Source organism: Apium graveolens, chromosome 5 (assembly GCF_009905375.1).
Source record: "Apium graveolens cultivar Ventura chromosome 5, ASM990537v1, whole genome shotgun sequence".
In the NCBI taxonomy this organism is placed as follows: domain Eukaryota; kingdom Viridiplantae; phylum Streptophyta; class Magnoliopsida; order Apiales; family Apiaceae; genus Apium; species Apium graveolens.
In genome coordinates this window covers 56,434,190-56,506,278 of record NC_133651.1, presented here as the reverse complement: position 1 = coordinate 56,506,278, position 72,089 = coordinate 56,434,190, and the positions used below count along the sequence as shown (strand labels likewise).

General features: G+C 35.4%; 4 protein-coding genes and 1 non-coding gene across 5 annotated transcripts; 3 read left to right on the top strand and 2 right to left on the bottom strand.

Annotated features, from left to right (window-relative positions):
* The first annotated feature begins 25,184 nt into the window (after nt 1-25,184).
* Nucleotides 25,185-26,985, top strand: LOC141724052 (large ribosomal subunit protein eL30). The gene is made up of 5 exons (XM_074526038.1): nt 25,185-25,342; nt 25,428-25,533; nt 25,698-25,799; nt 26,589-26,657; nt 26,745-26,985. The coding sequence occupies exons 1-5, from the start codon at nt 25,322-25,324 to the stop codon at nt 26,783-26,785; spliced, it is 339 nt and encodes a 112-aa protein (XP_074382139.1). The 5' UTR covers nt 25,185-25,321; the 3' UTR covers nt 26,786-26,985.
* An 831-nt stretch (nt 26,986-27,816) lies between these two features.
* LOC141724049 (uncharacterized) lies at nt 27,817-29,161 on the top strand. The gene has a single exon (XM_074526037.1). It carries the CDS (start codon nt 28,032-28,034, stop codon nt 28,824-28,826), a length of 795 nt encoding a protein of 264 aa, XP_074382138.1. The 5' UTR covers nt 27,817-28,031; the 3' UTR covers nt 28,827-29,161.
* Nucleotides 29,162-30,957: 1,796 nt separating this feature from the next.
* LOC141723305 (uncharacterized) lies at nt 30,958-32,199 on the bottom strand. Its single transcript, XM_074525102.1, has 3 exons — nt 31,888-32,199; nt 31,591-31,776; nt 30,958-31,476 (listed from the first exon to the last, which is right to left on the bottom strand). Exons 1-3 carry the CDS (start codon nt 32,134-32,136, stop codon nt 31,309-31,311), a joined length of 603 nt encoding a protein of 200 aa, XP_074381203.1. The 5' UTR covers nt 32,137-32,199; the 3' UTR covers nt 30,958-31,308.
* Nucleotides 32,200-46,054: 13,855 nt separating this feature from the next.
* On the top strand, nt 46,055-48,019 carry LOC141660086 (uncharacterized). The gene is made up of 2 exons (XM_074467049.1): nt 46,055-46,202; nt 46,863-48,019. The coding sequence occupies exons 1-2, from the start codon at nt 46,055-46,057 to the stop codon at nt 48,017-48,019; spliced, it is 1,305 nt and encodes a 434-aa protein (XP_074323150.1).
* Nucleotides 48,020-53,281: 5,262 nt separating this feature from the next.
* Nucleotides 53,282-53,388, bottom strand: LOC141662396 (small nucleolar RNA R71). Its single transcript, XR_012550515.1, has one exon. It is a non-coding gene; the product is annotated as a small nucleolar RNA R71 (small nucleolar RNA).
* Nucleotides 53,389-72,089: the final 18,701 nt, after the last annotated feature.

Below are 72,089 nucleotides of genomic sequence, written 5' to 3'. Positions count from 1 at the left end.
GGTTCATATTGATCTTCTAATAATCCAATTTGTTCCTAGATTATATACTCTTTTAGTCTAAATTATTTTTGAGCTGGAAAATGTTTCTAGGGAGTATCTAAATCTTTTACCTTTGTTATTTTTTTGGTTAAGGTTTCCTCGGAGGGATTCTCCTTGACAGAAACTACACAAGCTAAACTCTGGTCAATATTTTATTGGCCAGTTTTAGCAAAATAATTTTCTTGTGCTTGAAGAACCTCATCTGTAAAGTGCTAAAGGTTTGAGTTATGCATATTCTGCACCAGATTCTGAAATCAATTAAAGTTTCAACTACCTATAACTATAAGCTACATTAGTGCATTATGTATCTATATATGTAATTCTGTAGGTTTATTGCAATAACCATGCCAGTGAAGTCGCCTTTGTTAGTATGTAGGCCTAGACTGCGGCCATTACATGCATGCAGAGAAAGAAATAGGATGACATAAACAATATAAGACATGCTGAATGATGATTGTGAAAAACTGTTTGCAGGTTGAGGTTTATAAACTACTGCAAGCTTTCTATATGAAGGGGTCTTTTATTTTTTGATACATGATGTGTAAGGGGGGATGGTGACTAATTACTGGGTTATGATTTGACCATATATTACAGCAGTAACTTAGCTCTGCCATGTTTGCAGTCCCTTTGTTTTTAACTAGCTTTGGTGTGAAGGGAGAGCTAGAGGTAGACAAAAATGTTTCTCTGATCACATTATAGATATATATTCCACGGCCACTAGTTCGTACAATATCAAATACATGCATAGCCTTCTGTTCAATGACCTTCATCAGCTGTTGCTCTGTCTTCCCTTGAAATCCATCTAGCTACATAGATAGCTAGACCTCCTACTATTGCATATTTTCATTTTTTCATAATGCATGCCTTTTTGTCCAAATGCCCTGCACAAGAAATGGTACCAGACCAGTTGCTTATTAGTACACTTTAGGTCTTATGAAACTACCTTTTTGTTAATACTAACTCAAACTAATAACAGTTGCTTCTTGGATGAAAATGTGGCATGTAAAAAAAATAAGTTAAAATTGGTTTGAAGAAAAGAAATGCAACAGGGAGTGTAAAATGGAATACAAAGGTTGGTTATGATCTTGGCAACTGGAATCATGTTGATCACTTCCATTTCAATGCTCAGGTAATACGGTTTTCTTGATGTTTGTGTTATTAGTAATCGTTATATGTCAGGGATAGTCATTTAAGACGTGTTATATGTCAGGGATTAGTCAATTAAGACAACTGGAATTATGTCTTGAATGCAGGTGGCAGCAAAGATGTGGAGATTCTTCTGTATAGCGTGGTTATAAAAACTGACTTGATACCTTTTGGAATTGGAATAGTAGGTGCAGTGTATATTTTATACACCCCACACCTTAGTTCTATTCATATTTCTGTGTGCCTGTAAATTTAAATTATATTTAACTAAAAACATCCAATATTTTTTTAACTATTTTGAATAAGAATCAACATCTTTTTAGTCCTTTTTATGTGCAATTGGTATATATATTAAATTATATTTTTTAATTAGCTGTAGTGTTCCTCCATTGAAAATGGCACCCAGACCGAGAATGATACATCGAACACGACAGTAAGTCTGCAAATGGTATATATGTGATTGCATATTATGTGGAACATTGATGTTAAAGAACCATATTGGTGTCTCGATGCCATGGCGATATGGTGTGTCAATATAATTTAAATGGAACTTGATCGGATATATTCATAGTGAATGAGGAAATTGGACTGTTACATTGTTACTGAGAAACAAGAAAAATGGTACACCCTTGCTGCTAACTCTTTTATTTAAAGTTATCTCAAACAGAATTAGCCCTAGTAATATGAACCTTGTCGGTAGTAATTACGAGTTATTCAGGGTATGGCTGTTAATGCAAGTTTAATGTATCTATATCCCTTTGTTTCCATTTTAAAATATCTCTTGCTAGTCTGTACTTGAATTCATATTTTTTTATGTTGTTGCAGAATAAGAAGATAAACCGTGATGATTTTGTGAAAAGGCTGAGGATTATTGCTGGAGATGCATTACTGAGGTTAGCAATTTTAAAGTATTTAAGCATATTCGCTGGAGATGCATTGCTGGAGATCCATTGCTGGCTTTCAGATTTTGCAATGTTTAAAGTGAGTTCTAAGAGACACATAGGGCATGTATATCCTACCGGCCATTGTACGGTTACGGCGCTTGTTTACTTATTTATTTATTTTAGCGTGAAAGCTAATTTTTTTAGGGTATCCATTTGAGTAATAAATTTTTTAATGTAAAATGCACTTTATTTTGATGATGATAATGGACAGACTATGTATTTAAGCATGTATTCAAATCCTATTATTTCCTTAGTCTACCTGATTGCAAGATCCGTATATTTGATGTATGTTAGTTACAAAAGCAATTGGACATCACTTTTAAAGAAGAAAAGCTGATGTCAAAAAAGTTAATGTACATCATTTTAAGGTAAAAAATTGATGTCAAAGAAATCCAGGTTCAAGTCTAAATAAAACATAGAAATCACTTTGTTTAAGATAAAACTGATGTCTATGTGACAGTATACACATCACTTTTAACGAAAAAACACTGTTGTCAAACAACACAATGTACATCAGTTTCAGACAAACAACTGATATCAAAGACTAACATATTCAAGTCTAAATGAAACATAGACATCACTTTATTCAAGAAAATACTGATGTTTATATGCTAAAATAGACATCACCTTTCGGTGAAGAATCAGATGTTTAATACACCATTTTACATCACCCTTATGAAAATTTTTGATGTCTTTGTGACAAAAAACATAGCTCATTATATGTTTAATCTGTTTTAATAGGTGTCATTTAGTTATTAAATAATTTATGTATAACATTTTTTGTAAAAAAATACATGGACATCAGTTTTTTAACCAGAATCGATGTCTAAGATTGCATAGACATCGGGTATTCACCGATGTCTAGAATAGACATCACCAACATCAACATCGGTTGGTTAACAGCATAGACATCGGCCAAAAACCGATGTCTATGGACTTTTTTCTTGTAGTGTTTTCTTTAGTTCATAAAGTAAAAAATTGCTTCAAGTTGATAAGTACCTTAACTTCACTTGGTTTTGCTGCTATCAGAGTATGTTGTCTTCACATCAATATTTAAGTTTTTTAACCTTAATATATAACTTCGATATCATTAATGTTTAACTGAGACATCATCATTATTTAACATCCATACATGTGTTTGAGCTTTGACATCAGTAACTAGCTTGTCGCACAATATTTTCTATCCTCATATCTTCTTCCTTTTACATCTTCAATCTTCTTCTTTTATCCTCTTAGGCTTGAAATCAGACAAGAGGTCAGTAGATTTGAGAAGATAAGACAGTCCATAATGAATAATAATATCAAAAGAGCTATAAATCAATAAGTACAAGTTAATTCTTGTCTCACAAAGTGATGCCTCATGTTAATACTTGAGACACGTAATGAGAACAATTTTAATTGCTCAAAAGCTCAACATCTGAGATGATGTTTCATTACTTATGTTTATATGGACATGTTCTTCCCTTTCATAAAACTTTTGTAAACTATAGGATATTTGAATGTACTATCCACTAGTAGAATTTTCAAATCATGGTTCTTTTTATGAAGGACCATCACCAGAAATGGATTTCATGTCTTAGAATTGAGCATTAGTAGAGAGTTAGACTATCGTTTCAACATCTAATATAAATGCATATTTAACAACAATTCAGTGGAATTGTTGTTCAACACATTAAACCTTCATTTGAATTGGAGCGGATTTGAATGGCTTCCCCTCTAGATGACCATCCTTAAACCATTTAACCTTTGAGGTTTGAAACACCTATAATGTGCAGGTGACTTAGCACAAGGTCTCCACTGAAGAGTGATGAAAACCGAGTATTTGTGTTGATATCATTAAGGTCTACTTTAACAATTTAGCCAATAATCAACTGAAAATAGGATATGAGTGGTAAGAATAATGGCACGCACTATGTCACTTGAGTATTTTGACTAAGCAAAGAAAAGAATTTTGCTGATTTTTCCAGAGTATTCAATTTCTTGAGTATCTGGTATCAAAGAAATTTATTAACTATTTAGAGATAATGAGAGAAGAGTGTTATTAGATAAAGATTTTTGGCAACTCCCCTTGAGAAAAAAGGAAACTTTAAATGATGTGTTCTCACAGTTAAATGTATATCTCCACCTTTTGGCTCTTGATTTATTAGTGAGTCCCTGAATCTGTATAATAAAGTGTACGATCGAAGTCTTTTGAGAGACAACGGATGTGATAAACATTATTTAGATATGCCATTCTTGTCTTGTTAAGAAGCATTCTCATTTGATCACTCATGCTCTTTTTGTTTAATCTCAAAACATGTTTTCCCTTTTCTTCTTTGAGATACCTTAGTCTGTTGAGAGACAAGGCACTTGGTTACACAATAAATAAGGTAAATGAATGAATTCATGAAGTGTCGTTAGTGATATATGGGATACTCTAGGTCCTATCGCAGAGTTCAGACCACATACTTTTGCAAAATAGACATGATCAAGATTGTCACTTGTTACTGCTAAGAGTACTTAGATGTTAAGTTGAACTAACATATAAAGTAACGAGTTACCTTAAGTCAGGGTGTTCATCAAGTTATCTTTTAATTCATGTCTCAAAAATTTCTTTTTAGAAAATATTAACATATAAAACCATAAATATTTAAAACAAGGGTTGTTCTTATTCATCATATTTTACTCTAAATAAATGGAATTTATATTATTTTTTAATTTAAATTTTAGTAAATTTCTCATGTCAAAAGCATAAAACAGAGTTGCAATCTCATTGAGAAGTTTACTTCTTTCTAGCTGATTTTCTTCTTTTTAAAAAATGGGAAGATATTTTAAAGAAAATTAACTATGGTGATTCTGAAAGCTCATTTAGAAGAATTAGACAATTAAGCACAAATGAATTATTTTCTAAAGAGAACATTTGTCATTCATGATCATCAAATCACATTTATCATTTACTACATGGAACACATTCAAAATAAATATCAAAAGAAATAAGAAACAATGTATTAATATATAACATTATTCTATATACCAGATTTAGTCAGATAATACAAAAAGTTATTGACTAATTGAGAAAACCAGGGCTTATGTGATATTAAGAAATAATATTATCTAAATTAAAAAGGACCTTTCTAGTTATGAGTTAGAATCTCTCTTTCTCTGTCATCTCTTTCACCAAGAACAAAGTTTTGCATACAACTAATTTTGCAAGGAATTATTATCAGGAAGTTAATCTAGATAAGTCTTGAAAGTTAGAGTCTGTCAAAGCTTTTAACAAGATTGTGAATATGATGTTAGAGTTATTTTAAATAATTTTCATTGAAAGAAGAAATGTGTTTGCTAAGAATGAACATATAATTTGATTTTAAGTCAAAGTGTTCACCACACATCAATTACAATGAAGTAAGACAAATTAGTAATCGTGATGAAATGTTAAGATATTAAGCACACGTGATTTTAATAGGCATGGAAGGAAAAAAGAATTTCATTGATAGATAACTACTTTACAGAAGACTTTAAGCATATTAAGGAGATTGTCCCTAGCTAATCTTAGAAGATATAACAAATCTAAGCGCTTGAGCTAGATGGACCCTCCTTGACTGCTCCTCCTTTCATCTTTTCTTCTGCCTTCTTCTTGAGGATTGTAAACATAGTAATGGCGAAGCCGATGTTAAGTTCATATTCTTCAAGCTCTTGTTGCCTCCTCTCATCTTCAGTGGCTTCTTTGAGATGCATATGTAACACGGATAATTGTTTGCAAAAATGCAGATTCCACTAAAGTTATAATGAAATGTCATGCATTTCATACATAGTTCTAAGGGAGAACATGGGACGGTTCGGCTTGGTTTCGGGATAAAACCGGAACCGCAACCATATATTTTCGGTTTTTAAAATTGAGGACCGCAACCGCCGGTTCGGATTCAGTTTCGGTTTCGGTTTGAAAAACCCTGGTTCGATTCTAATCGATTCGGTTTTGGTTAAAAACCCGATAAATATTAAAATGGAAAATAATATATATACGAGATAATGAAATTATACTAATGTTAACTAACACTTAGTTAATGTTTAGCTCTCCGTTAAATCAACATAAATGAGCTAAAAAGCCAGCATGCACAAACACAATCTTATTTAGTTAACTGCTACAAAGAAACTGTGGTGCAAATTAATAACGGAAAAGTGATTGCTAGAAGTAACATCATAATTTCGTATATGCACACACTGATACGGCCATAAAGACTACCAGACACTAACTTTTCCATTGTCACTGTTATCAACAAAAGGTTTATGAAAGCATTCCGCAGAAACTAACAAGGTTATGTAATTAAAAATTACAGATTAAACGATTAAATCAATTAGTTATAAATTATAAATTATATGCAGATTTTAAAATATCATAATACAGTTATATAAATTTACAAATTATAAATGTAAAATATAATAGTTATTTGGTAATATTAATAACCGGTTCGGTTCGGTTTTTATCGACGCTTGAAACGTATAAACGAAACCGAACCATCTAAATCGGTTCGGTTTTTTATTTTTCGGTTTCAAGTTCGGATCGGTTTTATCCAATTTTTCCCGGTTTCGGTTCGGTTTTGGTTCAGTTTCAGATTTATTTCGGTTTTTTGCTCAGCCCTGCATAGTTCTGTTGATGATGACAAACTTGTTGCATACTCGTAAATGATAATGTTCATAATTACACGAAAGGTTTGAAAGGGAAGAATTTATAAGAGAGTTCTCATGAAAGATGATTTGAGTTAGTGCAAAAAGGTTTCTTAAATAAAAATATCAGGAACATGAATAGACTAAGAAATACAACGTAGATTCATCAATCACAATTACCCTACATCCGTTTCTAGGAACTCAATACAAGCTATATTTTAGATTTCCTAGATTCAGATTAATAAAAAACTGACAGAATGCTCAACACTTAATAAAATGGTTTCAAATAATATACATTTATGCATACATAGTAAGAAAACTATTATCATGTTTGAATGGATGCACATAAATTAAGATAAATAACTTCATTAAGAGCTATCTCATAATAGAATATTAGGATAAAAACAAATGTTCTATTACAATCTACACATATTTAGTTGGAATTGTAATTAGATGAATGTTTGGAGATTTTTATCAGTTGAGCATTAGTCCACCAAAAAAATTAACCAAATGTACTTCATTTTGCAAAGATTAACAACAAATATTTATTGGAATATGTTAGGATTCTGTTATTCCCAGTGGACTAACAATGAGATTTACAAAAGGGGGTTGAATGTAAATCTCAAAACTTTTTCAAGTTTTGAGCAGTTTCTAAGGCTAAGTATTTTAGTGAACAAATGTGTGTAAATTGCTTGAAGCTAATACAGACAGATATATATATATTCAAACACAAATGTAAAGAACACAAAGAACTTAAAAACTTTTCTGGTGGATTTGTTGTTCCACCAGAGATGTGTTATTTCAGAAAATCTGTGATTCAAAGAATTAAATCACAGCTGCGTCCTAGTACAAACTAGATGATTTTCTCTCTGGATTTTTCTAAACAGCTCTGGAAAATTCACATTCTAATTACTAGCTGCTACTTGGTTTATATATCATCAAGTTTACAAGTGAAGACAAAACTGTAAAATACAATTAAAAGATTCTTCACATGTTTCTTCTTCATTTCTTTATCCAATGCAATTTAGGTTTAGCTGTGAATCTTTGAATACTTCCTTGTTTGCACCAGAATGGAAATGCTGCATTTTCTTGATTCCTCCTAGAGGCTGCCACATTCCAGTTTGTCTCTGTCAACCCATGTGCCTCTGTCAGCTTATGAATTGTCACTATCAACTGCTATTGAACTAAGCATCCGTTGAAGCTTTCATCCGTTGATGACTTTATCCGTTGAAGCTTTATCCGTTGAAGCTTTATCCGTTGATGCATTAGCAGTTGAAGCTTTATCTGTTGAAGCACTCATCCGTTGATGGATGTTATCCATTGAAGCTTTAGAGACATCCGTTGAAACTTTGTTTCTCATCCGTTGAAGGCCTTTAATATCAGTTGATACTACTTCACTTATACAAAATTATAAGGCATGAAATATTTACAATTAGCCCTCCTATTTGCATATCCACTAGTAGTCAACATGACTGATAATTTCCCACACATCTAAGAATTACAACTTAAATACAGAGAATGAAATGTGCTACAATACTAAACTTATTTCTAAGTACAGCTACTCCTTCAACGGATAGCCAAAATGGTCTTATCCGTTGAGCCTACAAACACTAGATTTCTACTTAAGTGTTTTGTTTAACTTATCATCAAACTAATACACATATTCCTAACAATCTCCCCCTATTTATGTCTACTAGAACTGTAGGCATAAATTTGGGTTTAACTTGATGATAACAAAACACTTATCAAACATATGAACTGAAATAAAGTAGAAATTCAAAAGTGCTGCAAAAATGTGTATACTGAGATAGAATTGAAGAATTACATTGTTTCCAAGGGTGCTCCTTTACCTTGAGTAGATTAATTTATTTTCCTTTGATCCCTTATTTTCTTCCCTAGCCTCATGTCATTCTCCTCTATTTAGAGTTGGAGTTGTCCGTAGAATTCAGCTTCATCTTCTTCATTGATGTTCAACTTAGATTGCATATCCTTGAGAGTTTCATTACTGGCAATCTTGAGCTGATCTTCAAGTCTGAAAAATCTTTTGACTCCTTTATTGTCTCTGAACTCCATCAACCAATGAGGTGATTTATGAACTGTAATTCCTCTCTCTGGGATGAGTAATGTTCTAGGCAAGGCATTGGGCTCCCACCAAGTTTTCCTTATGCTGGAAATCTTGTTCAGAATCTCAGTTTTGGTAGTCCTGGTAAAGCCAGAATCCCTTTTTATAGCTGAGTAGACTCTAATCAAGGTAGAATAGCCTTCATCCAGAATTCTGTAAAGAGGCCAAGTCCTTTCCCCACTTCCTTTATATTTGAACACTAGTCTTTCTGGAAGCTGTCTGTAGGCATCTATTCCCCTTACTTCCTCCAGCTCATCCAGATAGAGTTCAATGTCTGTAAATTCCTTTATGTCATAAATGTGAACATAATCATCCTTTGAGGCTTGTGGCTTAGGCTTCAGAGTGAATTTGATTGAGGTTAGAGGAGGTGTTGATTTGATTTTTCTTTTCTGTTTCTTTGATGGTGGAGAAGTGGTTAAGAAAGTGGGCAATTTGATGGTGTCCCAATCAATTGGTTCCTCCTTAGGAGTGATTGTTTCACCATAGATGTTTATGAAGGGGTCAGGCACAATGGGTTCAAGAATAGAAGGTAGTGGTTTGGATTTTGATTGGGTTTCTTCAGTTTCATCTACAATCTTCCTTTTTACATTGGCCTTCTTTCTGTTCCCTTTCTGCCATTCCTTTCTTTCCTTGCTTCTTTCTTCCACATCATCATTAAGCATGTCCCCCATACCTACATCTTCACCCTTGTCTTCAATTTCTTTCTTTCTTCAGCTTGACTTGACTTTAGCTATTTTTCAATCTTTGCTTGTGCTCTTTTGTCAGCCTTTAACTTTTTAGCTTCTTCTTTCAACCTTCTGGCTTCTTCCCTCTTGGCTATTGAGAATTTGGGATGTCCTTGTATCACATAGATACTCTTTCCCTCTCTAAAGATAATAGCCATGTTCATTCTTTCAACCACATCCTTGGTCTCCTTGTGCTTCATGATATTACCACCCAAAACCTTGTCTTCATCAGGCTTTGGAAGAGGAAAATCCACTCCTTTCAACTGAGCAAGGCTTAGAGGGTTCTTTGTAGAGTCCTTGTTGGATCTGTTGTTGGGCTTGAGAACCATAGGTTTCAGATTCTTGGAAGAAGTCTCTCCAACCTTATTCCTCCTTACTGGCTTGAGCTCCATAATGATTGGCTCCACCTTTGTGTTATGCTTCACAGATTGTAATTTTGAAGTTGTAGAACCAAAAATTTGTTGCATCCTTTCATCAATTTTCCTCCTTTGCTCTTTGACTTTCATCTCAGCTGCTGATATCTGGATTAGATCAATTCCATCAAGCTTTCCTTTGATTTGAAGTGTTGGAGAAGTGGGGATGGCAGGAACTAGCACTTTAGATATTTGAACTTTTGTTGATGGCTCTCCTTCCCTCTCCCCTTTATTCCCCCCCTTTTTGTTATCATCAAGGATAGGGGTCAAGACTTGTGCTTTTGCCAGCTGCAATAGTATACTTGTCTGAGATTGTTGATTTTGAAGAATGGTGACCACAGAGTCTTCAATGACTTGAACTCTATTTTCCAACTTGGCCAGCCTCTTGTCAGCATCAGATTCTCTCCTCAATCTCAGCAACAAATCTTGCATTGTACCATAAGGCATGACTGAATCCAACTTCTCAAAATTGTAGGATTTCATATCAGCAATATCCTTTTTGAGTTCATCCACACTCAAATTCTGTCTGATGTGCTGCAACTGCAAGAGATGCAGAGAGTCTAGATGAGCTTGAAGAATAGCCTTGGTACCAGCATCTGAAGTGTCCTGAAGGGCCTTTTGAATAGCCATAACCTGTTTGACCAAAGCTACACCAAACTGTCCTGGTGTAGATTTCTTTGTTCATGCCCATTCAGGTAAATTTGGAACAGAACTTGGGCCTGCATCTCCCCCTAAGTTCATGCTCCCATCCAAAGAAATAGAGTCATCATCATTAGAATTTACTTCAAATTCTTTAGATGGCTCACCAACTTGAGAAGGCATCCTATTAATAGCAGCTTTATCTCTTTGAAGAGATTCTGAAGTGTGCACTATGTTCAAAGTCTGCTCTGCCACCACATTGCCCTGAGCAGCCAATAGTTGATAGGCTGAAACAGGATGAGTAAAAGTGTCAGCATCCAAGGAAATATTATCAATTTCAGCTTTGTAATGTTGTTGAAATTATCTTCCCTTTTCAGCATCATCCACAATCATTGACTCACTAGAAATGGTTGGATCCACCCTTATGGCTTCTGTACCTTCTTTTCTCTCATTTTCTCTATATTCTTGCATCAGAGGCTCCCCCTGGCTCACACACACCCTCACACCCTCACCCTCACCTACTAAGGTGGCACTCCCCTCACTCACTTTTGCCATGCTGGAAGAAATAGCATGCATATTTTGACTCTCAGCCTCTCCTTTTGCCTGGGAGCAACCCAGCCTCTCACTCAAATTATCACTCCCTTCCCTCAATCCTAGAAGTGATTGTACAGTAACCATGTCTTCTACACTTAGAATTGATTCAGTTATATGTGTAGAGACCATCAACGGATAGGGAGTATCCGTTGAAGTGGAAACTGATGATATCAACGGATAACTGCTGTTAAGCTTATCCGTCGAAGAACAACCACTTGTCAACGGATGAGAGATATCCGTTGAAGAAGGAAAAGATGTAGATATTGAAAGTGACATAATTGTTGAATCTGTGTGAATTGATTTTAAGCGAGGTGACACAGATTCTTCAACTAAGTCTGAAAGAATTGGCTGATGATCCAACAAATCATCTAAAAGATGATGATCACCAGGATTTGAGTGGGGCTCCTCCCTGAGTTTTAAAGAGGGAGAATCAGGAATTGATGTGAATATCATATCCACATCCAGAGATGGTGATGGAGAATTTGGTGATTGATGTGTGTCTATTATGAGATAATGGGGCTGTGACTCTATATTTGATGGAGCCACATCAAGCTGAATTTGAGCAGGCAAAGATACAGGTGGATGTATCTGTGCAGTGTGTGCCCCCTGTGTTGAAACTAGGGTTTTAGCCTTCTTTCTTCTTGAAAAGGCTTTGATAGGTGAATGTGTGGCTTCAGTGTCCCTCCCTCTTTTGTTCTATGTCCCTGGTTGGGGACTATTTTCAATAGTTGCATCATTTTGGGAGGATGCAACTAGGGATGTGTTTGACTCCTTTTGAACCACCACAGTCTTTTGAGAAACTGTGGCTTGGCTGGCTAGGGTACCACTCACCTCTCCCACCTTATCCTGGGGGGTTTCTTGATGTTCACCCCTCCCCTCACCACTCACACCCTGTTCACTCCCTTCAGGGTTTATGGTAGTTGTTACAACTGTTGTCTTTTGAGAAACAACAGAGGTGGTTTTCTTTGACTTGTGTTTTGGAATTTTAGTTTTGGTGGCTTTGGTAGGAATCTGTTGGGACAAAGACACAGATTCCATTGCCACACTAGAAGGCAAAGAAACAATGGGGTTGGAAGAGGTAGGAGTTGCAGAAGTATTTACCTCACTTACCTGAGGTGCATTCATTATTGGTAAATATACCAATGGCACCTGCTATTGAGGTTAATTCTCAAAAGGTCTGCAAGGACCCTTTTCTCTTGTGCCCAGCATTTGAGTTTATTGCTCTCATTAGTTATGACCAAACCTTCAGCAACATGGTTATCCAATAACATAAAGAATCTAGCATAGTAGATGTTATGAGGTCTATTAGCTTTGTTACCTAACCTGGAACCTAATTCTAGCATGACATAGTTGCTAAAATTAAAGTACCTATCAGAAACTAGCATATAGAGCATATTAACAAGAGATGAAGTTATGGCATCAAAATTGCTAATCTTCCCAGAGAAAACCTTGATAAAGGCATCTCCAAGAAAACTTCATTCTTTCCTAAGGCCCTTTCTTCTAATGCTCCCTAAACTAGCAGAATCAAAAGAATAGCCTATGGAATCTAACATAGCAGATACATCATTATCAGTGTGTGGTGTCATGGCATTATTCTCAGGTAGCTTAAAGCAAGACTGTATATCATCACAGTTAATACAGTAATCCTTACCTTTGAGAGAGAAAGTAATGGTCATATCTGGGGAGTTGAACTCTGCAGTTGTCCAAATCTCCTCAATTACCTCACAATAGATAGTTGGGGCTTCCAGCATTGCATAGCTTAGTTTGCAGTTCTTGATGAAGTCCATCATCTTGTGATAATCTGAGTGGGCTTCATTCTTTTCCACCAAGGCTACGAAATTGTTCTTTTCATAAACAAAGCCAGACTGAAACATAATCTTGACTACTGGTGCCATTATTGTGAGTAGAGGTTGCGGAGAAAAGATTGAGAGTTGTGGGAGAGAAAGAGAGTAAAAATTGCAAGAAAGCGTAAAGTGAAAATAAGAATTCAATGGGCTTTTATACTTTCTCGAATTAAAATGTAAATAGAATGATTAAATAATACTTTTAAGTAAATTACAACCGTTTGAGAATAAAGAAAACTGTAGAAATTCTGAAAACTGCCTTTAATACAAATACATACGACTGTGTATATATGTATCAACGGTTAAGTAAACGAATCAACGGCTGTGACTCACTTAAAGTAACTGATGTGACACTTCAACGGATGAGGTAAATAGTTATCCGTTGAAGATTAACACTGTTTTTATCCGTTGAAGGATAAAATTACCAGAATTGTATTTGTCTTTCAACGGATAATGAACATCCGTTGATAGAACAATTTTGGCTTTCAACGGATAGGGAATATCCATTGATAGAATAAACTTTACTTAAAGCCAACTTTGTTCTTGCCATAAATTCATTTTAGGCTTCAAAGCAGATTATAATGAGGAAATGAATATATGAATAATTAAGCATACCTAGCTCACTTACTAATCTTGTGAATGTTGATTCATCAAGTGGCTTGGTAAATATGTCTGCAATCTGCTTTTCACTTGGAACAAAATGAAGTTCCACTGTACCTTTCATCACATGTTCCCTTATGAAGTGGTATTTGATGTCAATGTGCTTGGTTCTTGAGTGCTGCACTGGATTTTCAGTAATGGCAATGGCACTTGTGTTGTCACAGAATATAGGAAATAGTTAGTCCATAGTCAAATAGTTGATTCCTCATCCACAGTATATGTGCACAGCAACTACCAACAGCAATATACTCAGCTTCAGCTGTTGATGTTGAAACAGAATTTTGCTTCTTGCTGAACCATGACACAAGCTTATTCCCTAGAAATTGACAGGTGCCAGTTGTGCTTTTCCTTTCTATTTTGCAACCTGCATAATCTGCATCTGAGTAGCCAATTAGATCAAAACCAAACTTTCTAGGGAACCAAATTCCTAGATTTGGAGTCCCTTTGAGATATCTGAAAATCCTTTTAATAGCCACTAAGTGAGACTCTTTAGGGTCAGCTTGAAATCTAGCACAGAGACATGTAGAATACATTATATCAGGTCTACTAGCAGTTAAATATAAAAGTGAGCCAACCATGCCTCTATAACTTGAAATGTCTACAGATTTTTCAGCCTTGTTTAATTCAAGCTTGGTGGCAGTGGCCATGGGAGTTTTTGCAGATGAACAATCCATTAAGTCAAACTTCTTTAAAAGATCATAAATATATTTAGTTTGACTAATGAAAATTCCACCACTAACTTGTTTAACTTGTAAACCAAGAAAATAAGTTAGATCTCCCATCATGCTCATTTCATATTTACTTTGCATTAACTTAGCAAACTTTTTACAAAGCTTATCATCTGTAGAACCAAATATAATATCATCTACATAAATTTGAACAAGTATTGTAGAGCCATTAACATTTCTAAAGAAAAGAGTTTTGTCAACAGTACCTCTTGTGAAGTGATTATCAAGAAGAAATTTTGACAAAGTCTCATACCAGGCTCTAGGTGCTTGCTTTAGTCCATAGAGTGCTTTCAACAGATAATACACATAGTTTGGAAAATTTGGATCTTCAAATCCTGGAGGTTGGCTTACATAAACTTCTTCCTCCAATTCCCCATTCAGAAATGCACTCTTGACATCCATTTGATAGACCTTGAAATTGGCATGGGCTGCATAGGCTAGAAAGATTCTGATGGCTTCAAGTCTGGCAACTGGAGCAAATGTCTCATCAAAATCTATTCCCTCTTGTTGAGAATAGCCTTTAGCAACCAATCTGGCTTTATTCCTTATGACAATGCCATTTTCATCCATCTTATTTCTGAATACCCATTTTATGTCAATAGAACTCTTGTTCTTTGGCTTGGGTACCAGCTTCCATACTTTGTTCCTTTCAAATTGGTTTAGCTCCTCTTGTATTGCTAAAATCCAATCTGGATCCAATAGAGCTTCTTCCACTCTCTTAGGTTCCTCCTGTGATAGAAAGCTACTGTACAGACATTCATCTTGAGTAGCCCTTCTAGTTTGCACTTTAGATGTAGCATCACCAATGATCAGTTCAAAAGGGTGATTCTTGGTCCATTTCCATTGAGGTGGTAGATTAGCCCTAGATGAGGTTGCCTCAGTGTTGTCATGATGTGAGATAGAATGTTGATTGGTTGAAACTCCCCCTGAGTTGCTGATCCTTTGAAAGGAATTGGGTGTTCTATCAACTGATGAAGTGAAATGATTATCCGTTGACAGACTGTGATCAACAGATGCTTCATTATGAACTTCAACGGATGATGCACTTTGTCTTTCAACGGATGCTGCATTGCTTCTATCAATGAAAGCTGAATTATGACTTTCAACGGATGCAACATTCTGTGCATTATCCAAAGGCAGATTTTGAATTCTTTTCGAGGTGCCTTCTCCATCATTCTCATCTTCACTATCATCACAATATATCTCAATATTGTCAAATTTGAGTCCTTCATGATGTCCCTCATCTGTTAGTCCATTAATCTTTTTATCATCAAACACAACATGCACAGATTCCATGACAATGTTGGTTCTTAGATTGTAGATTCTATATGATTTTCCAGCAGAATAACCAACAAATATTCCTTCATCAGCCTTTGCATCAAACTTCCCTTTGTGATCAGGTTGATTCCTTAGAATGTAGCATTTGCAACCAAAGACATATAGAAAGTTTAAAGTTGATTTTCTTCTCTTGAACAATTGATAGGGAGTCATGCCTTTTGCCTGATTAATTAGAGAAATATTCTGAGTGTAACATGCACAGTTAACAGCCTCAGCCCAAAAGTATGTTGGGAGTTTTGACTCTTCAAGCATTGTTCTTGCAGCTTCAATTAGTGATATGTTCTTCCTTTCCACCATACCATTTTGTTGTGGAGTCCTTGGAGCTGAGAACTCATGCATGATCCCATTTTCTTCACAGAACAACTTCATGGTTGTATTCTTGAACTCAGTTCCATTGTCACTCTTGATATTCCTTACTTTGAAATCTGGATGATTGTTGACTTGCTTGATATGATTGATAATGATTTCACTAGCTTCATCCTTTGATCCAAGGAAATAAGCCCAAGAAAACTTTGAGAAATCATCTACAATCACTAGGCAATATCTTTTCCTTGAAATTGACAATACATTGACTGGTCCAAAAAGATCCATGTGTAGCAGTTGTAATGGTTCATCAATTGCTGATTCAAGCTTCTAACTGAATGATGCTTTCTTTTGCTTTCCTTTCTGACAAGCATCACACAATCCATCCCTTGTGAATTCCATTAGAGGGATTCCTCTAACTAAGTCCTTTTTGACTAGATCATTCATTGTCTTGAAATTCAAATGGGACAGCTTCTTGTGCCATAGCCAACTTTCATCTGGATTTGCTTTGCTGAGAAGACAAGTAATTGATTCTGTATCTGCAGAGTTGAAGTCAGCTAAGTACACATTCCCTTTTCTAACTCCAGTTAGAACCACTTTGTTGTCCTTCTTACTTGTGACAACACAGGCTTCAGAATTGAAGAAAACAGTATTCCCTCTGTCACATAGTTGACTGATGCTCAATAGATTGTGTTTGAGACCATCAACTAATGCAACTTCATCAATGATGACATTTTCTTTTGAAATCAAGCCATATCCCATAGTGAACCCTTTATTGTCATCTCCAAAGGTTATGCCAGGGTCAGCTCTCTCCTTGAACTCTGTGAGCAGGGTGAAATCTCCTGTCATGTGTCTTGAACAACCACTATCCAAGTACCATAGATTCCTTCTTTTTCCCTACACACAATAAAATCAATCAAGTTGATTTTGGTACCCAAGTTTCCTTGGGTCCAGCCTTGTTAGTCTTTTTCCTAGACTTCATTCCTCCTGCATCTTTTGACTTAGGTAACTTTGGGTCAACCTTGGTCTCAGATGTAGTTGGTTAAGGTGTAGGGTTAGTCTCAGAATCATTTAGCACATTTGGTTGAATTTGATAAGGCATAGATTGTGCAAACATATTATTCCATATAGGCATGTTGTATGGCATCTGAGGCATACTGAATGCAGTAAAATAAGGATTATTAACATATGGCATGTTTGCAAAATGTGCATGAGGATTCTGATGAGACATAACATGCATAGCATGCAGAGGTGACATAGACATGTTAGGCATGGAGGGAGTTAAAGGCATGGGAGCATTCTTAACAGATTTGCAGTTATCAGATAGATGATTAACACTTTTACAATGCACATAGCTTTTTCTAGGAGCATACTTATCAGGTGTGTAATTGTTGTGTTTGTTAATCCCTACCTTCCCATTTCTATTAGATTTTCTTTTAGTTTCCTTTTTATCCTCAACCAATTTAAGCCTATTTTTCAACTGATCTAAGTCATATGTCCTATATTCACCTTACTGGCATCTTTGGATGTGCTAGCTCCTTCTTTGATAAGGTTCTTGAAAGTTGAACCAACCTTCTTATTGAGATTTTTCTTTTTAGAACCACTTGCCTGTTTTAATTGATGAGCCTTCAACGGATGCTCTTTTTCTTCCTTCAACGGATAACTTTCATCATCCGTTGATTCCACATCCGTTGACAATCCATCAATTAATTCTAACTCCTTTTTGTTTTTCTTCCAGGCATTCTCACAGAATGATTCAATTCTCTGAACCTTGACAATCTGAGCACTAACATCCCTAGATATTTTCCAGGCCTTGATTACCTCTTGCTCACTTTCTAACTGTTTAGAAAGAATTTCTACTTTCTTAACAGCTTCTTCTAGTTCACTCTCAACAGTCAAGCATTTAATTTTAATCTTTTCAAGCTCAATTACCTGATCCTCTAACACAGCATTCCTATCACTTAAAAACACATTATTCTCATTGATTCTTGTGTTTTCTTTAGCTAGTGATTTAAGGGAAACATGCAAATAATATAATTTATTGGACATATCATTTATGGCTTCATTGCATTCAATTTTAAAAAGCTGAGAGAGGTCAGTAGTAATTACCCGATTGCTTGATGAACTAGTTTCATTTTCATCAGAATTAGCCATCAGGGCTAGGTTGACATATTCCATATCATCATCTTCATTGGTTCCATCTGCTGCCCAATCATCTTGAGTGAGAAAAGCTCTTTCCTTTTGTTTGAGCAAATAAAAATACTTCTTTTTATAATCAACTTACTCAAATTTCTTCTTATCAGAGGTTGGCTTCCTGCACTCATTTGCAAAGTGTCCACTAATGCCACAGTTATAACATTTGAACTTAGATTTGTCCACCATGTTTTTGTTTGACTTAGTGAATTTTGTATTTTTCTTGAATTTCATCTTTGCAAACCTCATGGACATAAAAGCCAGATGTTCATCAACATCATCAGAGTCATCTTGACTGGAATTGTCTTCATCCTTAGCTACTTGCTCCTTTCCCTTGATTCTGATTTGCTTGTGCCAATTTTGAGATTTGGCATTGTCTTTTCCTCATTCCTGGCTTCAATCTTCTCATTGTCAGCTACAAGTGCAACTGATCCTCCTTTTCTCTTTCCCTTTTCCAATAGCTCATCTTGCTCCATCTCAAGTTCATAGGTCTTCAAAATTCCATATAATCTTTCAAGTGTGAAGTCCTTATAATCTTGAGAATTTCTTAGAGAAACAGTCATAAGCTTCCATTCCTTTGGTAGAGACCTCAGAAATTTTAAATTGGAGTCCTTGACTTGGTACACTCTGCCATACAGCTTCAATCCATTCAACAGTTTCTGAAATCTGTTGAAGGTATCATTCAATGATTCTCCTTCTTCAAAATGAAAATATTCATACTGTTGAATGAGAATCTGCATTTTGTTTTCTCTAACTTGCTCAGTACCTTCACAGATAAGTTGCACAGTATCCCAAATTTCCTTAGCAGTTTGGCTGTTAATGACATTGTCAAACATATCTTGATCTAGGCCATTAAATAGAATGTTCATGGCTTTCTTGTCCTTGTGAACCTCTTCAATATCTTCAACAGTCCATTCTGCTTTTGGCTTGGGAATAGAGTGTCCAACAACAACTGTTGCAGTAGCAGCTGTGGCCACCTTGTGAGGGATGTGAGGACCATTTTCAATGCAGTTGATGTAGCTTTCATCTTGAGAGAGAAGATGTAAATGCATCTTCACTTTCCAGTGATGATAGTTATCTATTTCCAGGATTGGAATCTTTACACCAATATCCTTCTTACTCATGATGTTAGCAGAATAGATCTTTAAACTCTTTGTATGTTAAGAGCTTGCTCTGATACCAATTGTTATTCCCAGTGGACTAACAATGAGATTTACAGAAGGGGGGTTGAATGTAAATCTCAAAACTTTTTCAAGTTTTGAGCAGTTTCTAAGGCTAAGTGTTTTAGTGAACAAATGTGTGTGAATTGCTTGAAGCTAATACAGATATATATATATTCAAACACAAATATAAAGAACACAAAGAACTTAAAAACTTTTCTGGTGGATTTGTTGTTCCACCAGAGATGTGTTATTTCAGAAAATCTGTGATTCAAAGAATTAAATCACAGTTGCGTCCTAGTACAAACTAGATGATTTTCTCTCTGGATTTTTCTAAACAGCTCTGGAAAATTCACACTCGAATTACTAGCTGCTACTTGGTTTATATATCACCAAGTTTACAAGTGAAGACAAAACTGTAAAATACAATTAAAAGATTCTTCACATGTTTCTTCTTCATTTCTCTATCCAATGCAATTTAGCTTCAGCTGTGAATCTTTGAATACTTCCTTGTTTGCACCAGAATGGAAATGATGCATTTTCTTGATTCCTCCTAGAGGCTGCCACATTCCAGTTAGTCTCTGTCAACCCATGTGCCTCTGTCAGCTTATGAATTGTCACTATCAACTGCTATTGAACTAAGCATCCGTTGAAGTTTTCATCCGTTGATGACTTTATCCGTTGAAGCTTTATCCGTTGAAGTTTTATCCGTTGATGCATTAGCAGTTGAAGCTTTATCCATTGAAGCACTCATCCGTTGATGGATGTTATCCGTTGAAGTTTTAGAGACATCCGTTGAAGTTTTATTTCTCATCCGTTGAAGGCCTTTAATATCAGTTGATACTACTTCACTTATACAAAATTACAAGGCATGAAATATTTATAATTAGCCCTCCTATTTGCATATCCACTAGTAGTCAACATGACTGATAATTTCCCACAACATCTAAGAATTACAACTTAAATACAGAGAATGAAATGTGCTACAATATTAAATTTATTTCTAAGTAAAGCTACTCCTTCAACGGATAGCCAAAATGGTCTTATCCGTTGAGCCTACAAACACTAGATCTCTACTTAAGTGTTTTATTTAACTTATCATCAAACTAATACACATATTCCTAACAGATTCTACTGAAAAGCATGTAGATAATTGCACATGAGCTGGTCTTACCGCCGCATATGCAGCATATTCATAAAGTGTTGTTTAGTTTCATTTAATATTTTAAAAATATTAAATGAAAAGCGTATGTTGAAAACGTGATATTAAATGATTTTTCTACCTCCAAAACAATGCTGAAAAAGGTGTTAACCATTAAAACAAAAGTAAATATTATGTACCATTTTGTGCTTAAATTTAAAATATGTAAATGCTACACAAATAACGTTTTCCCCTTATTTTTAGAAAAAACGCTACACAAAACTTCCCATTTTAGAGTGCTATTTATTCGCGTCGTGTTATTTTGGATATTTTGTATCCAATATTTCCATTTTGATCTCTTGCTCATGTGAATGTGATATATACTCGAATTGGACTTGAGTAATTTAATTCAGATCGTACCCCTTGGCACGATGGATCCCTAAAATAGATGATCATGGTCCAATCCCAGTAGGGCCTACGGCCTTGTCCGAAGGTGTGTGATTTGCGGTTCCTAAAATTTGTAGGGTCACATTTTCTTAGATGAATGTATATATTATATATTTTATAATATCTTTTTAATAAAAAAAATGTGCAAATAAAAGACAAATTATCATGAATTATTAGTAAATGTCAAATGAATATAAATAATTATTTTGAACTAAACTAAAAATTTTATATTAATGTTAACAATTTAATTAATTTATAGAATTTTAGAAACAAATTACTAAGCAAAATATTTAATAAGAATATTAATTGTCTTGATAACTAGTTTAGACTATTATTCTTAACTATAAAATACTATAAATATTAGTTTTCTTTTTAACAACTTGTGCAATATATTACTTTTTAATAATTTAATTTCTAGGTTATTTATTTATTTTAAATTATATGTATATTTAATTATTAATATTTGTATATAAATTTAAATAGGTTTACATATAAATTAGCTTTTATGTGATTATCGTGTTGTTTATAATAATTGTATCTTACTATTTATATATTTGTAAGATTTTTTTTCCAACTTTAATTTACTATAATATTTATAAATTATTATTATTATTATTATTATTATTATTATTAATTACTATTATTATTTAATAATATACTTACTATTTTTCTTTATCATCGAGGCACAGTTTTTTGATATGGTATGGGACACAAAAAAAATCTCAGACACGATTCTAATGTTCATAAAATATTATTTTAATTTATAATCATTTTTATCTTACACAATTAATATAATTCGTCATCATTTTTATGTCATACAATTAAACAAGTGAAGTTTTACGGAACAGAGCTCTTAAACGACTGAACTATTTGTTAAGTTTTCCCGAGTCTATTTGATATACTATCAAAATAGAGGTCTAGTAATAATATATTTCATGTTAATTTTTTGCTTAAATTCATTCAGGGTACAATTCGTTCTATTCTAATTTTGAGTGACATAATAAATAAGTATTATCCCTCCCTACCTTACATGCCTATACATTTTATTTTTTAATGTCTCATTCAACTTTATAAATTTCAAAACTTATCAAAAATAATAAATTTTTATAATATTAAATTTTATGTATCTATGTTCAAGAGGTATAATCCAGATTCGAATCATGTATTAGAACATATATTGATGGAAATTCAGCTTAATTTATCTTATGTTGAGCAACCTCTAGAAATATTAGACTCACAAGAAAAAGTGTTAAAAAACAGGTCAGTGTCATTAGTAAACGTTTTGTGGATGATTCCTAAGGATAAAGTCGACATGGGAACTTGAGAGCAGACTGCTTGATAAGTATTCTCAGTTATTTTTTTAGCAGTATAGAATCCTTTTAAGAGGGAATGATGTCAAACCCACGAATTTTACTACTATTTTGTGACATATTAAATGAAATGTAATGTGGTTTATTTAAGTTTGAAATGTTTGTCGCCATAAATGTTAGCGATAGATGTTATACGTGTTCCCATAATAATCAGAATATTTTCAGATATTTTGTTACGTGTTAAAATACAATTATATGAAATTATACACTACATGGATTCAGTTATGATAGCCTTTATTACATGTGATGTGTTTAACATTGTTTTGCGTGAGTTGACACTTGTTATAATTGTTTTTTGATTTATTTTAAATTTAGGAGATATTTTTGTTTATAAAAAATTATCGGGCAGGGCCTCTGCTAGGACGTCAAAACCTACAAAATTCGTATTTTTATTTTTATAAAATGAAGGGCCTTTCAAATATTTTCATATCTTTGCATATTTGAAAGTTCATATTTCTTGAAAATTTTGGCACAATTTTTATATTTATTTGAAAATTTTATTTTTTAAAATTATTTCCCTTAATAACTAATTTTGGGCTAATTATTTTAACTAACGATGTAATTAGGATCTAATTTAAAATTTAGTGGTATTTTCAATTAATTAAAAATAATTTTTTGAATAATAATTTTTTTAATAAAAAATGGAAAAAATTTAAAAAAAACTCCGTAAATTCTCTAAAAATAGGTCATGGATTCAAAAGTGTTATGGCTTGCTCTGGGAAACAAAAGATGTCATATTTGTAATCAAATCGAAACTCGTGATGAGTTCTATCATTTACTTGCATTCAAATTATTGAACAAGAAATGAATAGCCTCAGAGGTGATTTGAGCAGGGCATGGTAAATGATGAGTAAATGTTAAATAATCTATGCTTAAGATACAGATATACCTGAACCGATTCGAAAAAGATTTATGTGATAGATGGTTAAAAACTAAATAGTTGGTCAATTGAGTGACACACGGTATAACTGTCATAGTAGGTAGTGCTATAAAGATAAGATAGTTGGATATCTCACGATTAGTTAAATGAGAAAGTTGGTAAATAGGTAATGGATATCGAACATTTGTATAAAAAGTCTTGAATGTTTTAAATTTTTATTTCAATTATAACCTTAGAACCTGTAAAATCGATCTATAATTGGAGGTAGACTCGAAAAATAGATAGAAACCACAAAATCAGACCAGACTAGACCAAACAACAATTTCAAATTTGATTTATCATAAAATTACACTTTTAAAATGATTTTGGTTTAGATTTGAATCACCTTTTTCCTCTAATATGGACTGAAATGTGTGATAACCACTTTTACATCCAGATAGTATCCACCTTTATATTTAAGTATACTTACTTGTTTTGCACAAACTAAGCGTCCGATTTTTGTACTTAGGTCATCATATCCCGACACCTCATCTCCGACATATATGTAATTTAAAAAGAATAATAACAAAAGTAATAATAAAATAAGAAGATAACCTGTTAGCTATATCATCAATAGTTTCCAGATTTGCATATAGAAAGTCGAAGAAAAAAACAAATTAATATATACACACAGACAGAAGTGTAATTATACATTTTAAAAATGATTCTTATTTCAATCCAAATTCATATAAAATCAAACCATATTATATCCATATTCTATACAATATTTTTAGTATTGGTTTTAGATCTTAATCCAATCTAAGTTTATATTAGTTAATCAAAACCGGACAATAACTATTTTCAGGTCTAGTTGGAGGGATTATCGATATATAATATTAATTAATGTACACGTCTATATTATTTAAAATTATTTAGTCAAACTTATACTTAATACTGATTAGGGGTGAGCAACGGTCAGAACCGGACCGAACCGAACCGGAACCGAAAGAACCGAGAACCGAAATAGCAATATTTTAAGAACCGAACCGGACCCGTTTATATGTAAGAACCGAATCGGAACCGAACTGTAAATTTCGGTTCGGTTCGGTTCCGAACCGAAAGAACTAACCGAACCGAAAGAACCGAAGTTATATTTTATTTCATATTTATTTATTTTGCATATTATTTTATATTCTAACTTTTTAAATTTTGACTACTTTTGATTATTTATTAAGGGTAACTTTGTAAAAAAAAGATTTTTATTAGTGGTGGATCATTTTGAATTCGATTATTTCCTAATATTTAAGAAGAAAAATATTTATAAAAATATTAGAAACTTCATATATATTTAAAGAAACGAGTAATACAATAAAAATCATATTTTTCTTAAAATTTATTAAAATATTATAAATAAGAAAACATAATACGTAATATATATACATATATTTATATATATATATATATTTGTATTTATCATTTATATACGGTTCGGTTCGATTCTTACGGTTCTAGTATGTTAAGAACCGAACCGAACCGAGAACCGAAATTTCTAGAAAAATAAGAACCGAACCGGACCCGAATTAGTTAAGAACCGAACCAGAACCGTAATTTTTGATCGGTTCGGTTCGGTTCGGTTCTCGGTTCTGAACCGAAAAATGCTCACTCCTAATACTGATCTCAAATTTGGGAAAGTTACATTTTGTATTTAGTTTATCACATTATTATCACATGTAAATTATTTAAAAAAATATATATTTAGATATCGCTGTGTCAGTTACCCGAATTAGCATTAAAAAGAATCCTACTTGGCATTAAAAATCAGATAATGGGCTTTTGATGTGTGATGATACGAAGTTGGGCCAAAGCTAAAGCTAACCCTCTAAACCGTTCTCCACCAAGTCCATCAAAAACAGGCCATGAAAACCCTAATAAAACTTATTCATCACCTACCTGCCTTTGCTGAAAAATCTCACATCACATCTCAGCTTTAATTTTCCTTCTTCATATCGAAAATGGTAGCCGGAAAGAAGACGGTAAATACATTTTCACAGCTTTGATTTTTGTGTATTTGTTTTACTTCTTTTAATACCATTTTAACTGTATGTGATATGATTGCAGAAGAAGACTCATGAGAGCATTAACAACAGGCTAGCTCTTGTAATGAAGAGTGGTAAATACACTCTTGGTTACAAAACTGTGCTTGAGTCTCTCAGAAGCTCTAAAGGTGATTTTTAATTGGCTTTTCATTTCTTCATTTTAACAGCTTATTTAGCTTATGCCTAATTTGTTGATATCTGAAATGGGATTGTGATTTCATGTCTGATTTAAGGTTATGTATTTTGTCTGTCTAATTTTTTGTTGTTTTTACGTTTCGGGTTGTTATTGTAGGTAAATTGATTATAATATCGAACAATTGCCCACCATTGAGGAAATCTGAGATCGAATACTATGCCATGCTTGCAAAGGTTGGAGTGCACCACTACAATGGAAGTAAGTTTACGAGGATTCATTCCCGCTATTTTTATATGAAATTTTGGCTGAATTGTTACCATTTGATGATTTAGTTTTAACCCAGTACCCTGTTTCTTGTTTGTAATATTTCTTATTGCATTGTTTCTTATGTGGCCTATTAAGGGTTTTTACTGGGAAAGTAGTTACATTGATGTCCATGGGATTGGTGAGATGGTTTGAGAATGGTCTTCTTGTAATTGATTAGTTAGATAGAAGTTGTAATTGATAAGTTAATTAAAGTAGTTTTTGTGAAGAGATAAGAGGATGTGTCTATCTGTTAAGGAAAAGGCAAAGCTAACTTTTCTCAACATTTTCTATATAATCCTCTAACCCTGTGCGCCAGAGTTCCTCATACTGATTTGCTACTAACTATTGTTTTGTGATGGTGTTTATTTTTATTTGCAGAAGAGCTTTTATTATTATTAAGTTATTAAGGTTTAACTTTAGATCCGCCTCACCCTTTTGTAACAATTTCTTTTGTATCAATTTCATAATTTTAAATTGTTTAGATATGTGTTAGTTTTACTGTAGTTACTGTTGCAATCCGTCTCAGACTCTCAGGGGTGGAAGATTTTCCTATTTTTGTTTTGTATTTGACACTCTAAGGTGGTTATATTTGCATTATCATTCTACTCAAAATGAAGAAACCTCATCTGTTTAGATATTTATGCAGTTGCGTGGTGCTTTAAGTCTGTAAACATTATCTATTGTATTTGTGTGTCCGATGTTTTTTTTAATCATCTTTCTGTTTGCTTGTTACTCCTTCAGACAATGTGGACTTGGGGACAGCATGTGGAAAGTACTTCCGTGTGTCATGCCTTAGCATTGTGGATCCAGGTATAAATTTACATATACATTCACGCTTGCAACATAATAGAATGATTCTGATACTTGTATACTTATTATCCTTGATATAAATTTCAGGTGATTCTGATATCATTAAGACCTTGCCTGGGGATCACTAAGAGACCCTTCTCCAGCTAGTGGAATGATTTGTCTAGTTCGGTTGAACTTTCAATTCTTCAGTTCATGGTTTGTATGGGATTGTAGACTAGCCAGACATGTATCCTGTTAGTCTGAACTTCATATTTATACTAAAATTTTGAGGCAGGGTCACTGTTAAATGAGTGCATTATGTTATCATCTTTTATTGTTTGTTTTGATATATTTCTTTCAAGTTCCTTTGAAATTTATGATCGTTTGGTGGAATTTGTTTGCCTTGGAATAATTGTGAGGAAACAAAATATGTACACACTAATATCAAGGAAAATTGACATTTTTTTTAAAAAAACTGTATTTTCTCATTGTAGAGAAGATCAGTCAAACCCTACTACAAAGATAATTGGCCTATATGGGATTTGCTTGTTTGCCTATAGTTTCTTGTAGAGAATTTCAAGTTTTAGTTAGAAATATATTTTATAAGATTGCAGCTTACAAGTACACTTGGTGCGCACTTTAGCCACATAAATAATACATGAAAACAAATTAAACTTTAAAAAGTATTGTTGAGAAAAGAAAAGGAGAAATGTTAAATTCAGAGCCGTTTTTAAAAGACTATATATTATCCTCATATTAAATTTTTCTGAAGTCGTTTGACGTGCATTCAGGGAGAACAGTTTAGTCTTTTCATAACTTATTTGCTCTGAATTTTAAAAACAAACTCTGAATTTAACATTTTTCAAAAAAAATTGCATTTCACTTGCATTGTGAAATTATGTCATGTCACTGCAAATATACGCTGAATATTGATATATCTTAGGCTCAATTGAAATTTAAAATTTACTAAAATCTAAATTCAAAATGTCGAAAGATTTAGATTTGAATAATCAATAGGCAGGAATAAAATTTTCGGATCTCAATAACCAGAAATTTGGACGACTCCAGAATCGAATTACCATGGTGCAAAATAAAATGTTGGAGAAGTTACAGGCTGTCAAAAGTGGGTCCTTCATATAACGTACTGGCCCACTATATAAATATTGGGATGAGCCGTTACATTCCCTCCTCACTCGCAGCGCAACTCAGAGGAGAGGAGAGAGACTCGCATCGTGTCCCTCTTTCCCCCCCAAAATCTCTCTCTCTCTCTCTCTCTCAGGGTTTCAATTCTTGATTTCTTTCATGGAACCAATACCCACATTCATCTAAATACACTATACATAAACACACTACATTTACATATTTAGATAAAGAAACCAAGAATTTCAAGGCCAAATGGACTCCAAGATTCTTGAAATCAGTTTAATCTCTGCACAGAACTTGAAGACACCGTCCGCAAGTATTCGCCGGATGCAAACCTACGCCGTCGCCTGGATCGACCCGGCCACCAAGCTCCGAACCCGAATTGACCGGGTCGGATCCGAAAACCCTACCTGGAACGAAAAGTTCATCTTCCGTGTCTCTCCTGATTTCATCTCCGGCGACACTTCCGGCGTCTCCGTCGCCATCTACGCCGTCGGTTGCATCAAAAACATTCTCGTCGGCACAGTCCGGTTACTCCTCAGTAGCTGCTTGCACAAGAAGACCGGAATTCGAACTCCGGCGTTCACTGCCGTTCACATTCGCCGTCCTTCCGGCAGGTGCCACGGCGTTCTCAACGTCGCCGCCACGGTCTACGACGGAACCGAGTTCGAGATGCTGAGTGGACTCAACGCCGTTGCTTTTCATGATCTGATTGGAGAGGGAGAAAAGAGTAGTAATCATCGTCGTAGCCGTGAGCGGCGTCTCAGCCGTGTTGGTTCGAAAGATAGCGAGTTCAGTCCCGCTAACTCGTTTGATTTTGACTCGGTGGATTTCTCGGACGGGACTGAGTCGACGACGTCGTCTTCGTCGAATGCTTCTACTGTTTTGAAGGATTGTAACAATGCTGATGTGGCGGGAACCAAGGCTTTTAAACCCGAAGGGTTCGGGATGCTGTGTGGGTTGATGCTTCAAAGGAGGTTCTCGTTTTGTCCGTCTGATCTCAATTTCGCTGCCATGTCCAAGAAGATGCAAGAAAACAAGGACTGATTGACGGTGATGATTTGTCGTAAAAGTGAGCTGTTTTGAATTCCTGGATTTTTCCAAGTAATGTTAGTGTTTCGAGTTTTGGAGGATTTTATATTTCGTTTTAAATGTTGAGGAGTTTAGAAATGTGTTTGTTATATGCAATTTGGTGAATATTTTTTATGTAGCTTTTAATTTTAGAACACGAAAATCTTGGTGATCTGATACGGTTTTTAATTGTGACTATGTTTGCGATTAGAGAATAAATGTTGCCTCTCTTTTGTTAGACTGAATCTTTTATTTCAAAAGCTTGTACTGTTTGATCAATATGAATTCCACAGTTTATTTTGTTTGGTGAATTGATATGATTATTCGAGGTATGATCCTTAGATATTAGTTTGGTGACTTATGCGGCATGGTAGAAACTTGGATTCATATAAAAGGTTTTGTTTCTGGCCTAGCTTCCAGCTTGTTGTCGTGTTGAAACCAGAATCGGTTCATAGGGGGTTGCAATTGGTCTGGCCATTGTGGCAAATGCCCAAGCTTCATTGTTTTTTTTCTCCCAGTTATGTATGCTTTTAAAAAAAATTGGAAAATGATGGAAGAGATGTAGTTTTTAAATGGATTAAGGATTGTAATTTGTGAAGTTGTGACATGGAATCGTGTTTAATCTTTTTCTCCTTCCTTCAACCCTTTCAGTGAGTCTTTGCTCCCAAAGCTTCCTGCATAGAGTTATGGGTTTAGCTTTTGACTATCTTGATGGATTTAACATCCTGATTAATCATTTAATATTTTCAGTAAATGCTTAAAGAAGTTTAGATCATTGTGTTCAGTTTTGTTGGGATTTTCTTCAACTGCATGAACTATCCTGTTGATTTCTGAGTTCACTGGCTAGAGTCCTGTTGCGTGTAGTAGTTGAGGTGTTAAAAGAAAGTACTCATTCCAGTTTAGATAACTGACCTAAACTGATCTACTTCTGTTCAATTAATGAACTTGTTCCATTCTTAAAGTCTAATAGGATAATCTTTTGTCTTTCATCATTGAGACCAGCTCTGAAGTTTTTAACACCTCTCATGAAGGCAGCTATCTTCTCTTCATGATTCCAGGTTGAGTGCAAGTATCAGCTTGTTTTGGATCTGATGATGACTTGAAAAAATTGCATTGCTTATTGTATTGACATGATTCAATGCATCAGATAAGGATCAGATCAAGTTGGTTGAGTTTAGTGTTATTTTTTTTTTGAACGTTGGGTTGATTCTCGTGTTGAACTTAAGAATATTTAGTTTGTTGAGCTGGTCTAGATGATATAGTGCTCCTCTAATCTTCGATCTATTAGTTATGTAGTTTCGTCTTTGTTTCTTAATCCTTGATCAGCTTACCTACTTGAAATCCTGTCCTAAGAGTTATTTTTACTTCTGCATGTTTCAGACTTCTCTATTCATCATTCAGTTGCTAAGCTAGACTTGCATCAACACTTTGTATCCCAGTACTATCATTTCAATTGGTTTACATTGTTGTCCTGGTTTTATAGCATATCCCATCAGCTTCTCTCCTGCAGGAACTTCTTTCTTCTTTTTCTTTGGCTCTTCAAGACAGATGCCCTTGCCTTTGCTATAGGCTTAGGTTGTTGTAGCAGTTAAAGTTGCATGTACTGGATTAGTGCTATACTTGCACATCTTGGTGACCTAGGTAGTTGCTGGCTCCTGCCTCCTGGTTGAGAGTGTTGAACTTGAGAAATTGCTCAGAGTAAAAAACCGAATTGGTAAAAGTTGATGTTTTTGTTGTCTCTGGCATTGCTCTAGAATCTAGATGCTCCTTATTCCCTTGGTCCACCAAATCTCTCCCTCAACTTGCCAAAATCCCACTATTTTGCCCCTTAAGCTCTCCTTGTTATACACTCATTTCCTGACATTCTCATCATCTTTTTGGGTACAGTACAGGGACAAAGTTGCCTCGATGAATTTCTCTATCAAAGTAGTATTCTTAGCATGGTCCTTATTTTAACAGAATCAGACGGAAGCTTGATCAGCCTTGATGTTGTACTTTCTCCTGAAGAGTTTGAGTCTTCATTCAAGTATAGACTCCTAAGTTCAGACTCTTTAGGCTTCCACCGTCTTCAACTCTGTAGTTCGTATCCCTTGGGAATCAAGGTTTTCAAGACGTTTTTGAATTTTATTACATCTCTTGTGAGTTGTGACTTGGTTTTTGACCTCCTTGAGTACAGATACTTAATTGAAATGAAGTGGCTGATTTTTATATTATAAATTTTGAATCTCCGTAATTAACTTAAAAATAACATCAGCAATTTAAGTTATAAATATACTGAGATAACAAAATATAAACTGCGTCGCAAGATCCTGGTGTGTGACCAAGAAATACATGAGGTTGAAAACTGACAACTGAAATGAGATCATACAAGTCTGTGATGTGTTACACGTTCCTATAAATTGCCATTATTATTCTTACTTGAATGGTATTTAGGCATCCACATCCATCTGATCTGGTTCTAAGTTGTGGATTTTGAAGCTTCAACCTTCATTCGCCTGATATCTTCCAGTTTAGTCTTTAAGATTGCAATATCCTTTTCTATAGCAGCTTTCTTAATGTCCAAACGTCCATGCTCCCAGAATTTCACCCGCCTGATCCTCATTTCTTCTAATTCATTCGATCTAACCTGCAACGTAATCAAGGTTAATGATATAGTTGGTAATTGATCCTTACCAGCTACTTAGTAATACTATATACTTAAGCACTGATTCGGCTGAGAAAAATGCGTTGTGCTGCAAACCTCTATAAGTTCTTTTACAGCTTCTTTCGTGTCCAGAGTTTCACCCCAACGTATACTGATTTTAGTGGGATTCGTCTCCAATCGAATGGCTTCTTCTCTGGCTTGTTTAATTCTCTTAAATAGTTGTCTCTCCTTCACTAAATCCTTAGTACTTCCATGACGTATGCCCTTTTGTAACTCCACAATCTAATTTACATTATAGACGCGAATCAATTTAAGCACGAATATGTAAATTGTTAAACCATAATGAAGCATATAAGAAAATGTGCAAACTTAAGGATGATGAATTAAGCTTACTTGTTTGATGGGTTTTTCATATACGTCGTAAAGAGATAGTTTTAAACTCTCTAGTTCCTTCAATCTCCAGTCAATGTCATAATTTAAGTTCTGCAACTTAATATATCCACGACTGAATTTCCGATCTAGCATGTTCAGGCTTACATATAGATTCTGAATCTTCTCCAAGGTATCGGATTCCTTTTTCCGAAGTTTGTCAATAACATCTTCTCGAATTTCCAGATTTTTGAATACCTTACCAGGCTCCATCTATATATATAAATATATGATGATCTTGCTACAAGTTATGCAATAAGCAAATTACAAATTGTGCAATTTAAAAATCGAAGAACGGAAGAAAGAAAGAGAATTCAATTTATCAAAGGTCTGGGATTTTATATATATATATATATAAATATAGTCGAGTGCCCTAATCTGGTGCCCAGGAAATCGTGGGGTACGTGAATTACACAAAGTTGTGTGTTTCAAAAGAGAATAGGATTAATTGCACTTGCACCCCACGTCAAGCAAAACATGTTATTAATGAAAAATATAGAACTTTAGCAACTAAAACATAATGATTTTTTTAAAAAAAAAAATTAAAAATTGCAGATTATGGAATTAGAATTTAGGGGTTGTTTGGTTCGTTGGGTGGTATTGGGTTGGAATCAGGAATCGGGTTAAACTGATATGAGTTTGGAACTTGATACTTGATATCACCTGTTAGGTTCAAAATAGGATGATAATATATCTGGTTGATAAACTAATTGGAATCAGGAATCAAAAGATATTTAATTATTATTTTTTGCTAATTCATTATTTTAATAGTAAAATCTAAAATTATAATCACTTGACTTAATCATAATTAGTAAGACTAAAGATATTTTTACAAATATACTATAATTTTTTAAAAAAAATTGCAAAAATACTTTTTTATTTAAAAAAAATGCTATTTTTCAATTTTTTACGAAAATTCTGTTTAATGCAACTTGATTCAATTAGATGCAACGAATTTATGCCACTCCATGTAACCTCAAATGCAACAACAAAAAATTTGATTCAACTAATTATATGTCTGCTTGATTTTGGTTGATTTTATATTTTTGCAAAAAAAATTAGAATATAGTAAAATCGCAAAAAGAAATAAATAAAAAGCTAGTATTTTTGATATTTTTTATTATCAAAATATGAGTTTATAAATATTTTTATGTAGTATTTAAGAAAATAAAATATACATTCACATTTTTTATTCATCAATATTAAAACTAGAGCTAAAAAAAGAATTACACTTTAGTTAAAAAGAAAGACTAGAGAAAATAATGAAAATGATACCCAAGAGTTTAATTTAGCTCATACCCACCTATTCACATGGGTTTCCGAACCTCATACCTCATGGGTTTCAGGAATGGATTTTAAAATAATTTTTTTTAACCAAACACATGGTATGAGTTTTATCCATTCCAACCCCATACCTCATACCCAGATTTGTTGAACCAAACACCCCCTTAGAGCATCTCCAACCATGATAGCTAAAATGGTTAGCCAAATCATGATTATTTAAAATTTTATTGAACCTGTAAAGCCATGCACTCCAATGGTATTAGCTATAATCATTAGCTATATTCGAAAATATTATTTTATTCCTATTTTTCATTTTTATATATGTATATATATAGACTTTAAGTAATAAAATAAATTTAGTTAATACTTAATTCAATACATGAAAAAATATATAATTGTAATTTAATAATTATTACAACTGAAAATATAATAACATATAAATATAACAAATATCTATATAATAAAAAGTTACTAATATATATTGTATTATATATATATATATATTTTTTGTTAAAAATAATTAATAAATTTTGTTAATAAGATAACAATATTTTCACGCTTTATATTTTATAAATTAAAAATATTATATATAAAATAATAATTTTAATATTTATGTATTAAATATTATATAAATATATGTATATATTAACGTGTATGTGTATGTATTAATGTGTAGATTTAGGTTTCAACATGAACTAAATATGACGTGGAAGATATAGCTAACGTCTACTGATTCAACAAATATAGAAGATCAGATGAATGATATCTAAATTTTTTGCTAACAGATGATGTGGTTGGAGTGCTATTTTTTTTTACCTAATATCTATATTTGAGTGCCACATAGGATTTTTAGCTAACAGGTCATTGGAGATGCTCTTAAAAGTTTTCCTATATTGCAAATGTTTCCACTTGCAGATGTAAAATAGCAGAGTCCTTGACCCTGAGAGTCCCTAATAACAACTCCATGCAGCATGACCATTGGAAATCCACCATCATATTGAATTTTACCTTGAAAGCGTCAGAAAGGTCCTAATACAGTTATGTTAATTACTTTCATGAGGTTAGTAAGTCTGTTGTTGATAATTATGACAATAACTAATTGTAGAAATTGGGCTTGAACTTTTGATGGCACCAAACTACGAAGAAAATGAAGCCAATCGCATAAGGTGAAATTATGTGGAATATCAGAGGAGAAGCAAACCAATCCGTTTATGTCCAATCACATCCGAAAAGCAAATGTTCAATAGATACTGAGTTGTGTGAACAAAACATGTAGGTGAGTTTCAGCAATAATGTGTTATATTACAAATTCGTCATGGAAATGGATCGGATTGTCGCTGCGGAAGAGGACATACATGTTCTGAAAAACGCGTCTCCGGAGCCTAGGGCGCACCCTTTACGGAGAACGCTCACGACTAGGGCGCTCTCTTTACGGAGGACGCTTACGACGACTATTGACGATAAGAAGTTACGACGACGATTGATGAAGTTATATGTGGCGCCTTCCAAACCTGGGATCTAGATTTGGGGGTCACTTGCCACTAAACTATAATAAAATAATCACAGCGGAATAATATAATAAATATGACCCCTTTACCTGCACTGGATCGATTACAGGTTATAGTATGAAACAGGCACTAATACAACCAACTGTTATTACAAACCATAAGTCTAATTAGTTTTACAACTTATTCAAAATTTATTACAAACCTTTATACTATTCAAGCGTCCCAAACTATCTACCTGGAAAACACACCACACTATTTACAAGCGCTTGACCTCTAATCAAAACTGGAACTCAAGCCTGCTCCGGTTTAGCTAAAAGATTAGATTAATAAACAAGTATGAGCGAAAAGATGCTCAGCAAGTAATATAGAGTTTGTAAGTGAACAACAATAACAATATCTGAGTAAAATCAGAAGCTGATATAAACTTTAAAGTTTAAGCGACTGTTTAATAAAATACAATTACGTACTATGTTGTTCCTGATGATCAGTCATGAAACAACACCGGTATCCCGCAGCCATACCGTAAATATAGGTATCGATATCCCGCAGCCATACCGTACCTATTGGATATCCATGAAGAAGGCATACATTCACCTAGCAAGATATTACACTTTCGTGTAATAACTCACGCTGGACCGGTGCCTCGGTCTCTTGTGCTAACCAAGAATCAATTCACAAAACAATTTTGATTAAAGGAGTCGGATCAATGACATCCTTATCTATTCAACTCCCCATGTCACATGGTTCGGAGTTATCTCAACAACTGATGGCGAAATAACTAGAACAATTAGTTATTCGCTAATCTCAATTCAAAGTTTCACTGTATAGAGTATATGTGGATAGTAAAGTTATTCACTATCTATCGAATCAAAAGATTGGTTCTAGCAGAATGATTGCTAGAATACGAGAATGTCAATAAATATAGGAATATTGATATTCAATATGCTATAAAAGTATTTATAAACAGTTCTTATATTTGAATATGTAAAACGATAAGCTATTCTGAATTTAGTATAGGGAAGAATACTTACCTGGTATGCTCAATAACTTTTCACTAAAACCCTGGCTTATAACTGCTGGCTATCAACTTCGTCTAGCACTTCACTACACTCTTTGCTACTCGATTTGAATCTTAATCGATGATATAGGTACTAAAAGATCGGCCCTGAGATGCTCGTTGATTTGGTATCAGTTTCGTCAACAAACGATCACTGCAAATGGATCAATTGATTGAATCTGTTCAAGAACGAACCCTAACCCCCATTTTCTATTCCTAATTTTTTTTTTGTAATTTCTTAAATAAAATAAAATAAAATAAAACAAATCTGCTATTTATATATACAGAAATTTAATACCCCAAAATAAATTAAGGGTGTTTTTATCCCTAAATTACAATAATTAAGCCCCAAAATTATAATTACGGGGAATAATTTTAAAAACGATAAAATACAAAATTAATGTCAAAATTCTCCAAAAATTGCGAATAATTCGAAAATACAAAAATAAAGGGTATTTGAAATATGAATAATTTTATAAAAATAAAAACACGGATTTTTGTGGGGTTTGACGTCTCGGTGGGGTCCCGATCCGCTGATTTTTGAAAAACGGAAACAATCCCTAAATTACCAGAAAAACCCGAAAACACGTAAAATACATTCAAACGTGCATAAAATCAAATAAAACAGGTATATTAATAAAGACGCTAATAAATACGCATCCCGATTGCAGATAAGTTCATATAATTGCAATTTAAACATATTTTAATCAATCGAAAAAAATTTCTGGCCCGCACAGAAACACACATAACAGTTATAACATCTAATATCATGGCAATAATTACTCTAAATTTATAAAATACATAATATTTATTTATTTAACGCATAATATTCACATAATTTTCCCGGTTATTACATCCTTCCCCCCTTAACAGGATTCTGTCCTCAGAATCAGCTTAGGAAAACAAATGAGGATACTTGGATCACATTTCGCTTTCCAACTCCCAAGTCGACTCTTCAGCCTTGGGATTCCTCCACAAGACTCGCACTAAAGATACAGACTTATTCCTAAGTATTCTTTCTTTCTTATCTAGAATCTGCACCGGTTGCTCTACAAAAGACAAATCTGGCTGAATCTCGATTGGCTCATATTCTATCACATGATTGGAATCAGACAAATAACGCTTCAACATTGACACGTGGAACACGTTGTGAATATGCTGCATGTGAGGTGGTAATGCTAATTCGTACGCAACCTTTCCCACATGCCTCAAAATCTCAAATGGGCCAACATAACGCGGACTCAGCTTTCCTTTCTTTCCAAATCTTGATAAACCTTTCCAAGGTGAAACCTTCAGTAGCACTGCTTCACCAACTTCAAATTCCATATCCTTTTTGGCAGGATCAGCAAATTTGCGTTGATGATCTTGAGCTGCTACCAATCGTTTCCGAATAAGTTCTATTTTCTCTTTTATCTGCTGGATCAATTCTGGACCCAAAATCTTTCTTTCACCAACTTCTTCCCAACATATTGGAGATCTGCATCTTCTCCCATATAAATCTTCGTAAGGCGGCATCCCAATGCTGGCATGATAGCTGTTGTTGTAGGAGAATTCAACTAATGGCAGATGTTCGTCCCAACTTCCTTCAAAATCTAGTGCACATACCCTTAGCATATCCTCAATAGTCTGAATCGTCCTTTCACTTTATCCGTCTGTTTGCGGATGATACGCGGTACTCATGTTCAGCTTTGTTCCGAGACAATCTTGAAAACTTCTCCAAAATCTTGAATTAAATTGAGGATCTCTGTCTGAAACTATGGATACTGGAACTCCATGTCTTGTCACAATTTCTTTAAGATATAACCGTACCAATTTATCCATTGAGAATATTTCGATGGTAGGAAGAAAATGTGTTGACTTCGTCAATCTGTCGATAATAACCCAAATAGCATCATGATTTGCCCTGGTTCTCGGTAATCCAACTACAAAATCCATTGCTATATGCTCCCACTTCCATTTTGGAATGTCCTACGGCTGTATTAGTCCACTGGGCCTTTGATGTTCCGCTTTAACTCGCTGGCAAGTATAACACTTACTTACCCATTCTGCAATTTCCTTCTTCATGCTTGGCCACCAAAAGTTTTCTCTTAAATCTCGGTACATCTTCGTACTCCCGGGATGAATTGAATATCTAGAGTTGTGAGCGTCTCGAAGAATTTCATCTTTCAGCTCGGCTACGTTGGGTATCCATATTCTGGAAGAAAATCTTAATATTCCTTTATCATCCTTTTGACTCCCTATTTCTTCTCCTGTCAAATTGTTTCGTTCATGGCTCATAACTTCCTCCTGACATCTTCTTATCTTCTCTAATAATTCTGGTTGAAAAGATATTGCACACAATACCTCTGTAGACATACTTGGGATACTAATCTCTATTTCCAGCTTCTCAAATTCCCTGATTAATTCCTCGGATGAAGTTATCATGTTTAACCTCTCTTTTCGGCTCAGAGTGTCGGCCACCACATTTGCTCTGCCTGGATGATAGTTGATAGTACAATCGTAGTCCTTGATTAGTTCTAACCATCTTCTCTGCCTCATGTTCAATTCCTTCTGGGTGAAGATATACTTCAAACTTTTGTGGTCCGTGCAGATCTCGCACTTTTCCCCATAAAGATAGTGCCTCCAAATCTTCAATGCAAACACTATAGCTGCCAATTCAAGATCATGAGTTGGATACTTCTCTTCATGTGGTTTCAACTGTCTTGAAGCGTAGGTTATCACCTTGTCATGCTGCATCAAAATACATCCCAATCCTTTGTACGACGCGTCACTGTAGATCACAAAATTTCCTTGTTCATCTGGCAAGACTAGTACTGGAGAAGATACTGATCTATTCTTTAATTCATGGAAACTCTCCTCGCATTTCTCATCCCATTCGAACTTCTGGTTCTTCCTGGTGAGCTTTGTCAATGGCGTAGCTATCTTTGCGAAATCTTGCACGAATCTTCTGTAGTAACCTGCCAATCCCATGAAACTTCATATTTTTTTGGTGTCTTTGGCCTCTCCCAGTTGATTATAGATTCAATCTTTGCTGGATCCACTTCCACTCTTTTATTGCTAATCACGTGCCCCAGAAATCGTACTTCTTTTAACCAAAATTCACACTTGGAAAATTTTGCGTATAATTTCTCCTGTCGCAGTATCTCCAGAACTATCCTCAAATGCTCTGCATGCTCCTCTTCTGTTTTAGAATAGATCAAGATGTCGTCTATGAACACGATCACGAGTTTATCCAAATACTTCTTAAATACTCGATTCATCAGATCCATGAAAGCTGCTGGTGCGTTGGTTAATCCAAATGCCATTACTAGAAACTCATAATGCCCATATCTGGTTCTGAACGCGGTCTTCGGAATGTCTTCAGGCTTGATCTTCAGTTGATGATATCCGGATCTTAAATCAATTTTAGAAAACCATACAGCGCCTCTTAATTGGTCAAACAAATCATCGATCCTTGGTAATGGGTACTTGTTTTTAATGGTTAGCTTATTCAGTTCTCGATAGTCGATACACAACCGCATACTTTCGTCTTTCTTCTTAACAAACAACACTGGTGCGTCCCATGGGGATACACTGGGTCTTATAACTCCTTTCTCTAAAAGATCTTACAGCTGAGTTGCCAATTCTTTCATCTCCGTTGGTGTCATCCGATACAGAGCTTTAGAAACTGGTTCTGTTCCGGGTGCTAGATCAATCACAAATTCAATTTCTCTATCGGGAGGTAATCCTGGTAGATCGTCTGGAAAGACATCTGGAAACTTGTTGACAACTGGAATTGCTTCTAATGCTGGAACTGCTTTGCTGGTGTCTACCACATGGGCCAAATATGCTTCGCAATTCTGACACAATAACTTCTTTACTTGAGCGATCGTTAAGAACTTCTTCTCTTGCCTATTCCCTCAAAATATCACCTTCTTCTTACTACCCAATGTCTAAAGTCTTACTTTCCCATTCTTACAATCAATCTGAGCGTTATTTTCCGACAACCAATCCATTCCTAAAATAATCTCAAATTCTCTCAACTTAAAAGGTATCAAGTTGGCATAGAAATGATGTCTTCCTATCTCAATATCACACCTCGGGCACACTCGGTCGACAGAAACTTGATCCTTATTAGCTAATTCTATCATTAACGCTTGTTCTAACAACTTAACTTCACAATGCAGTTTATCGACAAAATCTTGAGAAATAAATGATCTTGTAGCTCCAGAATCAAATAGAACTTTAGCATCTACGGAGTTGACTGGAAGCGTACCTGCAACCACGTCTGAACTCTGAACAGCATCTTTCATAGTCATATTAAATGTCTGGGCCTTGGGCTGATTCTTTGCTGGTGCTCCCTCAATCCTTGGCACACCCTGAGAGGATGGTCCTGTAATCTGTGGTATATTTGTACCTTGAGCTTGTTCTTTACAATTGTTGGCGTAATAACCTGTCTTCCCGCACAGGAAACATGTAACTTCTGGCATCTGATTGCGGCACTCATACGCATGATGTCCCTTCATATTACACTTGTAGCACACAGAATTAGCTTTGCAAATCCCAGAATGTTTCCTGCCACAAAACTTGCAATCTGGCATTGGTGGACGATTCGGCCTCTGCTGATTGGAATTCTGAAAATGGTTGCCTTGTCCTCCATTTCCTGATTGTGGTCTCTTGAATCCCACATTCTTATTACTTTGAAACCCTGGCCTTTTGTTGAAACGGCCCTGAAAATTACTTTACTGTTGACCTCCTTTTGAGGTTTCTATCTTTCTTTTCTTCCCATCCTTTCCTTTCTGAAATATGTCACTCCTACTTTCGATCACCATTGCTTTCTGAACCACTGCCACATATGAAGTCAATTCAAACATGGCCACTCTATTCTGAATCCAAAACTTCAACCCCTGTTCAAACCTTCTGGCTTTCTTTTCATCCGTATCAACCTGATCTAGCACGAACCTTGCTAACTCAGTAAACTTAGCCCCATACTCAGCCACAGTAAGATCACCCTGAGTCAGGTTCAAGAATTTGATCTCCATTTGGTTATTCATATACCTTGGGAAATTCTTCTCCAGGAACAACTCTGTGAATCTCTCCCAAGTTATAAACTCACCTCCTTCCAATGCCCGCGTGGATTCCCGCCAATAGTTCTCCTCGCCCTTTAGAAAGTAGCTTACAAACTTGGTCTTCTGTGCAGTTCATGCTCCGACTAATTCAAAAGCTTTTCCATTTCCTTGAGCCATGCATTGGCTTCCACAGGATCAGCACTTCCCTTGAACTCAGGTGGCTTCACTGCTTGAAAGTCACTGCAGGTGGTGTTGCTGCTTGCTGCTACTGTTGCTGTTGCTGTTGTTGCTGCTGCGTAAGATGTAACATCTGTTGCTGCATCAGTCCCAACATCTGGATAATCGCTGGATCTGTACGGCTCTCGGTACTATCCTCTCCTGAATTATTCCTTCTCTTTGGTGCCATTATTCTGGTAAGAAATAAGCAACATATATAATAATCTGTCAAGCATTGTGTCAAATATATAGCCATTCCTTAATATATCAAAATTCGTAAACATTATCTCTTCTCAAAATATCATAAACTTGCTACCATATAAACACAAGTGACATGATTATCACATAATCCTGCTTATTATCTCGAGAATAATAACACAAAGAAAATTTACTCAGAGTTATCCAAACCTTTTAAATCCTTGCTTGAAATCTTAACTAAACCAACAAAATAGCAGGGCAATGACACAAGGCCTAAGGCTACACGCAAAACAGGAAACCTAAACAACTTAACTACCCCAACCAATTAACCTAAATTTAATCCTATAAGAGCTAAACTACACGCACCTATCTTATGTGATCTTCCGATGACTCATCTATGACAATCCTAAGCCTGTTTCAGTGACCATAACCTGTAGCTCTGATACCAACCTGTGGCGCCTTCCAAACCCGGGGTCTAGATTTGGGGGTCACTTGCCACTAAACTATAATAAAATAATCACAGCGGAATAATATAATAAATATGACCCCTTTACCTGCACTGGATCGATTATAGGTTATAGTATGAAACAGGCACTAATACAACTAACTGTTATTACAAACCATAAGTCTAATTAGTTTTACAACTTATTCAAAATTTATTACAAACCTTTATACTATTCAAGCGTCCCAAACTATCTACCTGGAAAACACACCAAACTATTTACAAGCGCTTGACCTCTAATCAAACTTGGAACTCAAGCCTGCTCCGGTTTAGCTGAAAGATTAGATTAATAAACAAGTATGAGCGAAAAGATGCTCAGCAAGTAATATAGAGTTTGTAAGTGAACAACAATAACAATATCTGAGTAAAATCAGAAGCTGATATAAACTTTAAAGTTTAAGCGACTGTTTAATAAAATACAATTACGCACTATGTTGTTCCTGATGATCAGTCATGAAACAACACCGGTATCCCGCAGCCATACCGTAAATATAGGTATCGATATCCCGCAGCCATACCGTACCTATTGAATATCCATGAAGAAGGCATACATTCGCCTAGAAAGATATTACACTTTCGTATAATAACTCACGTTGGACCGGTGCCTCGGTCTCTTGTGCTAACCAAGAATCAATTCACAAAACAATTTTGATTAAAGGAGTCGGATCAATGACATCCTTATCTATTCAACTCCCCATGTCACATGGTCTGGAGTTATCTCAACAACTGATGGCGAAATAACTAGAACAATTAGTTATTCGCTAATCTCAATTCAAAGTTTCACTGTATAGAGTATATATGGATAGTAAAGTTATTCACTATCTATCGAATCAAAAGATTGGTTCTAGCAGAATGATTGCTAAAATACGAGAATGTCAATAAATATAGGAATATTGATATTCAATATGCTATAAAAGTATTTATAAACAGTTCTTATATTTGAATATGTAAAACGATAAGCTATTCTGGATTTAGTATAGGGAAGAATACTTACCTGGTATGCTCAATAACTTTTCACTAAAACCCTGGCTTATAACTGCTGGCTATCAACTTCGTCTAGCACTTCACCACACTCTTTGCTACTCGATTTGAATCTTAATCGATGATATAGGTACTAAAAGATCGGCCCTGAGATGCTCGTTGATTTGGTATCAGTTTCGTCAACAAACGATCACTGCAAATGGATCAATTGATTGAATCTGTTCAAGAACGAACCCTAACCCCCATTTTCTATTCCTAATTTTTTTTTTTTGTAATTTCTTAAATAAAATAAAATAAAATAAAACAAATCTGCTATTTATATATACAGAAATTTAATACCCCAAAATAAATTAAGGGTGTTTTTATCCCTAAATTACAATAATTAAGCCCCAAAATTATAATTGCGGGGAATAATTTTAAAAACGATAAAATACAAAATTAATGTCAAAATTCTCCAAAAATTGCGAATAATTCAAAAATACAAAAATAAAGGGTATTTGAAATATGAATAATTTTATAAAAATAAAAACACGGATTTTTGTGGGGTTTGACGTCTCGGTGGGGTCCCGATCCGCTGATTTTTGAAAAACGGAAACGATCCCTAAATTATCAGAAAAACCCGAAAACACGTAAAATACATTCAAACGTGCATAAAATCAAATAAAACAGGTATATTAATAAAGACGCTAATAAATACGCGTCCCGATTGCAGATAAGTTCATATAATTGCAATTTAAACATATTTTAATCAATCAAAAAAAAAATTCTGGCCCGCACGGAAACACACATAACAGTTATAATATCTAATTTCATGGCAATAATTACTCTAAATTTATAAAACACATAATATTTATTTATTTAACACAAAATATTCACATAATTTTCCCGGTTATTATATTATATGTGGAGGTTTACGATTACCATTACGGCGGAGGATTACGACGACCAGGGTAGAGGAAGTGTGCGATGACTGCAACGACGATGGTATCACGACAATCGCTATAGTAGAAGATGACGACAAAGAACAAGTATTGATAAGGAACTTATGGAAGATGATCTCAAGTTAAGGGAGGAGTGAGGCAACCAATAAATGAAGGACGACCCGGGCTCCGGGAAAATGTCCCCGGACCCTTATAAGGCGCGCCCCGTGCTATATGGCCGCACGGGGTGACCGCTCTGCAATACTAGTGAGATGATAAGGAAGAATTAGTGAGGAGGTTGCTACCACAACTAAATTGGGAAGTGAACAAAGTATAAGAATCGTACAAGGAAAAGGAGTCCCCGGAGGGACTCTCCATGCTAAGGGCGCGCCCTAGGCATAGAGGAGCACTCCGGAAGGCTCCAACCCTTCACAGGGCATGCCTCGTGAAGGAAAAGGGCCCCCGGGAGCCCTTTATCCCTGAAAACATGTCGAAGACTTTGTTCTGTAGTCTTGCGGGTTATCCTCGTAGGGGAACAGTCGTAAACATCTAGTGTGTACTTTGGGAGCCCTGTTTCCGTATTTGGCGGGTTGTCATCGACGGGAGATTCTGGGGTTATCTCGCACTTTGCACTTTTATGCTTGGGATAACTTGTCATGTAGTCTGGTGGGTTATCCTCATCGGAGGCAAGGATGTGATTTGGCTTGTGGTAAGTCATGGCTATACCTGTATTTACGATCAACGGAAGTAGTGGTAGCGAATGGGGATATCCTTCGACCGGGGAGTTTCTTTGTCCGTGAAGTCTCGAAGTCGTGGACGAGCCTTGGGCCTTTGTGACTAGGACGCATATTTGGGGACTCCTAAAGCAAATCAATATTCGAGTTATAATAGGAAGTTGGTTCGACAACTCCTATTGGGCCACAGAATGAGAAGGCAAGTCGATGTAGGTTTCTTATTTCTAAGAACTACGTCTGGATTGATCCTCTATAAAAGGAGGTACGTAGGCACATGAGGGCACGTGTTTGAGAGCTCTGAGAAGGAAAATATAAACACTAGCAATCTCAGCCATTTTTTAAGCACAAATCAACGCACTCCAATGATTTCTCCGATCACGTACCACCGCAGCAGATCTTGATTTTGGCCGCGAACCTCAAATCTTTATTAACCAAATTCCTCCATTAAAAAATTGGCGCTAGAAGGAGGGGCTTGAGTCAAATCAAATCTTAGGAAAAAAAGATTTCTAACAATGGTGGAAACTCTCGCAACAACGGCTACAACTCTGATGGTGAACGCTACACGCAAAATCAGTATGAAGATGGATGCTTCAAGCAGCATGAAGAGGTAAACTTTAAGCAGCATGGAGATGGACGCTTCAAGCAGCATGGAGATGGACGCTTCAAGCAATATGAATATCAAGATCAATATGGAGATGGATGCTTCAAGCAACATGGAGATGAACACTTCGAGCAACATGAAGATCAAGATCAGCATAGAGATGGACGCTTCAAGTAACATGGAGATGGACGCTATGATCAAGATCAACATGGAGATGGACGCTTCAAGCAACATGAAGATGGAGATCAACATGAAGATGAAGATCAATATGAAGATGGAGATCAACGTGAAGGTGAACGTTATCAGCAGCATGAATATGAGGATGAAAGCTATAATATGCGTGAAACTCTGCTAGTTAGTGGAACACGACTAGTTAGTGGAACGCCGTCAGTACTCATCAGTAATACCAAAGTAATGGAGCAACTCTATCGCATGGGCAATACGCTAAATTGATTTGGAGAAAAACTAAGCTCCATTGAAAAAAGCGAGAAGAAGGATGAACGTTATTTTCACAAACATCACTCCCAGAGAGCCTCTGCTAAAGGAAAATCCAAGGAAAATTATGAAGAGAAAAATAAGGAAGGTGGGATACATAACACCCCGTCGCTTGCAATACACTGAGGAAGTTTCGATTGTAGAAATCCCTGATGATGAACAACGGCTCCGACCAGAGCCAAATCAAGAACGGAGGATAATCCCACATGCACATCATTCAGGTCGTACTCATAACGAGATCCGTCGCAATGACTTGGAGATTGAAAAGCAACGAAGGAGATTATCTCGTTTGAAGATAAGTCTCGGCACCCAATTAAGTGACAAAGATCTAAAGAATTTAATTTTGGAAATGCAAAAGAATGATCAACATGAGATAAGAGCTCATAAACGAACCAATACAAGGGAGGAAAGGCCTTGCAACAACAGATACCCTTCCTCGGAAAGAATCAAAAAAAGTTTTGAACGTAGGAGGAAGGAAAAAGAACCTGAAGATGATGATCGCATGAGCAACAGCTGGAGAAGTAGAAGTGATGCTCAAGGACTCACATATCGGCAATAATAGAAGATTAGAGATCTACGCATCCCAGATGGTGAAAAGAGACAACAAGGAGAATATCAATGGTCGGCAAATCGATAAAAGATCAATACTCATAATGACGCGTGACCTCCACCACAAGTTGTTGCGTCAACACAACCATAAAGAATCATGCCTCGACGATAAGTTGTTGCGCCAATGTAACCACAAGGAGTCGCACTCCAACCATAAGTTATTGCGCCACCAAAATGGCAAGGTGCGATACAAGCCCAAGCTCAAGTGGCAACAACACCTATGATCTGACCGCAAGCCAATATCCAGAACAAACCCGAAGTCGGAAACGTCAATGTGGATGATTTAAGGAAGCTTTTCTCGCACTTGGAAGGAGAAAAAGTCATGGCATCCGCGCAAAATACATCTCTATTTACTTCAGTGGTTAGGGAAGCACCCTTACTTATATGGTATAAGAGTACTACCCATGACTTACGCTTTCACGGAAATTCTGAACCGGTGGAGTTTTTGGGAAGGTTTAATATTGAGATGGATGTGTATCAAGTACAAGATTTAGAGAGACGCAGGCTCTTGGTGGCAACATTCAGGAAAGTGCTAAACATTGGTTCCAAAAGTTGGGACCGGAAGTAATTTCTTCATGGGAACAAATGAAGGTGATATTCCCCACTCAGTTTTAATCTGCGATGAAGTATACACCACCAGTGACAGCCTTCGCGAATGTAAGATAAAGAGAAGGGGAGGCCTTGCAAGCTTATTTCAAGTGATTCAATGCTGAGGCATCAAGAGTAAGAGGCACCACGGATGAAACATTAAAAATTTCTTGATTGCTGGTCTGCGCATATGAACAGATTTCTGGAAACACGTTCAAGGAAGAAGTCCTAACACCCTCGGAGAATTCTACAAACAAGTGGAGTCTTTCAAGTTTGTTGAAGAATCACTAATAGACAACAAGAAAGCGGGGTCTCGAGGAGCCACAAAAGTGAAGAATGGGAAAAGAAAAGATAGGTCTCCTAGACCAAATTATCGAAGGGAGCGAAAAGTACATCAAGTCGAAGGAAGGGATTTAAGTCCCTCGAGTAACTATGAAAAAGACTCTATCACTTATACTCCTTTGGCGGCATCCATAGAATACATCTATGAGGTTAATAAGGGAAAATGCATCTTTCGGAGACCAGCTCCCTTAATTGCATGGCAAACCAAGGACAAGAAGAGGTTCTGTGAATACCATGAATCTGTAAGACATGACACTCATAAGTGTCAACACTTGACGGATGAGATAGAAGAACTCATTAAGGAAGGAAATCTTGGAAAGTGGATTGTCAAAAAAGTAATGACGTGTCGTGGCGACCTCCCGGTCAACCGAGAAGGTTTAGGGCACGCCCGGGAAAGGGAAGAGAAGGAAAAATCTGACGATGTCAAGTTTGTCAAGTTAGGAAGTATTCACGCTATCTTTGGAGAACCTCATTGTGTAGGATATACGAATGGAGTGATGAATCGGTATACTAGGGAAAAAAGAGGACCTATACTCACTGACGTTAATCGTCTCGAGGAAAGACCTCCCAAAATGTTTCGGGGAGAGACAAGAGACATCACTTTTACGGAGGATGACACCAAATGGGTTCACCATCCTCATAATGATGCTTTAGTGGTGAAGGTCTGCATTGGAGCAATGAACGTCTATCGCGTATTTATCGATAACAGATGCTCAGTCAATATTCTTTACCATGATTCTTATAAAAAGATGGGATTTCTCGAGAAGGATATGGAATGTGAAAACATATACATTTATGGCTTAGACGGAGAAGCTGTAAAAGTAAAAGGGACAGTGAGACTCCCTATCACTATTGGGGAAAATCTTCTCTCCACAATACAGATTATCCAGGATCATGAGTCATCTCATAATACTCTTCTCGGACGACCATTACTTAAGGACATGCGAGTTATCACCTCCATTCATCACTTATCAATAAAGTTTTCAACACCTAATAGCGTAGGATGCGTCTGAGGATGTCAAGCGAATTTGAGAGAATATTATAACAAGTCTATAAGGAAATTCCGCAAGAGGAGTTCTAACCAGAGTGAGAGGATTAACATGTTATCCTCTCTTGACAAGTCAGATGAGGAAATACGAAAGCGGAAGACATGAAAGTTGAAGATGAAGTAGAAGAAGAAGTAACTTTGATCGTAAAAAATGAAGTGTCGAAAAATCTTTCAAAAATAGATGAACAAAGGAAGGTTGAAGATGAAGAGAAAGAACTACAAAATGAATAGATGAAAGAAGAGTTTGATCCCAGCTTGTGTATGCCATTTGGATTGAACAACGCTAGAGCTATGAACGAAAAATGGGGATTCCTCATATAAGGCACGGGTTCGGCCCCTTACTCGCATATATATATATATATATATATAAAGTTGATTTAAGTAGGCCTTAGCCTGAATAGTAGACTAGCAACAATAAAATTTCTCGTAGCCTAGGGGGTAGTGCATGTACTATCACACTTAATGTTAGTCGTAAAATGTTTACTATCATTTATTTTATTCACCAACCGACAATAGCGTCACTAGAACGCATTATTAGTAAAATTTTGAAGTTTTCTATTTCTAAGTTTTTATCTTGAAGATATGGAGAACAATTGTTATTATTAAGATAAGTTTGAGTTATGTTAATCGTTGACGAAAAAGATTATTTCCAACCTAGCAAGAAGATATGAAGAAGACGCAAAGTTCCCTGACAGAGTCCTACACTCCATAGAGCACGCCCTATGAAGAATTCCTACAAGGGTACAATTGTTTGCATTAAGTTATTAGAGCCACAAGTTCATTTATCATTCTGATTTTCAAGAGCATCAAGAATGGCTCCCGGACATGCCAGAAGAAGCAAGACCCCCAGAGGGAGTCATATTCCCCTTAGTGCGCGCCCATGGGAGGACTCCTCCAAGCGAAGAAATTTTGGAGTTAGTCCATTACAATTAATTATCCTTTGATCATTCTTTTTGCAAGATGAAAATATTCTAAGTCAAGGACAAAGAGATAACATGCAACAAGATACACATTATGAAGTCCAAGTATGAAAGTGTGATAAAGGAATAAGTACGTACAAACTATAGGGATTTTACAGAGGCCTACACCTTAAATAAAGTCATAGAAGTAGTCACAAAGTAGCAAAAGGCATATGATAGATAATATAAGATGTAAAGGGCCTAATAGGTGCACCTCCATAGAAACGGAAGACCTAGAAGGCACACCCCTACTCTCGGGGGTGGACAAGAGATAGTCAGTATAAGGAGAAGTCGTGGGGTAAGGAACATCACTCGCAAGAATAACACCATATGTAGGACCAACACTAACTGGAGAAGCACCAACATCGGTCATATCAGCCACGACTCATACCATGCCTATTGCTGCGACGGGCGTACCCGAAGCCTGAACATGATGGTGATTGAATCCTAAGGCAACCAACCTGTCAACAATGGCATGTGCATTATCCCTCTTGAAGTCATCAACATAAGACAATGTCTCTGCATCAAAGAAGCTGAAGTCATAAGCGGGATCGTTGGCCAAAAAAGTAGTAAGAAGTATGGAGAAGCCCTGCTCAATCCCTTGGTTGTGAATCTGGCTCCTTTTCTCCGGCCAACCATGGAGCTGATCCTCTCGAAGCTCATCCACCTGAGTCTGAAACTGACACTTCTCAGCAAGTGTCGAATCCAAATTATTGTGCAAGTCGGTGATGATCTCTCTCTGCTGCCTCAGCTCCTTTACCTGTCTAAAAATCATAACATTTTTCTCCTCAGAAACCGTATTTAACTTCTCCTCCGCAACGGTAGCGCTAGCAAGTAAGCTCCTACGCTCCGTCTCAAGGCTCTCCAGATGAGCCCTACCCCTCGGAGCCTCAGAAGCATCCTCCAAAGAAAGAAATAATAACTGTGTGGCGGATCTAACTATGGCACTGTCTTTGTCAGCTGGTACTAAGTCCCTCCAAGAAGTTATCTCGTCATCTCCAAGGAATGGAGTGACTAAAGGACCCAAGTGAGACTCCACTTGGGAAAGAGAAGAAGAAGCCTTCACCTTCTTCGAATTACCAACTCTCGAATCAGCTCTGACATGCTTCAGCGATGGGACTACAAGCGCATAAATGATCTCCGTGAGAGGTGGACTAGGGCTCGCCCCACACCTAGAAGGAATCTTAATAATGTTCCCCTCAGGAATTGTAGGAACTGCTCTGTCCGAAGTCAAGTCTAAAACACCTCAGTATCTTATGAGCCATACCTGAAAGTTAAACATGAAACATCATAGTACGATGTACATAGATGAACCATGGCATATAGGAAGATGCAAAAAGATGAGGACACGTGCATAAAAGACGTAAAGGGAGAAAGTACAGAGATACATGTGCAAGTAAAGGAGTGCATGCAAGAAGTGATATCCAAGATGTGAAAAAAATGCTAAGGAAAAAATTGAGAACTACTACCACAACAGCTTAGGGCGCGCCCCGAAGGTATATTACCTAGGGAAGGGGGCGCGAGGAACATACCAGGAAGAAGAGGAATGCTCATCGTAGTCTCCACATCACCTCTCTTCCTATACTCGAAACCTACGTCAGGGTGGAACACTCCAATCATCCTCAAGTTATCCTCTATAACGAGAGCTTTAACGTCAAAATCTTCATTGGGGAGATGAAGTATTGTATGAGCTCTCTCCGCAACTGCACCTTTTAACCTCATCACATTTGTATCACCTAGTTGAAGGAGCAAAGAATGGCGTCACGAAATAAGGAAAGGTGCAAGAATATGAATATAATAAACGCGTAAAGCGTAATATAAAAAGACTCACAAGCGCAAACTCTCTCAACATCATACAAGTAGAAGAAGGTGTCCTTAGCCCTTTTGTCATTGCTCTTCCTCCTTCTTTCGGAGAATCCTGTCAAGCCATGGCATGAACGGATAACAAAGTAGTAAAAATCCTTAACACCTCGGCGGAGACTATAGAAGTAAGCAACCTCCCTCACGGCAGGAGCACCAAAGTCATGACGAGCATACAACACAAATAAAGCCAATACCAACTTCCAACTATTGGAAGATAACTGAAGATGATCTATGTCATACCACTCCAAGATAGAGCAGAAGAAAGTATGAAGTGTGCCCCAATACCAAGCTCAAACAAACTCAAGGAAGTGACATACCAACACAAGCCCATCTATCATAAATCTTTCGAAGACTATCCATATGCTTCAGAGTAAGCCTCTCCGCCCGATCACTCATCCAATCCAAGTACAGCTCACACTCCCTTACCTCCGGGTGAAGATAAGGTATAGAATATTCAGTTAAGTGGCATTTATATCCACTTATAAAGCTTCGTACATCTTCGAATTGGTATTTTGTACTTGAGTTGTTTGTGTTTTTGTTATGTTTCGTAGTATTTTTGCATTTCAGGGATAGTTGAAGGAAGACAAAATTTGTGTTAGGAAGGAGCCCCGGATGTTCTCTCGTTGATCGCCATCAAAAATCAGCAAATAAAACTAAAGCAAGAATTTTTTTCCAGAAGGTCAGCGCGCCCGCGCCGAGTCGAATTCTGTGATTCCTGATTTGATTAGAATACTGATCTGCTGGACTTCTGGATTGATTGGGCTGCTATACAAAGACAACTTAAAGATGTTTTTCATAACAGAGACTAAGGAGAAGACGGTGTGTAGAGGATATAGTTTATTCTTGTGATTCTTTGTTTAAGTTGTAATCTTGGATGCTAGTTTTCTTGTTTGTCGAACCTATTACTCTTGATTACGTACTTTGATTATTATTTAGTTTATAAAGACTTAGTTTATTATACCATGCTTTCATCAAAACCCACGGTGATGATGAGTTCGGTTATGAACTAATCGTTATCGTGGGGTTCTAGCGGATTTACTTATGGATTTCAATAGTTAATTTATTTTGATATCTTCGTATGTGGTGATTGTATGATATCCTAGTATTGGTTTTGCTTATTCATCTTATGAGCGTCGCGAACTTATAAGATAGCGTGTTAATCTCTATTGAAGTGATAGTGAATTTAGGGGTTTAGAAATTGCCCTGCTAGCATTGGTTCATGTATTTGTTATGCATGATTTGTTGGTAATTTTAACCATCTTATTTGCCCTATGTAATCATGATAGATAACTTGTGTATTAAACCTTTATGTTGTCAAATTCTGTAGACATATAAGGTCTCAACATACTTGGTGTCTATTCAGCTTCTATCTCTTTTTTGGATGTCTGGTAGTAGGGTATTCGTGCAACGAAAGTTGGCGTCTACTAGTTTCGTGTTATCAGATTAGTTGCCATCATCATTGCATGCTAAGGTTAAGAACAATTACTTTGAATGAAGTAGTAATGAAGTTTGAATCCCATGTTTGTCTCATATAAGTAATTCAACCTTTTAATCTCTTAGTTATTGCATGTTAGTTAATATCTTAGTTAAACAATCTCAACTTGTTATTCGTCTTAGCATTGAATAATAACCATACCATCATTGCATAAGTACACATTCTTAAATTAACCCAAACCAGTCTTTGTGGGAACGAACTAGAAAGAATTCTATATTACTATATTACTTGCGAGCGCGTTTACTTGCGTGAATATTAGCGTATTTTTTCGTCCTAACAAGTTTTTGGCGCCGCTGCCGGGGACTCGGTGTTAATTTTTAGTTTATGTGCTTGTCATCAGTGGTCGTTAAAGTTCACTGACTCGGATATTTTACTTGTTTGATTGTTGCTTTTTCAGGAACTCTAGAGAGCGTGTATGCTAACGCGTTCTTGATCTCGCAAGTGAACACTGGATAAGGCAGAGGAAGTAGTTGAAGAAGTTTTTGTTGAGGAAAAATTTGAAGAAGAAGCTCTTATCGAAATGGGAGAACCAGTTGCGAATCCAAAGGCCTTGATGGATTACTCTCAGCCGAAGATCAATGATATTCAGTATAGCATCATTAGGCCAACCATCGCGGATAACACCTTTGAAATCAATTCGAGCACGATTCAGATGATACAAAATTCTGTTCAGTTTGGGGGTTCTCCTATAGAAGATCCCAACATGAACATCAGAGATTTCATCGAGATCTGCGACACTTTCAAGTTCAATGGAGTTTCTGAAGATGCTATAAAGTTGAGGCTTTTCAAAGTCTCTCTGAGGGATAAAGCTAAGTGTTGGTTGCATTCTCTACCACCCGGTTCTATCACCAAATGGGAGGATCTTGCTCAAAAGTTTCTAACTAAATTATTCCCTATGGCGAAAACAGCTGTGATCAGAAATTCACTTACTCAATTTGCGCAGCAAACTGGAGAATCTTTGTGTGAGGCTTGGGATCGCTAAAAGGAGATGTTTAGGAAGTGTCCTCATCATGGGATGCCTGACTGGATGATCATTAACTACTTTTATAATGGGTTCAGTGTAACTTCTAGACCCATGCTTGATGTAGCATCAGAAGGAGCCTTATGGGCTTTGAAGCTTATGAGTTGATTGAACATATGGCTGCTAATGAATACTAGAACCCAACTCAGAGAATGCCTCAAGGCAAGGTAGCAAGAATTCTGGAAGTGGATATAGTTACTGCTATAGCTGTAATATCCGGGATATCGCGTGTAATTATTTTATCAATAAATTATTTTTATGTAGTTATTATGTGAATTTTGGTGAATTATCTGCTGATTGATAATAATATTTAGATGTATATATGTGCTAAAATGTGAGTGTGTTAATTTTATTATGTCCAGAATAAAATATAGATAATTAAGGAATTTTCTGGTAATTTTTGGAATATTATATGATTATATATTGATTTATGAATATATTAATTATTTTCTGAATAATTATAAAATTATTTTATAAAGCCGGGAATCGCCCCACCTCAACGGTTTTTACATTTTTACAACCCGAAACTCTTCCGAAAACTCCTTCCTAACCTAATATGATCGTTCCGGACATTTTTCATGTTTTGACTTTTTCAATCCGGATTACGGTTTGACCCGTACGCGGCCCGGCGCGAGATTTTTCATACGATAATCATTTCGGTGAATCAATAAAACCCGTATTTTTGAAAGACGGGATAATATTAAGGTGTTTTATAAAAAGCTCGGTTGGGATAATTATCCAATACAGGTATTAAATTGGATCATTTTTGCAGTTACTTAGTGGCTAAATAACTAATTTAACGATCCAGAATGAACCAATATTCCGTAAATATAAATAGCATATTTCTTATTTCATTTTATTCGTTTATTCATTTGCAACCAGTACGAATACAGTAAATACAGAGAAAAACCCTAGAAACCGATACGTTCCTGAAAATCAAACGCACGAACGAGGACGTTACCGAACTCCGATTCAAGCGTACAATATATCAAAACGAAGCTCTCGAAATATAGAATCATAATCAATAATCAAGTCAAACCCAGAAACATCAGGTAATCTTCTGTCTAATTGTTTTAATTCGAATTTATTATGGATTAAATTATGAATTTTTGTTCTTAATATTTTTGATATGATTTGATGATTCCATCGTGTAGATAATATTTTTCTTGCCAATTTGGTATATTACATGTCAAAAACTGAGTTCAATAACATATAGAAATTGATGATTGATTTTCGGATATGAAAATTAGGGTTTATATTCAAGAACAATTTCAATCGAAATTGGGAACTCTCGATTTATTGATTCTAGGTAAAAACTAAGACCACCAGTGAATAGACCGTTTAAAAATGATTCGTTTCATGTATGTAAGTTCGATGTTGGCTTCCTGGATTGAATCGCCGGAAAAGTTTGAAAACCCGGCCGGTTTTAATGGCGTTTCACCGGAAAACACAGGCCCGGGGTTATAAATAAGAACATAGTGCAGCCCAGTGTTTCTGGGAAGTTCAGGAATTTGTTGGTATAACGAACTGAAGCCAACGATGATTGAATCGGCCTGAATTATTCTCGCCGGATTATTTTCCGGCCGGCTGTTCTTCAGGAATTAGGCGACCCGTTCGGGTCGGTTTCGATCCGGGATATAACCCGGTTTCGATCCTTATTTCCCCTAAATCAAAACTTAAAAACTGTTTTTGATTTATTTTATTTTACAAATTATTTTAAATTTTGTTTTAATTCGAAAATTCATTTTAAAAATTCTAAAAATCTATATTTAATTCTGAAAAATTATTTTTAATTCAAAAATAAATCTTAATTATTTAATTAATTAATTTTAGTTGATAATTAATTATTTAATTAGTCAATTAATTTAAATATTAATTGATTAATTAATTTAATTAGTTATTAATTAATTTTAATTGATTATTTAATTGGATTTAATTATTTAAAATTGATTTAAAAATTTCAAAAAATAGTTTAGAGCTTTTTAATATTATTTTAAATTATTTTGAAGGCCCGATAATTATTATAAAATTATTTTAAGACCAGATTCGGGTGTTCGAACCCTATTATTTAATTGTAAAATGATTCGGAGTCCCGTTTAAATTCCGAAAAATGTTCAAAAATTCGTAATAAATACCTGGAACATCATTTTAACCCCGAATCCTCTTTGAATAATTATTTTAATTAAATATCTTACGTGCTACGTGTTATATGTGATCTGATTGATGCATAATATGATTGTACATGTATTGCTTGACTGTTTTATTCATAACTCTCAATCCGTACGTCGGATTTGGGTGAAATGAAGGGCAATTAGAAGCTAGTAACGAATAGAATGTGATGAGACGTAGTATTGATAAGTACATGTGATATTTAATAGAGGAAGCGAGGCGTAGATAAGGAAAACAGGTAGTAAGTGAGTGGGAGTCAATTGATAAGTGCTAGTAAGGTGAAAGCGAATCGATAAGGCAGGTGTTTCTTTTCCGCTTGATTATATTGCAAGTACTTCTGAACCTTTTTCAAGATATGTTGCAAATATTTTCAAATTGTTACATAACATGTCACTATTATTCAAAATAACTCATGTATTGTATTGCAAGTGCTTTAAACTATTTAACCTTGAACCATGATTCTTCTTGATCTTGAGCCATAAGCCTTGTTCTTCACAAACCATTGATTGTTGAATTCCCAGACACGATCCAAACACATACGATACTACTCCACAAAGACATATCTACCACATACCAATTCTGATATTGAGTTTCTTAACATACTAACCCTTATTCCTTGTTTAACAGAAGACCAATTCTTGGAACCCTTGAACCCTTGGTCTTCTACTTTCTGATTCTTTGCTTGATTGAAAGCCAATCATTTTGAATTCCTTGTTATACCAACATCGTATTTTGAATAACCCTATGCTTCAAGATAAATGTTGTTTATGATTTAGCTTATTGATTTACATTGGTTATCATATTGAATTGTTTTAGAATTGAATGGTTTTATAAATGTGGACCAGATTCGTGGTCAGACCAGATTCGTGGTCATAATAGGCCAATGCGTGCCTTGGATCCAGTATATAGAGCAAAGCTGGGAGCCTTGCTCGGGGTTAGTGCGTGACTGATCAGCAGCCTAACCTTGGTTTTAAAATGAAAAGTAAATATCCAATTCTAATCATTTCTTATTCGGAAACTTGATTTCTCTGAATCACCTCAATTGCTGCTACTATTACTTGCTGAGCTAGTAAGCTCACTCTTACAAAAAAAATTATATTTTCAACAGTTGAAGAAGAAAGTGTGGGTAACGAGGATTCCCTATCTAGTGTGCGAGCTGGGGTTTCCGGTTAAATTGGATCAAGCTAGCAGAAGCTTTATAGTGTAGGTGGGTTATGCAAGATTGTAACAACGACATTCTTAGCCATTGTAAGTTGAACTAGTTGGGATTTGGTACGATGTAATAAAAGATAAGGTTGTGGCTTGTTTTCATACTTTAACCTGTTGCGATCCGTGGTTGTGTACAGAAGGGTCAAATGCATATAATACTTTATATACATGTTTAAATATTGTGGTGTGTTGTGAGCCCCAAACTTCTGACCCGGGTTTGGAGGGCGTCACAGTTAGGCATCAAAGCCATGGTTTAAAGTCACCGCCACAGACCTAGATTATCGGGAATGGGTAGAGGGTTAAGATTAGTATTAGGTAATAAAGAAATAGAACGTCAAGAAGTTGAGTATGACTAAATAGTAGGCTTTAGTATGATTCGTGCCGAGATTCGAGATTCTTATTTAGCAACGTGATTTGCGGATAGCAGTGATGGCAGATTCCTTTATTTCGATATCATTTGATTACTCGGAGCTTTTTGTCGGAAGACCGTCATCTGATCCACGTCTTGCTCTTCCGCCAGTGTCAACCATAATACCTGTTGCGACGGATGCACCAATACGAACTATTCTACCTCTAAGTATGAGATTACCTATTCGAGGACCTCCACCTGTTGAATCCGACTCTATTGATATTCGGCTGCGGGTGCGTCTTAAGATTTTGTTGATTCCATTATAAATCAGATTATCTCTTTCCCTACTTGTGAATTTTTCTATCTAAACATTGTTTCTCTTCTCAATGATTCTATTGGACGATTGGGGCAAACAATGCATATGTGTTGACTATTTATCTATGTGACAAAAGGGTCTGGTGGGACGCCACTAAATTATGTGTTATGAACTATGCGGTACTAAGACTGGCTATCTTATGTACTTGTATGGTTGCTCTCAGTCATACCTACATCTTCTTCACTATTCCTTCTCATTCGGTTTCCTTGATTTTGAAATTTTATTTGGTATTCTATGACAATGAATTTCTTCAGTAATCTCTAGTATGAGGTTTTCTTCTGGAACGAGAAGCCCTGTTGGCATGAATCCGGGGATTTCAACACATTATCAGGACTATAGATGTCGACAGAATTGCAAAGGAACTTTGGAATGAGATACAGGTGACCCGGGGAGTACTTGAAACTAGATGGCGGAGATGATGTGACAACTGATATGTGTATAACAATGTGGGATATATAAAAATCAGATTTTTGGTGGGAATATAAATAAAGAAGACTTGTTGACTAATGGATAGACATGTTGCACCTTTGCCTTCAATAAATGTTCCGCGGTTGCACCACCAAACTTTGATATACACCAGTACCTTTCCTTTTTAGTATGGTCATCTACTTTACTATACCTGTTTTATCTTACTGCACCAGATATGAACTTTTGTGATAACATGTACCATTTCCCTTAACTGTTTACATTCTGTAAAGAAGCATGCAATTTACTTAGTTCAATGATTGAAAATGTTTTCAAAAAGAAGATATTTCTGTTTACAAAAAAAAATCTTTTCAGAAAAAGGGATTTGATTTAAAGGCTAAATAAGTTGTTTGATTCTTTACAGAAAATGTCTACCAGAAGAAATACCCGTTCTACCAACCAGAATGAAGAAAACAACAACAACAATAACAACAACACCCAAGATAGCAACAACCAGAATGCCAACCCAGGTCCCGTAGACCCAACTGTGGCCCAAATTCTTCAGATCTTGGCCCAACAGACAGTCCATCTGACTCAACAGCAGCAGAGGCAGACTAACCATCAGGTAACCTTTAAGACCTTTCAGGCAGTGAATCCACCAGAGTTTAAGGGTTCTGTAGATCCGATTGAGGCAAGGGTCTGGTTGAAGGAGATTGAGAAGGCATTTGCCTTGGTCAAGGTGAAAGAGGAGCAAAAGACTGAATTCGCAAGTTACTATTTGAAGAATGAAGCCACCTACTGGTGGAAAACTGTTAAAGTGTTGGAAGGTATTGATGATGTTACGTGGGAGAGATTCAAGGAATTGTTTCTCGAGAAGTATTTTCCTCAATTTGTCCAGGACCAAATGGAATTAAAATTTCTGGAGTTAAAGCAAGGGAGTATGTCAGTGACAGATTACGAAAGCAAGTTTGAGGAGGTATCCAGGTTGAATTGGAATAGACTAGCAGAGGATGTTTGGCTTGGTGGTGTTTATAGTTTATAATAAAGTTGAAACTTCCAATATAAGATAAATAAACTGGGTTTGGTACGTGTGTGTAATAAATAAGATTGTGGTTTGTGGACATACTTTAAACTGCATCGATCCATGGATTATGGTAAAAAGGGTCATTGCATACCTATATATTTTATTATTCATAAACAGGTTTAAATATAGTGTGTATATATTGTGGACCCCCAGACTTCTGACCCGGGTTTGGAGGGCGCTACAGAAGCACCTAAGGACAGCTTTAGAAATTTTGAGAAGGAAGAAGTTATATGCAAAGTTTTTGAAGTGTGAATTCTGCTTACAAGAAGTTCAATTCTTAGGGCACGTAGTGAGTTATGAAGGAATCAAAGTGGACCCAGTGAAGATCGAAGCTATTACGAATTGGGAAAGGCCAAAAACACCAACGGAAGTGAGAAGTTTCTTGGGATTAGCAGGATATTATCAAAGATTTGTTCAAGATTTCTCGAAGATTGCGACACCTTTGACAAAGCTTACCAGGAAAAGTGAGAAGTTTATATGGAACGAGAAATGCGAAGAAAGTTTTCAAGAATTAAAGAAGAGACTGATCACGACACCTGTTTTATCACTCCCAGATGATCAAGGAAATTTCGTAATATATAGTGATGCTTCTCATAAGCGATTAGGTTATGTTTTGATACAGCATGATAAAGTCATTGCGTATGCGTCGAGACAACTAAAACCTTATGAGCAGAAGTATCCTACTCATGACTTGGAACTAGCAGTGATAGTATTCGCCCTAAAGATTTGGAGAAACTACTTATATGAAGAAAGATGCGAGATTTATACGGATCATAAGAGCTTAAAGTACATATTCACGCAAAAGGAGCTTAACATGAGACAGAGGAGATGGTTGGAGTTGATCAAAGACTATGATTGCACGATTAACTATCATCCAGGAAAAGCGAATGTGGTGGCAGATGCATTAAGCAAAAAAGAAAGACTGAACATGTTGACGATCCATGGAGAATTATATAAGGAATTTCAGAAGTTGGACTTGGAAGTCAGAATTCGCAAACCTGATGAAGCAAAGATGTATAGTATGACTTTTCAACCAGAATTGTTAGAGAAGATAAGAAAGTGCCAAGAGGAAATAATGGATCAGGATATCAATCGATTGGTTGGAGAAGAATTTTGCACCCAGAAGGACGATCAAGGTATTCTCAGATTTTCATCCAGAATTTGGATACCACCAATGGCGGAATTAAAGAATAAAATTTTACAAGAGGCTCACAACTCAAGGTATTCCATTCATCCGGGAAGTACCAAGATGTACAAATATTTAAAAGAAAATTATTGGTGGCCAGACATGAAGAGAGAAATTGCGGAATGGGTTAACAAATGTTACACGTGTCAAAGAGTTAAGACGAAGCACCAGAGACCGAGTGGATTATTACAGCCACTAGAGATCCCATAATGGAAGTGGGAGCACATTGCTATGGATTTTATAGTTGGCTTACCGAGGACGAAAGTGAACCACGATGCTATTTGGATTATAGTGGACATACTAACCAAATCAGCGCATTTCTTGCCCATCAATGAAAGATTTTCACTAGATAAGTTGGTTCACATGTATCTGAAGGAAATAGTAATACGTCATGGAGTCCCTGTGTCTATCGTGTCTGATCGTGATCCGCGATTCAATTCCAGATTTTGGAAAAGTTTCCAAGAATGTTTGGGAACTAAGTTAAGTATGAGCACGTCTTATCATCCACAGACGGACGACCAAAGCGAGAGAACAATCCAAATAATCGAGGACATGTTACGTGTGTGCGCTATTGATTTCAAAGGAAATTGGGATGAGCATTTGCCTTAGTAGAGTTTGCTTAGAACTGCAGTTATCATGCTAGTATTGGAATGCCTCCCTATGAAGCTCTTTACGGACGCAAATGTCGATCACCAGTATATTGGGACGAAGTCGGAGAACGTAAGATACTTGGACCCGAGTTGGTATAGCAGACCAAGGAAGTTGTTAAGGTTATTCATAAAAGGTTAATTGCAGCACAAGATCGTCAAAGGAAATATGCAGACCAATCTAGAAAGGATATGGAATTCGAAGACGGAGATCTAGTGTTATTAAAAGTGTCACCATTGAAAGGATTGTCAAGATTCGGAAAGAAAGGAAAGCTGAGTCCTAGATACGTTGGACCTTTTGAAATTCTAAAACATGTCGGCAAGGTAGCTTACGAATTGGCGTTACCCCCACACATGAAGCATATTTATTATTTTTTTCACGTATCAATGCTTAAGAAATATAATCCAGATTCTAAGCATGTAATTGAGTATGAGCCGCTAGAACTTCAGGTAGATTTATCATATGTAGAGAATCCGATAGAGATTCTAGAAAAGAGAGAAAATATATTGAGGATTAAAGTTGTAAAGTTAGTAAAAGTATTGTGGAGAAACCCAAAGGTTGAAGAGTCAACCTGGGAACTAGAAAGTGATATGCGAGAAAAATACCTTCACTTGTTTACTTAGGAGATTCTGAGGACATAATCCTTTTAAGGGGGGATGTAATATCCGGGATATCGCGTGTAATTATTTTATCAATAAATTATTTTTATGTAATTATTATGTGAATTTTGGTGAATTATCTGCTGATTGATAATAATATTTAGATGTATATCTTTGATAAAATGTGTGTGTGTTAATTTTATTATGTCCATAATAAAATATAGATAATTAAGGAATTTTTCTGGTAACTTTTGAAATATTATATGATTTTATATTGATTTATGAATTTATTAATTATTTTCTGAATAATTACAAAATTATTTTATAAAGCAAGGAATTGCCCCACCTTAACCGTTTTTACGTTTTTACAATCCGAAACTCTTCCGAAAACTCCTTCCTAACCTAATATGATTGTTCCGGACATTTTTCATGTTTTGACTTTTTCAATCTGGATTACGGTTTGACTCGTACGCGGCCCGGCGCAAGATTTTTTATACGATAATCATTACGATGAATCGATAAAACCCGTATTCTCGAAAGACGGGATAATATTACATTATTTTCGTATAAGGTGTTTTATAAAAAGCCCGGTTGGGATAATTATCCAATACAGGTATTAAATCGGATCGTTTTTGCAGTTACTTAGCGGCTAAGTAACTAATTTAACGATCCAGAAAGAACCAATATTCTGTAAATATAAATAGCATATTTCTTATTTCATTTTATTCGTTTATTCATTTGCAACCAGTACGAATACAGTAAATACAGAGAAAAACCCTAGAAACCGATACGTTCCTGAGAATCAAATGCACGAACGAGGACGTTACCGAACTCCGATTCATGCGTACAATATATCAAAACGAAGCTCTCGAAATATAGAATCATAATCAATCATCAAATCAAACCCAGAAACATCAGGTAATCTTCTGTCTAATTATTTTCATTCAAATTTATTATGGATTAAATTATGAATTTTTGTTCTTGATATTTTTGATATGATTTGATGATTCCATCGTGTAGATAATATTTTTCTGGTCAATTTGGCATATTATATGTAAAAAACTGAGTTCAATAACATATAGAAATCGATGATTGATTTTCGGATATGAAAATTAGGGTTTATATTCAAGAACAATTTCAATCGAAATTGGGAACTCTCGATTTATTGATTCTGGGTAAAAACTAAGACCACCAGTGAATAGATCATTTAAAAATGATTCGTTTCATGTATGTAAGTTCGATGTTGGCTTCCTGGATTGAATCCCCCGAAAAGCTCGAAAACCCGGTCGATTTTAATGGCGTTTTGCCGGAAAACACAGGCCCGGGGTTATAAATAGGAACAGAGTGCAACCCTGTGTTTCTGGGAAGTTCAGGAATTTGTTGGTATAACGAACTGAAGCAAACGATGACTGAATCGGCCTGAATTAGTCTCGCCGGATTATTTTCCGGCCGGCTGTTCTTCAAGAATTAGGCGACCCGTTCGGGTCGATTTCGACCCGGGATATAACCCGGTTTCGATCCTTATTTCCCCTAAATCAAAACTTAAAAACTGTTTTTGATTTATTTTATTTTACAAATTATTTTAAATTATGTTTTAATTCGAAAATTCATTTTAAAAATTCTAAAAATCTATATTTAATTCTGATAAATTATTTTTAATTCAAAAATAAATCTTAATTATTTAATTAATTAATTAATTTTAGTTGATAATTAATTATTTAATTAGTCAATTAATTTAAATATTAATTGATTAATTAATTTAATTAGCTATTAATTAATTTTAATTGATTATTTAATTGGATTTAATTATTTAAAATTAATTTAAAAATTGTGAAAAATAGTTTCGAGCTTTATAATATTATTTTAAATTATTTTCAAGGCCCGATAATTATTATTAAATTATTTTAAGACCAGATTCTGGTGTTCGAACCCTATTATTTAATTGTAAAGTAATTCGGAGTCCCGTTTAAATTCCGAAAAATATTCAAAAATTCGTAATAAATACCCGGAACATCATTTTAACCCTGAATTCTCTTTGAATAATTATTTTAATTAAATATCTTACGTGCTACGTGTTATATGTGATATGATTGATGCATAATATGATCGTTCGTGGATTGTTTGACTGTTTTATTCATAACTCTTAATCCGTGCATCAGATTTGGGTGAAACGAAGGGTAGTTAGAAGCTTGTAACGAATAGAATGTGATGAGAAGTAGTATTGATAAGTACATGTGATGTTTAACAGAGGATGCGAGACGTAGAAAGGGAAAGCAGGTAGTCAGTGAGTGGAAATCAATTGATAAGTGCTAGTAAAGTTAAAGTGAATCGATAAGGCAAGTGTTTCTTCTCCTCTTGATTATACTGCAAGTATTTTGGAATGCTCTTCATTATGTTGCAATTACTCTAGACGGTTATTATTCTATATTTCAAGTACTATGAAGTACATAACCCAACCCTGATTCTTATTGATCTCGAGCCATAAGTCTATTCGTTCATAAACCGTTGATTGTTGAAGTCACATATACAAACCACACCTATACGATACTACTCCACAAATACATACCTACCACATAATGATTCCTGATATGAAAATGCTTATCATACCAGCCCTTATATCTTGTGTAACATAAGACTAATTCTTGTAACTCTTGAACCCTTGGGTCTTCTGTTTTTCGTTTATTTCCTTGATTGAAACCCAACCTTTATGATTTCCTGATTATTTCATGGAATTACAAATCATCCTATGTTTCAAAGTAAATTTTGTTTATGAGTCAACTATTGAGTTACATTGCTTATCACATTGTGATTCTAGAATTGGATTGTTTTTAAATATGGACCAGATTCACAGTCGGACCAGATTTGTGGTCATAATAGGCCAATGCGTGTCTTGGATCCAGTATATAGAGCAAAGCTGGGAGCCTTGCTCGGGGTTAGCGCGTGACTGATCAGCAGCCTAACCTTGGTTTTTAAAAATGAAAATGAATATCCAATTCTAAATATTACTTATCAGTAACCTTGATTCCTTATATTATTTCAATTGATCATTGTTATTCTCAGTTACTGTCCTTGTGACTTGCTGAGCTAGTTAGCTCACTCTTGCAAAACTGTTTATATCCTTTTCCAGTGAAAAAGGAAACTGATGGAAGGGAGGATCCCCAGACAAGTGTGCGAGCTAGGTATCCAGGTTGAATTGGAATAGACTAGCAGAGGATGTTTGGCTTGGTTGTGTTTAAAGTTTGTAATAAAGTTGGAAACTTCAAATGTAAGATAAATAAACTGGTATTTGGTACGTTTGTGTAATAATTAAGATTGTGGCTTGTGGACATACTTTGAACTGCATCGATCCGTGAATTATGGTAAGTAGGGTCATTTTATATACATACTATTATATTCATAACAGGCTTAAAATGGTGTGTGTGTGTATGTTGTGGGCCCCAAACTTCTGACCCGGGTTTGGAGGGCGTTACAAATCTACAGGGAGATTATGTGGATCTCGGGTCGGTGATTTATCAGGGTATTCTGATATTTCTTCGTGGGAGCACTACGGGTTCTATTCCCTATGCGTCGATTGTGACGAAGCTTTGTGTGACGGTTGGAGTTTATTGGCGTGCACACGAGTAACTTTAGTTGTGAGCGCTCCCATCGACAGTTCCACGCTTTTGAGTACGATGGGAAGCCGGATGAAAAGGGGCTCGGCTACACATATGATCACTTGCAGCATGGAGACATCAGTTGGGTGAGGCCGGTCCTTCACAATCGCAGCAGCAACAACGGAAAGTAGAGGACATTGTTGGTTTTGGTTCAGCGCAGTATAGGCGGTTGGAGAAGCGGATGGATGTGATGCATGACATCCATAGTAGGTTTGCACATGATCTCACCCAGGCATTGGGGACAACTTTTAGAGCAATGGGAGTTGACATCTAGTGGCCAGTATTTGGTGAGGATTATGTGTACCAGCCTCCAAACACTCCACCCGCAGAGGGTGATGACCATCTTGATTCGGAGTAGGTATTCCTGATTCCTTACTATTATCTTCACCGAGGACAGTGAAAATTTTAAGTTTGGGGTGGTAGTTAAGGAATATATGTTTGTGTGAGTCCATATAGTTTGCATATTCATGCTAGTTTAGTTTCATATAGTTGCACATTTGTCATATAGTTTTTTTTTTATTTTGCATATTCGTATGTTGCCTATAGTTGCATGTTCATTTTATCATGATCCCTTAAATTTGCTTTTATGATTGGTTTGTGATATTGATGCGAGTGTAGTGATGTCGTGTAGAGGGATGTTAAGTCCTAGTTGATTTGCATGCTAGAAGCAAGAAAATTTCACTAAGTCTTATAGGTTGCTTGCGTGCTAGATCATGATCATGGTTTATTTGTTTATCGAGGTTTAATCACATGTTTATGTTTAGAATTTATGATATTCTCTTAATGGCAAAATAACATGGATTTTTTAAAATTGGAGAAAAACATTGAATTTTAATGCTAGTTGTTGTGGTTAGGTGTCAAATGGCTAGTAGTCGGCTCATATTTATATAAGTAGTCTATGGTTGAGCGAGATGGAGCGAAACGCACTCGCTCAGAAATTGAGAAAAAAGTAGAAAAAAATAGAAAAAGAAAAAAAATAGGTGTTGATGCATAATTAATACTTGAGTTATTAAGGTCTCAGGGGACTTTGTGCCTAGTGACCTAAGGCTTTTATAGTCTGGGATCCACTAACCTAACGCTCGCTACATGGGTATTATTGCATAAGTCTTTTGTGGACCTCACTCATTGCATGATCAAATAAGCATATTTGTGTTTGTTTATATGTTATCAATAAAGCATGAATCCTTGTATAACTCCAATAAAATTGAAGTATTGTCATTTATTTTGAGTTTAGCATTTATTCTATTTATAACCTTGTGATTGCCTTGATGAGTAGTGAGTTATGGTTACTGATCTAGTTGCGATAGTATATCTGTTAAGGAATTATATACATGCACATTGCTGGCTTGTGAGTTGGTTTGTGGGATTTGATTGATCTTTGTGCGTCTAATTACATTTGTTGAGATATTGCTTATTGATTGGTTGAGTTATTCTATTGGGATCGTTGCATTCATATAGTTTGCGTTCATGCATTTTTATTTTGTTCTTTGAGTCTGTTTATGCTTGAGGACAAGCATTGAATCAAGTTTGGGGGTGTGTTAAGTGGCATTTATATCCACTTATAACGCTTCGTAAAACTTCGAATTGGTGTTTTTTACTCGAGTTGTTTATGTTTTTGATGTGTTTGGTGGTGTTTTTGCATTTCAGGAATAGTTAAAAGAAGAAGGAGATTTGGCATTATTTTGGTGCTAAATTGGTGTTAGGAAGGAGCCTTGGAAGTTCGCTCGTTGATCACCATAAAAAATCAGCAAATAAAACAGAAGCAAGAATTTTTTTCCAGAAGGTCAGCGTGCCCGTGCTGGGATAGTGTGCGGTCGCGCCGGGTCGACATCTGTGATTCCTGATTTGATTAGAATACTGATTTGCTGGACTTCTGGATTGATTGGGTTGCTATATAAAGATAACTTAAAGATGTTTTTTATAACGGAGACTAAGGAGAAGACGACGAGAAGACCTAGGGGCACAAATACAACGAAGGCAAAGAGAATCTAGTTTATTCTTGTGATTCTTTGTTTAAGTTGTAATCTTGGATGCTAGTTTTTTTGTTTGTTGAACCTGTTACTCTTGATTACGTACTTTGATTATTATTCAGTTTATAAAGACTTAGTTTATTATACCATGTTTTTATCAGAACCCACGGTGATGATGAGTCCGGTTATGAACTAATCGTTATCGTGGGGTTCTAGCGAATTTACTAATGGATTTCAATAGTTAATTTGTTTTGATATCTTAGTATGTGGTGATTGTATGATATCCTAGTATTGGTTTTGCTTATTCGTCTTATGAGCGTCGCGAACTTATAAGATAGTGTGTTAATCTCTATTGAAGCGACAGTGAATTTAGGGGTTTAGAAATTGCCCTGCTAGCATTGGTTCATGTATTTGTTATGCATGATTCGTTGGTAATTTTAACCATCTTACTTGCCCTATGTAATCATGATAGATAACTTGTGCATTAAACCTTTATGTTGTCAAATTCTGTAGACATATAAAGTCTCAACATACTTTGTGTCTATTTAGCTTCTATCTCTTTTGTGGATGTCTGGTAGTAGGGTATTCGTGCAATAAAAGTTGGCGTCTACTAGTTTCGTGTAATCTGATTAGTTGTCATCACCATTGCATGCTAAGGTTAAGAACAATTACTTTGAATGAAGTAGTAATGAAGTTAAAATCTCATATTTATCTCATATAAGTAATTCAACCTTTTAATCTCTTATGTAACGTCTGGGAAATTTACGTCTGTATTATATCATATTTATAATAAATTATGTGTGTTAATGTGTCATTTATGTGTAATATCTGTCAAACCTAATTACTATGTGTTACGTGCATTCTGTGTCGTTCCTGTATTTTTAAGATATTTTTCAGATATTTTATTTTGCATTCATAGCTTTTATTTCAAACGTTTTACGACCCGAACCATGATTTTAAAGCAGGTATTTCAAATAAAATAATGGGCCTTATTTTTCATCAAACTGCTTTTACCATCGCATTATTCTGAACATCTAGACATTTTATATATTTTCTCGTATTGCGAAAAATGACTTTTCCGGGCCCCATTGGGTGTTAAAAACCCCACAAAAATCACATTTTTATTTTTATAAAATTATAGGACTTTTATTTATACCATTTCTTTGTATTTTTACATTATTCACAAATTTTGGGAAATTTTGGCATATATATTGTATATATAAAATATTTAGAAATTAAATTTTAATACTCAAAAATTATAAAAATTGGAGCCAAATATTTTTATTAGGAGTATAATTAGCCCCTTAATTTTATTTGGGGGTATTATTTTTCATAAATATAAATAGCTGATTATTAGTAATTAATTAGTTAATTAATCATAAAAAAATCAGAAAATTCAGAAAAATCCCCAAATTCCCAGAATTAGGGTTTGGAGTTCATCAAATCAAACATGTAAGTAGTTGTTTTGAAGCTTATGAATCGTAGTTTTCAATTCTGTAATTGTTTTTGTTGATTGATTAGCCGATTTTAATTTCGAATTTTCGGATTATTTCTTTGAATTCGGGTTTTGAGTTTGGGTGATTATTCGATGTTTTTGTTGATGGGAATGATTAGATCGTGTAGTTTCGAATCGATTCAAGTCTGTTTCGTTGAATTTGGTGTTGATTTCGACCTCGCCGGAGAACTGCCGATGTCGGCGGTGTTCTTCGTTTTCCGGCGATAATAACGACGAAGGGAGGCAGAGAAGGGTTGAGCAATTACCAGGGGATTGTTTTGGAGTGAACTTGCAGAAGAACGAGATCAAAAACCACAGGATTAGCCACGATCTGCAGTCGCCGGAAACCATCACCGTTGCCGGATTCTGGGACGGCGACGGTTGTTCTTCGTCGACCCGAGTCGACCCGATTTCGATCCGGGAAACGACCCGGGTTTGATCCTGAAAACCCCCAATTTGTTTTCCTGTTTGTGTTTCTGAATTTCAATTATTTAATTATATTTTTATAAAATCAAAAATTAGTTTTAATAATTCTTATAATCTAATAAAAATTAGATTTTAATTCTGAAAATTATTATTAATAATTTCTAAATTATTTTATTAATTTAGAAATTTGTATTTAATTATTTAATAAATTATTTAATTATTTATCTAATTATTTATTTATTTACTTATTATTTAATAATTAAGTAATTAATTAATAATTAAGGATTAAAAACAATCGAAAAATATGATTAAAGATTCGATAATTAGTTAAATATTACGAATAAATGAATGATACGTCGGATTATTATTATTATTATTATTATTATTATTATTATTATTATTATTATTCGAGCGATAGTTAGTTATTCAAAGAATACCGTAATAATTATTCGTAACGAATAATTAAATACAGATAATCGATTAATCGTATAAGTTGTAATAATAACCGTAATAATTCAGTAATTATACGAGGATTGTGAGTAGCTCGTATTTATACGAGTAGTTGATCGTTGAGTTGGATTATGATTCGAATAATAATTAATTGTCAGATAAATAGCGTAACAGTTAGTTGTATAGATTACTTATTTGTAAATAATCGATCTAATCGAGTAAGTAATAATAATTTGTAAATAATTGTAATAAATTGTAATTAATCCTAATTATTTATTTTAAAATACAATAATTATTAAATAATTATTTAAAAATATAATTAAGGATTATTTAATTATAATTAATTATTTATTATTAATTATTAATTAATTAAATCTTGTTTAATTCATAATAATTAAACCGTTAGTCCGATTTGAGTGAAAAGAAAGCTCTTTGACTCAGAAAAATGAATTCTTCTCATTAAAAATAATATTAAGACCTAGTTTCTTCTAGAAGTTAGCTGATTTTGTTACTTGCTTGATTATCAGTCGAATTGTGTGCCGAGACGAGTCCGAAAAATTTCGAAAAATAGAAAACGAGTCAGATAATGATTAGTTGAGCGATCAGCGAGTCGATTTTGATTCTAAAAATTATTTTAACTATAAAAATGATTATGTGCCTATGTGCTTATGTGTATTATGTGGTTAATCGAGTCTTACTTGCTAATATATAATATACGAGTCAGTCATAAGCGCATGGGTAGGTAATAGGAACGATGTGAAGTCGATTTAAGACGCAATTGGAGTACGAAATAACTAAACCAGTCTATTTCTCTAACAGAAGCTAAGCCAGTAGGGCAGGTTGAGTCAGTGATAGACGAAGGTGACATATTTGAAGTGAGTCGCGCAGAAGGCAAGTTTTTCCCCTATTCTATTTTGAGAATAGTGATACCTCTATCAGATTCTTATCATGCTTGTACTATTTTGATTCTCTTGTTCATATTTCATTTCGATTCTTGATTTATCCTTTTCATTTGAATTCATTATTCATATTCCTATTATTACTCACAATTATTGATATATTCTGGAGATTAGAATATGTCAAAGCATACTGATTGTTCCGGTTGCTATTCCATGGACTGGATAATGATACTTTGGGGATTAAGTTTAATTAATCCTAAGGACCGGTATATAACCGGATCCTTGAGATGGGCCGTAGTGCCTGGGTGCCCGACAAGATCTGTATAGTGGGATATAGATCTGCACTGTATCCTGGCTGATCAGCAGGGTATAGATACGAACTTGTGTCCAGTTTAGTCATTTGTACTCGCTAGTAATGACCTTCTTTCTACTCTCGAAGGGTTATATCTTTGCAGATATACCTAGGTTATCGATTCACTTATATTGCTTTAACACTGTTTATATTTTTACGGACTTGTTGAGCAATTTTTGGCTCACCCCTTTTTGTTGTTATCCACTTTATTGTTTTCAGTTAAGAAGGAATATGAAACCCATCACGACTCGAGTGGTAAAGAAGTGGGTCAAGCCTCGGGATCCTCTCATACCCAAGGTGTTGATCCCAATCCAGGAAGAAAGCTTTGAGTTGCCCGAACAGGTGGAGTGTAGATAGTTAGTGTGTGTGTGTTTGAATAAAGGATGAACTCAGTTTAAAATTGGTTAGACAATGGTTTGTAATAAAGAGAGTTTTTTGTATTTGGTTTGTAATAAAGTAGTTAGTGGTTTTTGTTTTCATACTTCAACCTAAAAAGATCCTGGTTAGTGTTAAAGGGGTTTAGATTCATTTCTTTATTATTTGTTAATCAGATTGTACAGGTTTGGTGATTAGCTAGTAACCCCCAGACTTATACCCCGGGTCTGGAGGGCGTTACATCTTAGTTATTGCATGTTAGTTAATATCTTAGTTAAACAATCTCAACTTGTTATTACTCTTAGCATTGAATAATAACCATACCATCGTTACATAAGTACACATTCTTAAATTAACCCAAACCAGTCTCTGTGGGAATGAACTAGAAAGAATTCTATATTACTTGCGAACGCGTATACTTGCGTGAATATTAGCGCGTGTTTTCCTCCTAACAGATTCTGGAGGAGTAACAACAAACTCGGTAGTCGATGGAAAAAAGAACTCCGCCTCATCTTTAAACACATCCCGAGTAGTAGGCTCATGCACATGAGACTTACTCTCCTCATCAGAAACCACGGTCTTGTCTTTCCTCTTACTATTTGCCTCTAAATCTGAAATTTCATCCTCATACCAGTCTTCCAAGATGGAACGATGAATCGGAGCATGCGGTCCAGAAAAAATATCAAAAGTAGAAGCCTCATGCTCAATAGCCATAGAAATCTCTTCTCGTCGAATCTTGTCCACCAAAGTCTCGGAGTGATGAAATAAGGACGAAGCTGACAAAGGAGTCGGTGACCGAAGTGGGATGGTGAAAAGCCTTAGCTTGCGGTTAAAATCCGTGAAATATGGAAATACGTAGGTGAATCGTCGTCCAGCTGCGATAAGAACAAGGAAAAATGTTAGGATGCGTCACAACACCAACAAAAATAAAAGTATGTTTTGGAGGAGCTAAGACATGCCCCAATAAAATGGACAAAAAACGTAAACTATAAGTTCCAAGAAATCTCGGGCGCGCCCCGCACTGCGCGGAGGCGGCGACCCAAGTGATATTG

Excerpts from the sequence above, each read along its gene's own strand:
- LOC141724052 (XM_074526038.1), top strand. The coding sequence starts at position 25,322 with ATGGTAGCCGGAAAGAAGACG. Across the intron at positions 25,534-25,697 it reads GTCTCTCAGAAGCTCTAAAG|GTAAATTGATTATAATATCG; the intron begins GTGATTTTTAAT and ends TTGTTATTGTAG. Across the intron at positions 25,800-26,588 it reads AGTGCACCACTACAATGGAA|ACAATGTGGACTTGGGGACA; the intron begins GTAAGTTTACGA and ends TTACTCCTTCAG.
- LOC141724049 (XM_074526037.1), top strand. The coding sequence starts at position 28,032 with ATGGACTCCAAGATTCTTGAAATCAGTTTAATCTCTGCACAGAACTTG.
- LOC141723305 (XM_074525102.1), bottom strand. The coding sequence starts at position 32,136 with ATGGAGCCTGGTAAGGTATTCAAAAATCTGGAAATTCGAGAAGATGTT. Across the intron at positions 31,777-31,887 it reads ATGAAAAACCCATCAAACAA|ATTGTGGAGTTACAAAAGGG; the intron begins GTAAGCTTAATT and ends AATGTAAATTAG. Across the intron at positions 31,477-31,590 it reads CTGTAAAAGAACTTATAGAG|GTTAGATCGAATGAATTAGA; the intron begins GTTTGCAGCACA and ends ATTACGTTGCAG.
- LOC141660086 (XM_074467049.1), top strand. The coding sequence starts at position 46,055 with ATGGTGAAAAGAGACAACAAGGAGAATATCAATGGTCGGCAAATCGAT. Across the intron at positions 46,203-46,862 it reads CGATAAGTTGTTGCGCCAAT|ATTTCTGGAAACACGTTCAA; the intron begins GTAACCACAAGG and ends GCATATGAACAG.